Source organism: Papio anubis, chromosome 14 (assembly GCF_008728515.1).
Source record: "Papio anubis isolate 15944 chromosome 14, Panubis1.0, whole genome shotgun sequence".
Classification (NCBI taxonomy): Eukaryota; Metazoa; Chordata; class Mammalia; order Primates; family Cercopithecidae; genus Papio; species Papio anubis.
Window position 1 is genome coordinate 95,296,065 of NC_044989.1, and position 72,089 is coordinate 95,368,153.

General features: G+C 37.2%; 1 long non-coding RNA gene across 1 annotated transcript; it reads left to right on the top strand.

Annotated features, from left to right (window-relative positions):
- The first annotated feature begins 30,367 nt into the window (after window positions 1–30,367).
- Window positions 30,368–32,694, top strand: LOC103877208. The gene is made up of 3 exons (XR_004178348.1): window positions 30,368–30,957; window positions 31,330–31,476; window positions 32,458–32,694. It is a non-coding gene; the product is annotated as an uncharacterized LOC103877208 (long non-coding RNA).
- The last annotated feature ends 39,395 nt before the right edge of the window (window positions 32,695–72,089 follow it).

Here is a 72,089-nt window from a genome sequence, read left to right on the forward strand (position 1 = left end):
GCAAAGAAGGGATTTGAGAAAAATAAAAACAAAAGAATGGAAAGAATGGAAAAAAATCTCAGGAAATATAGCAAGAGAAAACCCAGGAACAAAAGGACTCTTGTAAGGACGGGAAGTGTCATTTTACAGTAGCAGAAGTTTTACCTTCTTTCTGCATTATCATAAAGTGAGAGCTCTTGGCTCCCTGGATGTGTGTCCACACGATACACACATGCACGCAACATACACACAACACGTACACTTACAAATTGAAATAAAAGTCAAATTAACCCAATTTGCTGTTCTGCAGCATCCCTAGATTTGAAATGAAGGCACTTGCATAATCTAGAAACTCAGTAATGTTAATTAGCATAATCAAGATGTCCCTATGCACACAGAGCCTAAAAACGATAATAAAATCAGCATCAATTTCTTAATTGGAGAATATAGTTCTTGGGGGTGCAAAAGTGACATCTTTTCTGTAGTGGGATGTGTGGGGCAGAAGAAAAGAAGTGTTAACTGTAATAGTTTCTCCAGATCTTGAATGTCATGAATGGGAAGTTCAATTCAAGTATGGGCTTCTTGCATATAAGAGCCACATATTTAGTTCTCTCTATTTTCACATGTGTTCCAAGACAGAGATTTGCACATTTTAGACCTTTGATTACTGTTTGTTGAAAAAAAATCCCCATCCCTTGTACAAGTGGAGCTGAACTTCTTCAAGGCAAGCCAGTGGCTGCTGTGGGCATTAAAGTCAAGGAACCCTCAGTTCCCGATCCTTGATTTCTTGGCAGGATTCCACAGGATAGGGTAACTGGATTGTTAAAAATATGAGCTCCAGAAAGAGAATGCCTGTTTAATACCCCAGGTTCTGCAAGCATAAACTCTATGAACTTGGGAAATGTGTATAATCAATTAAATATCCATTTACTTCATTTGGAAAATATAGATAATAGTATCAACCTCATGGAGAGAATTAGATGGTTTAATATATGTAAAGAGGACATTCCCCGAAACAAACTAAGAACTCAAAATGTCAGCTATATTATGATCATTGATCAATCTCAATTTTCTTCCCTCAATTTGTATGACACCTACCTCGTGTATGACTGGGATCTGTTGGAGGCTTTCTTGCCTTGTCCTTCCACATTCTCTTTGGACGAACTAAAAACTTTATGGCTTCAATTCCATCTATATGCTAAAAATGCCCAAATCAATAGCACAGAGGCTCTCTCTCCCTCAGTGGAGAGGTAGAGAACTTGAAAACTCCTGTTTCCTTTCCCATAGAACATTTAACTAGTTGCCTAAGTTTGTATGTATATATTAAATGGTAATGCATTTTTATTTTATATACATATAGCACATGTACATACTTCAAAAAGAAAAAAGGCATGTTTATATTATTATAAAAGAAAAATATTATATATATATAAAAAAGCAGAAATCCCTTTCTTTCCCCAGAAGTACTCTAACCCTTCTCCCAGAGACTGCCACTGTTACAATTTAGGCTTTTCCATTCATGAATTCCTCAAACTTAGGCATTGTACAGTGACTTCCTGTTCTGATAAATGAAGGCTTTACTATATAGGGCATTCACCTTCATCTCACCTGCTCCTAATAGAGTTATGCAACTGTCATTAATTAAGTGGGTTGACATTAGTTCAACTGTATAGATATCGTATACATCAAGGGGTATTATATAAGAGCATTCCTTCACAGTTCTGGTTTTGCTCTGATTATAGCAATTTTGGTTATTTCCTGGCATTTCTAATTGCATTATTGTCCGCCCTTGGAGCCTGTATGAGTTATTCAGATTTTCAGGGATAGTGCAAAATTTCATGTCACATTTTTCCTGGATATCACCCTCCTAGAACACTTATCCTGCAACATTATCCTGGACAGGCTGCTCCGTGAGTCCTGCTGCAGAGCTGTCATTCTGGCATTTATGTTTGTTTCTTCAAGGAAAGCCCACAACTTCTTTTCTCTCTCATCCTCCTGCCTTTCATTTATAGTGTGCCCCTTCATTTTGTTGGAACCAGGACATCTGGTAACCTCCTCAAGAAGACTAATGGAATGTGCATTTTCCACTTCTCCATATGTTTGAAAATGTTTCTATTCTAATCCAATAATTAATTGAAAGTTTCTTGGGGTATAGAATTCCAAAATGAAAAAGTATTTACACTCGGAGCTTTAAAAATGTTCCATATTTTTTTCTAACATCCAGTATTGAGTTTGAGACATCTAATGCCAATCTAATGCTATTTTTCATTGTTAAGGACCCAGTAATTTCCTCCTCTAAAAGCTTTTAGTATATTCTATTTATTCTTGGTGTTCTTAAATTTCATAATCATGTGTCTAGACATGGTCTTTTTCAACCATCAAAACCATCCAGATGTATAACTTTTGACTCTGAGAAGTTCTCTTGTATTATTTCTTTAATAGCTTCTCCTTCACCAGTCTGACTGTTCTTTTACTCTAGAACTCTTGGTTCAGCTCCTTTGATAGATGGCTGAGTGTTATCTTTTCTTATATATACTACAATCTTATGACTTTTGGTATCATTTTCTCCGAGTTTTGACTTTATTTTTCCGATGCTTCTATTGACTTTCAAAATAATTTTTTAATTGCATTTGTCATTTTTCTATTTTCCTTGAGTTGTTTCTTATGCAAATAATTTAACTTTTTTCCTAGCATGCTGTTCTTAAATTTTGGATACAATATCTTGTAACTGAGGATGCTGCATATTTTTCTTTGTATACCCTGAATTAGCACTACTTTCTTGGGCAAGGGTCCCCAGACCCTGGGTCACAGACCAGTATCCAACCATGGCCTATTATGAGCCAGGCCGCACAGCAGGCGGTGAGTGGCAGGTGAGTGAGTGAAACCTCATCTGTATTTACAGCTGTTCCCCATTGCTCGCATTACCACCTGAACTCCACCTCCTGTCAGATCAGTGGGCAGTAGATTCTCCTAGGAGATAGAACCCTACTGTGGCTGCACCTGTGAGGGATCCAAGTTGCAAGCTTTTTATGAGAATCTAATGCCTAATGATCTGTCACTGTCTCTCATCACCCCCAGATGGGACTGTCTGGCTGCAGGAAAACAAGCTCAGGGCTCCCACTGATGCCACATTATGGTGAATTGTATAATTATTTCATTACATATTACAATGTGATAATAATAATAGAAATAAAATGCTCAAGAAATGTAATGGGCTTGAATCATCCTGAAACCATCCCCCTACCCTGGTCTGTGAAAAATTGTCTTCCTGGTACCAAAAAGGTTGGGGACTGCTGTTCTTAGGATCATTTGCTGAGTATTTAATTTAATTTTCTCTTTCTTGTTCCAAGATTTATGTAGATGTCTGGTGATCCTCGGTCCCTATTTATTTGTTAAAGGAAGTAATAATGCCCAATGCCAAGATCTTCGTTTCTAATACCATTCTTCAATAAGAGGATCCAGGGTTCCTTACAAAAATAGTCTATCCTAGGGTTGGGTTGGAACAGGGAATATACAAAACAAGTAGCTTATAGTGCCAGAAAGTAAGAAAGCTAAAAAAAAAAAAAAAAATTACACCAATGGGGTATATCAAAGGAAAGTAAGAGACAGCTGGACAAGCTTCCAATGGCCAAAACTGAAACATTCTGAGCAACAAAATAACTAACTGGGTTGGATTATCAACCAAAGTGTCAAATAAATATCCACGAGTTCATACCAATATAAATATAAATAATTAAATAAATAACTGAGGAAAGAGACATCTCTTGCATGTAGGAGAATTTCCAATAATTTATGTAACTACTCTGACTTCAGCTTTCCACTCCTGAAGTGTTACCAGTGCACAGTAACTTTTTCCAATAAGTACAGCACAAAAAAGGCAAAAGAGGAGTAACTTTACAGCCAAGAAACCTAAAACACAGTATTTCAGCCAGGTGATCAAGGGTAACATGTTGACACCACGTATTCTTGATATGATATGTTAAAAATAGCACTTCATTTATGTGTTTTTCCTCCAAAAAGACCATCGTTTTAGTCTAATCGTAAAAATAGCATCTGACAAATCCCAGTTGAGGGATATTCTACAAAATGCCTGATGTTAGAGAATGTCAAGCTCATCAAAAATAAGGAAAATCTAAGAAACAGTCACAGGCAAGAGAAGCGTAGAGAAACATGGTGAATAAATGAAATGTGGTGGATCCCGCATAGGATCCTGAAACAGGAAAACTTTAGTTAATAACCGTGTGTCAAAATCAATTTATTAGTTATAACAAATGTACCATACCAATATAAGATGTTAATAATCAGGCAATCAGGACTTCCTTTGCAATTTTTTATTCTAACACCTTCACTCTGAAATAAGCCGCTTATCTTTTGTGTGAGAGATAGTAGAATGTAGCATAGGAGTTCTGTATATATGAAGAGAGTACATGGGGGAATCTTTACTTCAGGAAGGGTGAGCAAAGGGATCTTCAGGGAGAGTGAGCAGTACCACGCATTTAAAGTCTTTTGAATGCCTTGAGACTCCCACTTTTTGGCTAGAGAAAAGTATTCAGCTTCCTTGAGCTAAGGTAATGAGAAATGGTAGAGGGATAGGCTTTCAGATATTATCCTTGTTTTGAACATTTTACAACATGTCCTGCTTTCTTTGGCATTTCTAAATTTAGAGCATCTACGAGGTTCTGGAAGGAGGCCCAAGTCACATGTGTGCAGTTTTCCCAGTGATGTTTCCCTTTACCCAGGTAGCTTCTCTACCACCTCTCCATCAGTTCTTCATCTCCCAGAGTATTTCTTAAACATTTCTTATCTCTTAATGACCCTCCATCCTTTGTTCTCCCTCTCTCTGTGTGTGTGTGTGTGTGTATGTGTGTGTGTCATTTGTCACCATTTATTAGTGATTTAGGGGAAGAAGAGATACCATTAATGTTCAATATGGCACCTTAATTCTGCTTGACCTATAAATCTGGAATTATTTTTCTCAAATTGGTATTCTGTTTTTTCAATGGTTATTTTCTTATTGTTGGTGCAGTTGTAGAATTGCTTTAGAAAGTCATCACAGTAAAGAAAGGAGCATTACATCAGGAAAATACGGCTCTTTTCTCTGTTGTGAGTGAAGACCAGGTGGCTGTTAAACAGGTTGAGAGTTGTGGTACTTAACTCAATCTTACCCTACTCATCCTGCCTATAAAGATAGGACGTGGCCAGTTATGAGTTCTGGGTGCCACACAGGTGAGTATTTTTCAATCCATGGGCCTAGCCTCTTGCCACTTATATATCCCAAGTCTAACCTCTTCTTCAGGGAATAAATCCACCAAGCATTTGCTTATCAGGGCCATTTTATTATTTTTTTCTAAACTCAGGAAATGAGAAGACAGGTTGATGCATTTTCTGGTAAGATTGCTAGGCTTTTCTTCTACCAGCCTCACCATTTTGAAATGCACATTCTGAGCTACGTTTATTCTGCATTTCATCTTTGGATCGCTGGTGACACCATAGTCTCAGCACAAATGGTGATTCTCAGTGAGGAGACAAGGAAAAGTCTTCACCCCACATCCAGTGGGTTTCAAAGCCGTCTATCTGATGAATATTCACTGAAGCACATCTTCCTTTTACTGAAATGTTTATAATTTTCTTTGATGGTACACCTCAGCCTTCCTACTTCCAGAAAGAATCACTACCCTTTTGTGAGCCGTGGTTACTGGGGGTGGTACCCCTCAGGTGACATACCATGGTCAGTAAATACAAACAAGTGACTCTATAGTGAGAATCCCTGAAATCATATGCAAGGAATGCACTACTTTCATACACTACTCTAAGTGGTGTATGAAAACAATTGTTTTCTTCATTAGTAAAATGGGAAGAATAATGTGTAACAGACAGGTTGGCTATGTTAAGTGATACATTGCATATAGAGTGCCTACTATGTAAGCAATCAACACATATTAGCTATTATAATTTTGGTAGAAAAAAAATTACAATCCGCAAATATAAGCAGAGCATGGGAGTCTCTCAAGAGTGTTCAGTTCTACAAATATTTATCAAGTAACTGCTGTGTACTGGGAAAACAAGGTGAATTACATATCACTCACCTCAAAGTTTTGAAGTTCTTGGGGAAGATCTTTATATAAGAGGACAGTCATAATACACTGGTGCATGGTGCCTGGGTTGCTAGAGGTATGCATAGGTTGCTACAGTAGCAAGGAGAAGAGGCAAATAATTCAGCTAGAGTAGGAGTGTGAGCTTAGGAAAGATTTTCACGTGGAGATAGTGTCCACGCGTGGTGTCACGAACAGGTGAAGATGGGTGAATATTAAGGGGAGAGAGTATCCACATAGCAGTGAAATGAGACATAATAGGTACAATCCTCTCATTTTATTTTTTAAATTTAATTATTATCTTTCGTAATTCAGGATCCAGCGTTTGTGAAAATCACAGAAGATCATATGAGAAGGCACCATTTTAACGAGAGAACCAGAAACCTGAAATTCAATAACAAAGCCTGAAGGCTAGAAAAGGTTATGAAATAGCCCGTGATAAGCACAGGAAACATGTGGAAAATTGACACAAAGATTTTTCTGCTATGCCGAATGAATTTTGTTGTCTTTGTGTGTCTGTGTGTGCTGTGTATCTTAAAACCATAACATTTTCGCTGACATTGAATCATCCTCTTCAGTAACCGGGGGAAACTCCTTTGGGAACCTACCTTAAATTTTACCATCTTTAGGGGCTTTTGAAATGCCTCTGCCTTCAAATTCTTGAATTTCTGCATTATCTTCTCTGACTTTACCTTTCGTTATTTTACTGTCAGTAAATCTGCATCTCAATCTTCCTCTTCTCAGTTCTTATCCTAGTGTACCAGCCCATTAACCCCTGTTTGATTTTATTTGGCTCTCTTCCTCCATGGGGTTACATGTAAGCCTCATGCTCATTGTAGTCCCTGTTTCTCTTCAACACTGATGTCTTACCACCTCTCCATAACTTCCCACCATTTATTTCTTGCCAATCATCAACCCTATGTAATATCCACTGTCTACTGTCTTTGATGCTAGAAATCAAGGCCCTGGTGGTCAAAGGCATTAAACAATCTATTGGGTTTGCCACAAGTGTATTATGTGGTTTATTATTTTGCAGATATTTAATGTGGTACATGATAAAATGTTACTTTTTCTATTAATCTTATTTATGTAGCTGAAAATCTAGAAAAATGTTTTTCTTATTACTAGTTGAAAATACAGCAAAGTGTTTCTTAGTGCAACTTGACAAGATAATTTTGTAACTGCTTGCTCTCTTTAAGTCCATGTTAAATATTTGTTTCTAATTTGCAGAAAGCCTTCATCCATCCTATTGGATTCTTCCCTATTTATTAACAACGCTTGTCCTTTGCTATTTCCCACATTCATATGTAAGCATGTTCAAATTCTTCTACTTTAAAAGCACAAACACACTTTTCTATATTCCCTAATCATACTCAAGCCATACCAGGTTATTTGTAATTTTCAGTCCTTTGCTTATGGTTCTGTTTTCGCTTGGAATACAGTCCTCTTCCTCATCTCAATATTATTTCATCAGTCTGCAATATGTGACCTTGAAATGCGTCTCCTATGCGAACACTATTTTTCCCCTTCTCTCCAGTCTTATTTGTATTCTTCCACTGTGTTGTTCCCTAGCCTCTTGGAATTACCCCCATCATAGTGATTATCACTTCTTCTAAGTATTTACTTTTACATACCCTCCAGGGTCTCTGAGCTACTCCTTCACTGAAGACAGTCCTTGCCATCCACCATTATAGCCCCAGGAAACAGAATAGCCTGAGTCATATCACGGACCCAGCAGAGTGAAGAAGTGACTGAATGCATAAATTAATGAAACATAGCTCCATAAATGTGCCCCTTTTCCTTATGTAAAGATCTATGTTCTCTATTGATAAGCCATAGATGATAACACCAAAAGATGCAGTCCTTCAGTAAAGGCTCTGGAGTGAGCATTTCCTTAGAAGAGCCCTTGTTCATGGCTGATGTGGTCAATATCATATAGCTGTCTTTTTCTCATCCCTGGTCCTTTACACATCATCTATAGCTGATGTGGAAACTCAGAGCTGCTGGATGGAGAAAGATAATCATGATTCAGTGACCTAAGAAAAGGCCTCCTTCTTACTTATCAATTTATATTTTTAATAAGCACAAAAATACCTTTTATATATTGGAGGAGCACAAAGTCTATGGTTATTGTACAGCAAAGTATCTTTAGCTGTGCCTTTTAACCACATTTGGAGAATAAATAAAACGCCTTAATAATTAATTTTCAGATGATATCCAAGCTGGGAGGCATTAGCACTTTATTTGAGACTTCAATGGCAAAGTACAGTTTGGTGAGGTTATATTCTATTTTTTAATATATAAATAGATGTATTTTAAAAATGTATATTTTTCCTAGAATATATATATTCTAGGAAAAATGAAATGATGTTTAACTTAAAATATAAATATTAGAACATCTTAAGAATTGAAATATCAAACATAGACACTCACTGGAAGAAATAATCTTTTTTTTTTTTTTTTTGTTTGAGATGGAGTCTGGCTCTGTCTCCCAGGCTGGAGTGCAGTGGCCGGATCTCAGCTCACTGCAAGCTCCGCCTCCCGGGTCCACGCCATTCTCCTGCCTCAGCCTCCCGAGTAGCTGGGACTACAGGCGCCCGCCACCTCGCCCGGCTAGTTTTTTTTTTGTATTTTTTAGTAGAGACGGGGTTTCACCGTGTTAGCCAGGATGGTCTCGATCTCCTGACCTCATGATCCACCCGTCTCGGCCTCCCAAAGTGCTGGGATTACAGGCTTGAGCCACCGCGCCCGGCCTAGAAATAATCTTAAGAAGCAATTATACTGCTTTAAAAACAGAACACTTGACGTCTCCTACAAGTTGGAGAGTAAACTTATAACATTTCGGGTAATGAAAATCTCATGTAGTTTCAGTTTGCACAGGCCTAGGCTCTGTTTCGTGGATTAGTGAGTTTACAAAGCATTGGTAAGACCATGGTAAAAATTCTGAATGAGAAGACACAAGACGTCCAGGGATCCACAACAAAAGAGAGAGAATATGAAACATAAATGAAATTTTAAAACAACAGCAACAACGCAATTGTGTATTGACCAGTAAAAAACATATCCAAGGCATATGTATTACCTTTTTTTTTTTTTTTCCTTTTTTTGACAGAGTCTCACTCTGTGGCCCAGGCTGGAGTACAGTGGCACAATCTCGGCTCACTGCAAGCTCCGCCTCCCGGGTTCACGCCATTCTCCTGCCTCAGCCTCCCGAGTAGCTGTGACTACAGGCGCCCACGACCACGCCCAGCTAATTTTTTGTATCTTTTTGGTAGAGATGGTATTTCACCGTGTTAGCCAGGATGGTCTCGATCTCCTGACCTCGTGACTCACCCTCCTCGGCCTCCCAAAGTGCTGGGATTACAGGCGTGAGCCACCGCGCCCGGCCTGCATTACTTTTTAATATATTTAATGCCAGAGAAATGTTCCCAAAGGTGAATCAATAATTTTAGCCATGAAAAATTAATGATACATATTTCTGCTTGACATAAGCTGCTCAGGCTTTCTCAGCATTGAGGAATTAGTAATCTGTATGAAGAATGGTATCTTTCTAACCACCTTTTCTAATATTTAATATGAATATTCATATTATGAATGTTATTCACATTTGGTATTATATGATAGTATGCAGGTAGAAAAGCAAGTAATAAATAAAGAATTCATTTTGAGTCTGACGTAGAAGCAGCTTGGAAATCATCATTCCTGTCCTCACAACAGAAAAAGCTGAGCAAACTAAAAATTAACAACTTTTCTCAGGCCCATCATAGAATTGAGGTCACAAGAGAGACTACTGCCCCCAAAATTGGAACGACGGGTGATTACAGAGAACCTCAGCTCACTGGAGCAGAAGCCAGATTCTGGAGACAGTACCAAGGAAGGAAAATGTAACGTATAATTAATGAATTGCTGAAGGCAATTCAGGTGGACAAGCCTGAGGATGCAAACCTCCATGGGTGCCAGTCTTAAGCAGATTCCTTAAACTCACTTTCCTGAGTTGTATCTCCAAGAACCCTACCAGATTCTCACAGCGCACACTGGAGAAAAATACCTTTGTGCTTCCAGAGAGAGGTGGGATAGTGGGGATAGTGGGGATAGCCACTTTTAAATACGCCAAGAGCATTCAGTTCTTACCACGGCCTGCTATCAAAAGAAACTATTTCACCAAAGCCTAGTAGACTGGGGTTTTACCAGAGCCTAACTAACTTAGGAAAAAAGAAATACCCAACTCCAGCTCATTCTAGAGTTTGGTGTGGGAAAGAGAAATGTCTACCAGGTTCTCAGGATGAAGCTAAGAGAAAATGTCTTTATGTTTTTGGCAGGGGGAAGGAAAAACTAACCATTTAAAACTATGCCCCAAGTAGGCATATTTTTAATGCCTGTAAAATTAAATTTTTTTTTTTTTTTTTTTACACCTGTAATCCCAGCACTTTGGGAGGCAGAGGTGGGCAGATCATGAGGTCATGAGATCAAGATCATCCTGGTTAACATGGTGAAACCTCATCTCTACTAAAAATACAAAAAATTAGCTGGGCATGGTGGCAGATGCCTGTAGTCCCGGCTACTTGGGAGGTTGAGGCAGGAGAAAGGCATGAACCCAGGAGGCAGAGCTTGCAGTGAGACAAGATTGCACAACTGCACTCTAGCCTGGGTGATAGAGCAAGACTCCACCTCAAAAAAAAAAAAAAAAAAAAAAAAAAAAAAAGAATATAGATAGATAGATAGACAGACAGATAATGCCCCAAGTATTATGCTCTCCCTAGCAAAAGCATACTTTCAAGAAGAGTTCTTTATCTAAAGCTTAACTGACTTGGATTTTACCAGTGCCTAACCAACCTGGGAGAGGGGATTACCCAATTCCAGACCACTCTAGCCTTTCTTTCTATTTCATCCAGTATGGGGAACAGACTGAGAAGCAATTGGGAAGGTCACAGCCCAAGGACAAAGGCTCACTAAAATCCTGAGAACAAATTACAGGCCCACAGAATGCTTTACCTTCCTTTCACAGCTTATTACTACCTCAACAGGGCCTCTGTGACTGGGCATTCCATTGCACAAAACTGCACATCTCAGACCTTATTTAAGATGAAGTGATACAGGAGCTAAAAATAAATTATTTGTGCAGTTAGTGAGGGTAAGAGAGTCCTTTGTAAGGCTTCACTTTTAACAAAAAGTAGCCCCCAAAGAGCAGCATGTAAATTTGAGCTGCAGAAATAGATACGCAAGCTGGAAACTTGCATGGGTGAATGCTGCACCTGTGCCAACAGAAAAAGGTTACTTGGGGGCCAGGCTTGTTTAACATGGAGGCTCGATCTTCCCTTTTCTTTGTTGCCACATGTGCAGTAAAGAAGCAGGCAACATGGTGCTGGCCAGATAGGGACCCCATCTGCATAATAAAAGACTAGGGTGGGATGGCCAGGTTCTTTTTGTGCTATGTAAATGGCACACCTGGTTTAAGCAATTCTCTGTGCCCTGTGCAAATCAGACACCGCCTCCTCACACTCATCTCTAAAACCCCATGCATTTCACCATGGAAGCCGAAGACCCACTCAGGAGCCCCTCTCTCTCTGCAGGAGAGGGAGCTTTTGTCTTTCTTTCATCTATTAAATCTCCACTCTTAACCTCACTCCTTGTGTGTCCATGTCCTTGATTTCCTTGATGTGAGACAAGAACCCTGGGTACTACTCCAGAAGACGGATGTCACTTCGGAAATATCTAGGGAAACTCAAAGACAAGAGGGAAGCAAAAACAAGGGCACCAGAAGAATTTTAGCCTCTGATAGCTACAGCAAACAGTAAACACTGCCTAACTTCTGGCCCAAGAAACATAAAATCTCATGTTAAAGGCCTTTTAACCTGTTTCCATTGCACAGTACAACATGTCTGTCTTTCAACACAAAAATCACGAGGCATACAATAGAAAAACATAATCTGAAGAGACGCAGAAAGGTTAAGAACCAGGCTTAGATATGGCAGAGATACTACAATTATTAGACCAATAATTTAAAATAATTTCAATTTAAATATGACTAATATGCTAAGGGCCAGAATGGGAAAAGTGGATGACATGCAAAAGCATATCATTAATATAAACAGGGAGATGAAAACTCTAAGAAAGAATCAAAAGGAAATCCTACTAATAAAAAACACTGTATTATAGGCATGACGAATGCCTGTGATGGGCTCATTTGGAGACTGAAAATAGCAAAGGCAATAATCAGTGAGCTTTATGATACATCGATAAAAACTTTGTGAAATTAAATGCAAAGACAAAAAGAATGAAAAATAAAACCCAGAACAAAAAACCAGGACATTGAAGAATTATGGGATGATCTCAGAAGGTATAACATATGTATAATGGGAATGGTAGAAAAAGAAGGGAGAGAAAAAAACAAAAAAAAAATTGAAAGTATCACACTGAAATGTTTTCCAAAATTAATGACAGACACAAAATACAGGAATCTCAGAGAATATCAAACAGGATAACTATCTGAAATGACCCCAAATCAAAAAAGCAAAAAATAAAATTGCACCTAGTGTATTGTATTCAAATTGTAAAAAATCAAAGACAAAGAGAAAACCTTGAAATAAGCTGGCATGGGTGTGGAAGGAATACAGGAGAAATAAAAAGACTTCTCAAAAATGTAGAAAAATGAAACATTGGCCAGGTGTGGTGGCTCACACCTGTAATTCCAGCACTTTGGGAGGTCAAAGCAGGTGGATCAGATCACCCAAGGTCACGAGTTCAAGACCAGCCTGGCCAACATGGTGAAACACGGTCTCTACTAAAAATACAAAAATTAGCCGAGCATGGTGGTGGGCACCTGTAATGACAGCTACTTGTGGGGCTGAGGCAGGAGAATCACTTGGACCTAGGAGGTGGAGGCTGCAGTGAGCAGAGATCATGCCACTGCACTCCAGCCTGGGACAGAGCGAGACTCTGTCTCAAAATAAATAAATAAATAAATTAGAATACATAAAACATTAAGGGAATTTGACATCAATAGAGCTACCTTGCAAGAAATGTTAAAAGGATTTCTTCAAAGAGAAGAAAATATACATCGGTTAGAAACTCAGATGTACATAATGAAAGGAAGAGAAGAGTATTAGAAAAATAATTAATAAAAGTAAAATAAAATAGTTTATTCTTAATCTATCAGATAATAGTTTGTTCAGACTAATAGGAGTGATATATTCTGTGATATATTCTGTGATTTTAGCTTATTGATAAGTGAGATGAATAACAGCAACTTTATAAAGAACAGGAGAGGGAAATTGAGACTACTCTTTTAAGTACGTGCTCTCCTATGAAGAAGCATAGTGTTATTTGAATGCAGAATTAAATTCGTTGTAAATGTATACTGTGAACTCTAAGATAGCCACTAAAAAAAGTAAATGAGTATAATTGATATGCTAAGAGAGGAAAGAAAGTGGAATCACACAAAATTCTCAATTAAAGTCAGGTGCAGTGGCTCATGCCTGCAATGCCAGCACTTTAGGAGGCCAAGGTGGGCAGATCACGAGGTCAAAAGATGGAGACCATACTGGCCAACATGGTGAAACCCCATCTCTACTAAAAATACAAAAAAAAAAAAAAATAGCTGGGCATGGTGGCACGTGCCTGTAGTCCCAGCTACTCGGGAGACTGAGGCAGGAGAATTGCTTGAACCTGGGAGGCAGAGGTTGCAGTGAGCTGAGATCTCGCCACTGCACTCTAGCCTGTGTCAGAGTGAGACTCCGTCCCCCACCGACCCCCAGAAAAAAACAAACAAAAAAAAAGCAGATAAGGAAGAAAAATAATGGAATATAAAAACAAACAAATAAAAAGGACAGCAAATTCCTAAAAGCAGTAACAAATATATGGCAGACATTCATCCAACTATAGCAATTATCACATTAAACATGAATAGCCTAACTATGCCAATCATGACAGAGACTACCAGAATAGGAGAAAAACAAAGATGCAACTGTATGTTGTCTAACAAGAAATCCACTTCAAATGGAAAGATTTTGATAAGTTGTAAATAAAGTAATATGGGAAAATAACTGTGCTAACACTAATCATAAAAAAGACTAAAGTAACTATTAATTTTGGACTAAGCTGACTTAAGAAAAAAAACTCAGATTAAAGAGGAACATTACATAATAGTGAGGGGTCAGTTCTCTAAGCATGCATAACAACCCTTATATGTATATACTAAAGAACAATCTGTCAAAATATGTGAAGCAAAAACAGAACATCAAGGAGAAATAGACAAATAATTGAAGATTTCAACTCCCTCCATCAGTAACTGACAGATCCACTAAGGACATATGTGAAGTGAACAGCACCATGAGTCATCTTGAGTGAACTGAAATTTATAAAATATTTAATTCAATAACAGCATAATTCACATTCCCTTTTTTTTTTTTTCTGAGTCAGGGTCTTGCTCTGTCACCCAGGCTGTAGTGCACTGGCATGATCATAGCTCACTGCAGCCTCAAATTCCTGGGCTTCAGCAATCCTCCCACCTCAACCTCCTGAGTTGCTGGGACTACAGGTGTCAGCCACCACACCTGGTGAATTTTTTTTTTTACCTTTTGTAGAGAAGCGGTCTCACGAAGTTGTCCATGCTTAATTCACTTTCTTCTCTAGCTCACATGGGTCATCCACCAAGATAGATCTCATTCTGTGCCATAAGACATGCCTTAACAAATTAAAAATTTCTAAATCTTATTAAGTATGCTCTCAGATCATAATGGGATTAAACTAGAAATTAGTAACAGAAAGATAACAGGAAAATCCGAATATATGTTGAGATTAAACAAGACACTTCTAAATAACACGTGTTAAAAAGGAGTTTTCAATAAAAATTTTTAAAAATTTGAACTAAACAAAAATGAAAATACAACTTTTCAACATTTGTGGGAAGCAGCGTAAACAGTATTTAGAGGAAACTTTATAGTGTTAATGTGTGTATTAGAAAAAGAGAAAGTTCAAAAAGTAATAATCTGAGTTTCCACTTTAGGACCTAGGAAAAGGAGAGTACATTAAACACAAAGTAAGCAGAAGACAATAAATATAAACATTAGAGGAAAAATTAATTTAGTTGAAAACAAGAAATGAATAGAGCAAATGAGACAAAGTTGTTTCTTTGAAAAAAATCAGTAATTTTGACTCTTTAAATAACAGTATCAAACATATAATCTGAAGGACACCATATGTTATTGGATCTGGTAGTGTCTTTCCCTTAGAGAGTAGGACTGCCTTTTGGAGAATTCTGGTTTTCTTTCACAGTGTTTGCTCTTCCCCTACCCTGGGAGAGAGAGACAGGAAGGAATTTTTCTTAACTCTGTATTGTGAAATCCTGGTGGATTTGCTGGAGGTAAAATGCAAAAAAGCATGGAATGCTCCCTAAGACTGTAGCCCCACCAGTTTCTCACCGTCATGCCAGTCCACACACAGGCTCCAGTAGTTAGACAAAATTACCATTTTAGTATTCCTGGAAGTTTATAGCTCCATTTGTTTCTGCTCCAGGTAAGCAGATGTCAGCTATCACTCTCTAGATTCATCTGTTCCTGCTGATTTTGGGGGTGACAGTTTGCCTTGAAACCTCAGTTCTCTGATGGGCTCAAAAAAGTTGTCAATTTTCAGTTTGTCAGTTTTCATTCTTCTTTTAAGGGCAGGATTGACAACTTCCATGCTCTTTATATGTAGCAGATTAAACCAGAAGTCTAAGATGTATAATTTTTATATTATAATTCTTAAGGTTTTTACAATCTGTCATCAGAACAGCTTACATTTTCTTCAAATTATGTTGTGATATTTAGTAGTGATCAATTAATTTAAAGACAGCAAAATGCATTATTTAAATGTTAAATATCTTCACAGTTTCATGAGTTTATTTAATCTGTATCTTCCATTGTGGTGACTTAATTGCTTCAAGGCTAAAAATATACATTAATTTGCAAAAAGCATTTACTGAATTTTTACAAATTATAAGGCTCTATGCGTGGAGAGCTGCATGATACAAAGATAAATGAGAAGCAAATGTTTTCCTTAAAAAATTAGTGGAGTAATACATAAAGCAGAGAATGTATATCTCACTGCAATGCAATGCAATGCTATGCGATATACACTAGACCAGGGTTCTTCTTCCTGGGCACTGTCGATATGTGGGCCAGACAACCCTTTTATGTGAGGGACTGCTCCGTGCATTGTAGGATGCTTAGCCGCATTCCTAACCTCTACTTTGGATGTCAGTAGCACTTCACTCCCAGCTATGACACCATAATGTCACAAAATATCCACTGAGGGGCACTGACACAGTTGATCATTCCTGAACTAAACAAATTCCATAATCAAAATACACCAGGGGCCAGAAATGGATGGAACTAAATGTAAAACTCAAAACTATAAGACTTCTAGAAGATAATAGAGAAAAAAAATCTAATGACCATTGGTTTGGTGGTAACTTTTTAGATGTGACACCAAACACATAATCTATGAAAGAAAAAAATTAGTAAGTAGGATTTAATTAAAAGTAAAATATGGTTGGGAGGAGGGAGGAAAAAAAGTTAAAACTTCTGCTGTAAGCAAATGAAAACAGAAACCATGACTCAGGAGAAAATATTTATAAAACGGATGTCTGATAAAGAACCTGTATCCATAATACACAGAGAACTATTAAAACTTAACAGTAAGAAAATAAACAACCCATTTTAAAAAATCAACAAATATCTGAATAGACACACCATCAGAGAAGATATATAGATGGTAAATAAACATATAAAATATGTTCAATATTATATATTATTAGATAATTGCAAATTAAAATAATTACTACCCATTTTTTACTTTTTTTCTTCAAATTTTAAGTTTCAGGGTACATGTGCAGTATGTGCAGGTTTGTTACAGAGGTAAACGTGTGCCATGATGCACAGAAGCCATGATGCACAGATCAACCCATCACCGAGGTATTCAGCCCAGCATTCATTAGCTATTCTTCCTGATGCTCTCCCTACCCTCACCCTCTCCCATGACAGGCCACAGTGTGCTGTTCCCACCCATGTGTACATGTGTTCTCATCATTCAACTGCCACTTATAAATGAGAACATTCGGTGTTTGGTTTTCTGTTCCTGCATTAGTTTGCGGAGGATGATGGCATCCAGCTCCATCCATGTCCCTGAAAAGGACATGATCTCATTCCTTTTTAAGGCTGCATAGTATTCCATGGTTTATGTGTACCATATTTTCTTTTTTTTTTTTTGAGACTGAGTCTGGCTCTGTCGCCCAGGCTGGAGTGCGGTGGCCGGATCTCAGCTCACTGCAAGCTCCGCCTCCCGGGTTCACGCCATTCTCCTGCCTCAGCCTCCCGAGTAGCTGGGACCACAGGCGCCCGCCACTTCGCCCGGCTAGTTTTTTGTATTTTTTAGTAGAGACGGAGTTTCACCGTGTTAGCCAGGATGGTCTCGATCTCCTGACCTCGTGATCCGCCCGTCTCGGCCTCCCAAAGTGCTGGGATTACAGGCTTGAGCCACCGCGCCCGGCCGTGTACCATATTTTCTTTATCCAGTCTATCATTGAATGGTATTTGGGTTGATTCCATGTCTTTGCTATTGTGAATAGTGCTGCAGTGAACATGCACATGCATGTTTCTTTATAATAGAACAACATATATTCCTTTGTGTATATACCCAGTAATGAGATTACTGGGTTAAATGGTATTTCTGATTTTAGATCTTTGAGGAATCCCCACACTATCTTCTGCAATGGTTGAACAAATTTACACTCCCACCAACAGTGTATAAGCATTCCTTTTTCTCCACAACCTTGCTGGCACCTGTTGTTTCTTGACTTCAGAAGTGTCTGTTCGTGTCCTTTGCTCACTTTTTAACGGAGCTATTTGTTTTTTCTTGTAAATTTGTTTAAGTTCCTTGTAGAGTCTGGATATTAGACCTTTGCCAGATGAATAGATTGCAAAAATTTTCTCCCATTCTGTAGGTTGTCTGTTCACTTTGATGATAGTTTCTTTTGCTGTGCAGAAGCGCTTTTGTTTAATTAGATCCCATTTGTTAATTTTTGCTTTTGTTACAATTGCTTTTGGCATTTTCATCATGAGGTCTTTGCTTGTGCCTATGTTCTGAATGGTATTGCTTGGAATTTCTTCTAGGGGTTTTATGGTTTGGGGTTTTACATTTAAGTCTTTAAATCCATCCTGAGTTAATTTTTGTATAAGGTGTGAAGAAGGGGTCCAATTTCATTTTTCTGCATATTGCAAGCCAGTTCTCTCAGCACCATTTATTAAATAGGGAATCCTTTCTCCATGGCTTGTTTGGTCGAGTTTTTGAAGGTCAGATGGTTGTAGGTGTGCGGTCTTATTTTTGAGTCCTCTAATCTGTGCCATTGGTTTATGTGTCTGCTTTTTTACCAGTGCTGTACTGTTTTGGTAACTGTAGCCTCAATTACTACCATTTTTTACAATAGCTAAAATCCAAGAAAACGGACAATATCAAATTCTGGTGAAGATGTGGAGCGTCAGGACTTCTCATTCATTGCTAGTGGGAATGCAAAATGGTACAGTCACTATTGAAAGCAATCAGCTCCTAGGTATTAACTCAAATGAGTTAAAAATGTATGTCCACACAAAAACTTGCACATGGATATTTATTGTAGCTTTATTCATAATTGTCAAAAATGGAAACTTACCAAATATACCTCAGTAGGGAGATGAACAAACTGCTACCTCCATTCTATGGAATATAAATCACCAACAACAAAACAATAAACTATCAAACTGTGGAAAGACATGGAAGATATGTAAATACATATTTTATAGTAAAAGCAGCCAGTCTAAAAAGGATATATACTGTATTATTCCAACTATAGGACATACTGAAAAAGGGAAAACTATGGAGACAGTAAAAGGATTAGTGGTTGCCAGGAATTGGGGGAAAGGGAGGGATGAATAAGCAGAGCACAGAGGGTTTTTAAGGCAGTGAAATTACTCTGTATGCTACTTTAAGAGTGGATACATGACATTGCCCACTTGTCAAAACTCATAGTGCTGTACAATATAAAGAGTAAATGCCAAGGTAAGCTATGGAATTTAGTTAATAATAATGTATCAATATTGGTTCATCGGCTGTAACAAAGGTACCACATTCATGGGTGATACTAACAATAGGTGAACTGAGTGGAGGTGAGAAGACGTATAAATGCAAAAATTGTTTAACTTTCATAAGTAAAAGAAAGGCTATTGTTTGCTTGTCTTAATTTGAATGATTAGGAAAGCATCACATAACCCATAGATATTTTGTTTATTTATTAAGAACAGTACATATATGTGGAAATTTTAAAATCGTGGTTATTGAGTTTTGTTTTCCAAAGATGTTGAACAGTTGTAACCTTTTCAATTAAAATGAAGTTCTTTACAAAATCTCATAACTCTTGAAAAACATAAACTAGGACAACTTTCTACTTAGGGCATCAAGGAATAGTCACTCTGGGATGGGAATAGTAAGAAATCTGGAGACTTTCCTAGATGTTCTTCCTGCTAGCTATCTGCAGAGGATGAGTGGTGTAGCCATTGGATGAGAGTGGCCTGAATGCCTGGAGGAGAATCAATGGCCCACTAGGCTCACCAGCCTTTGAGTGTTAGAGAAGTGATACATAAATCCCTGTTGTAATTGAGCCATTTGCATTTTGGGTCTATTTGTTAGGACAACCTAGCTTACACTAACTAATCCAAGTGACATGCGGCATCCAAATTCCATCTCAGGAGGTGGAGCAGAAGAGGAAGAGTGAGTTTGTCAGGGAGACAAATATCACTTTTTAACTGGTGAATTGGGAACAAATGTTAAACACTTAATATTCTTTCAGAAAATTCTGAAAGATATTTAAAATATTCAGAATATTCTGACTCTGTCACATTTAAGAAAATTTCTGTGCCACAAGAGTTTGTGTTCAGGCTTTAAAATAGTTACTAACCAGTCCACTGCAATGGATTCTGTTCTGAGAGGTAATTGTTCCGAAACACTGATTTAGTGTTCTTCAATTATCTCCTTGACACAGGAGCTTACTTTCTCTCCCTCTGCTCAAACTTCCCATCAAAGAACACTTGCCTTAGCTCAACACTTCTAATTATTGTTTTCTCAGAGTTTCCCTGAGTGGCTTATTCTATTGCTCAAATATTCTTTTTACCAAAATACCGTTACCCTACAGAAATTAAAAGCCAATTCCTGTGATCACATAGCCATGTGATTGAGCAGCTGTTGCTTGGCCTGAGAAGTTAATATAAGATTGAACTGGAGTGAAACTTGGATGAAAGACCACTTGTCCGGTCATTTCTGTAAACAGTTTGCTTCCATAGACACATTGTCTGACATATTCTTACATTCTCCTTTGCCTGACACTAGAATTTAATGCCTGTTCTGATAAAGGTGTGTTTGCCACCTGTCATCGATGTAACTATTTATTGACAAGTAAAAATTTTATAGATGACATTGATTTTTTCAAAATCTAATAAAATAAATAATATTTTATTTGAATTATTAAAATGTTCCAAATAAATATGCAGCAGAAAATGTGGGGCTTTAACTTTTCATAGAAATGAGCTCATGCAGAACTACTGAGATATGTTTGCAAAAGAAGCAATGTGCCACCATGACTCCATGAATACATATGTCCGAATGATCTCCTGCATAGTAAGGCTATTATTCTTCTACTGCCATGTGTTTTATTTAGGCGATGAGAGTAATTATTCTGGCTATCATTAAACATGATTGTCACATTTATTATGGTACTTTTGTAGTTACTTTTTGGAATATTTAAAATGTCTCAAGGCATGGTTCAGAGAAGAGTAATGACATTTTTTTATACACATGTATCCATTCAGTCAACAAATATATATTGGGAGCCCATTATGAGTCAAATGCTCTGGGTAATGTGGGAGGGACATAATGGGAATGTTTGATGACCTCTGGATAAACAATATATACCACTTAGCTATTTATGGAGAAATAAATTTAATACATGAATTAACTAGTAATATATGTTTAAGATTTCTCCGTATCTTTTTATGGCTTAATAGCTCATTTCTTTTTATCAATGAATAATATTACATTTTCTGGATATTATTTACTCATTCACCTATTTAAGGACATCTTGATTATTTATGAGTTTTGACAATTATGAATAGAGCTGCTATAAACATCCATGGGCAGGATTTTGTGTAGATACACTTTTTAACACATTTGAGCAAATATCATGGAGTAGGATTGTTGGATTGCATGTTAACAGTAATGTTTAGTTTTGTAAGAAACTGCCAGTGAGGTACAGAGGCTTCACACTTGTAATCCCAATGTTACCAATGATGAATCCATACCAATCTGCAGCAAATTTGATCCTTGCCGCCTCTGAGGAAAGAATTTGGCCTAGGGTAGAAGTAGGTTTAAGGCAGAGGGAAAGACCAAGGCAAATTTTTTTTGTTTTTAATACTTTAAGCTCTAGGGTACATGTACACAACATGCAGGCTTGTTACATATGTATACACGTGCCATGTTGGTGTGCTGCGCCCATTAACTTGTCATTTACATTAGGTATATCTCCTAATGCTATCCCTCCCCCTTCCCTCCACCCCATAATAGGCCCCAGTGTATGATGTTCCCCTTTCTGTGTCCAAGTGATCTCACTGTTCAATTCCCACCTATGAGTGAGAACATGTGGTGTTTGGTTTTTTGTCCTTGCAATAGTTGGCTTCATCCATGTCCCTACAGAGGACATGAACTCATTGTGTTTTTTATGGCTGCATAGTATTCCATGGTGTATATGTGCCACATTTTCTTAATCCAGTCTATCATTGTTGGACATTTGGGTTGGTTCCAAGTCTTTGCTATTGTGAATAGTGCCGCAATAAACATACGTGTGCATGTGTCTTTACAGCAGCATGATTTATAATCCTTTGGGTATATACCCAGTAATGGGATGGCTGGGTCAAATGGTATTTTGTTGAGAGATTTTGTCACCACCAGGCCTGCCCTACAAGAGCTCCTGAAGGAAGCACTAAACATGGAAAGGAACAATCACTACCAGCCACTGCAAAAACATGCCAAATTGTAAAGATCATCGATGCTAGGAAGAAACTGCATCAACCAACGAGCAAAATAACCAGCTAACATAATGTCAGGAACAAATTCATACATAACAATATTAACGTTAAATGTAAACGGGCTAAATACTCCAATTAAAAGACACAGACTGGTAAATTGGATAGGGTCAAGACCCATCCATGTGCTGTATTCAGGAGACCCATCTCACGTGTAGAGACACACATAGGACCAAAGCAAGTTTTAGATCAGGAGTAAGAGTTTCTGTAAAAGTTTTAGAGCTGGAGCAAAAGCAAGCAAAGTACGTTTGGAAGAGGCCCAAGAGGGTGACTTGAGAGGTCCAAGAACCCCATTCAGCCCCTGACTTGGGGTTTTATATATTGGCTTAGTTTCAGGGTTTGTGTTTCTCTTCCCTCAATTTTTCTATGGGGAGAGCTGTTGCTCAACTGCTGAATGCATAGTGTGTGGGTCTGCACTTAGGAGAGTGACCGAATGCATAGTGCATTTACTGAGGCTGTGCTCATGCTTTCTAGGGGTGATTTTCCTTTACCAGTTGAACGCCCCCAGAGCAAGGTCATAATCCACTATTATTGCCTCTTAGTTTGCATACTTGAGCCCACTTACCCAACTCCTGAGATCTTATCAGGAAACTGCTGATCACCGGCTCCAGGTGTTTTCTATCTATTGGGAGCCTGGCTTTGCCCTGACACCAGCTGCAACCAATCATCATTTCAGAGAGACAGTTTAACAACTGCCTCACCATCACCTGATGGTTTCCTGACATTCCTGGCAGGAGCCCTCTCCTGCCCTGCTCATATCTGTGTAAGTACCTACTCTAACATCACTTTGGGAAGCTGAGATCACTTGAATTCAGGAGTTCAAGATCAGCCTGGGCAACAAAGTAAGACCCCATGTCTACTAAAATAAAATAAAATAGAAAATAAAATAAAATTAGCTGGATGTGCTGGCATGCGCCTGTAGTCCCAGCAACTTGGGAGGCTGAGGCTGGAGGGTGGTTTGAGCCTGGGAGGTTGAGGTCTAGCCTGGGTTACAAAGTGAGACCCTGTCTCAAAAAAATAATTAATTATTTGAAAAAGAAAGAAAGAAACTGCCAAGCTTTATTCCAAAGTAGCTATATCATTTTGCATTACCATAATCAATGAATAAGGGTTCTTTTTGCTCCACATCCTTTGCAAGCATGTGGTGTTGTCAGTACTTTGGATTTTGGCCATTCAAATAAGTATGTAATAGTAGTTCACTGTTGTTTTTATCTGCAATTTCCTAATGACCTATGATGTTAAGTATCTTTTCATATGCTTATTTGCCATGTGTAGATCTTTGGTGAGGTGTCTGTTAAGGTCCTTTGTCAATGTTTAAGTTAGATTGTTCTCTTTCTTATCATTGAGTTAAAAAGGTCTTTGTATATTTTGGAAAACAGTCCTTTATCAGATATGTGTTTTGCAATTTTTTCTTTCAGTAGACTGTCTTGTTTTCTCGTTTTCTTGGCAGTATCTTATCAAGAGCAGAAATTTGTAATGTTAATGAAGTTTAGCTTATCAGTTAATTCTTCCAAATGAGGACTAAGCTCTGATTGTTTTAATTTTCCCCAAATTCCTATCTAAAGGATCTGGGGAGTCATATCCTACAAACCATAAATTATCATCAGATGGGTTTTATTTAACCCAATATATCATGACTTACTTTCCAATCTGACGCTGGCATAATGTCACGTGACAAAGAAGAAAGTCATGTTTCTTTGCCATATTTTGAAATGGCCCTCAAAAGCTGTCCTTTGTAGGGGATAATTTGCATCTGTACAGAATCTCTGTTAACATAGCTAGATATTTTTCTTCCAGGCCCTCCCGATCCTGAAGTGATTAAGACTCTAGCACTTTTTTTTTTTCTTTTTTGAGACAGAGTCTTGCTGTGTGACCAGGCTGGAGTGCAGTGGTGCAATCTCAGCTCACTGCAACCTCCACCTCCTGGGTTCAAGCGATTCTCCTGCCTCAGCCTCCCAAGTAGCTGGGAATACAGGTGCACACCACCACTCCCAGCTAATTTTTTGTATTTTTTTAGTAGAGACGGGGCTTCACCATGTTAGCCAGCATGGTCTCAACTTCCTGACCTCATGATCTGCCTGCCTTGGCCTGCCAAAGTGCTAGGATTACAGGCATGGGCCACCATGCCTGGCCGTGTCTAGCACCTTTTAAAGGTCTGAGTAGGAAACATTTGTCATCTATTCTCTCTAAGGGCAGCCACTATAAGACTTCAAAAGAACCTTGGTCTCCACAATCTTTTATCTTAACCTGAACATTTCCTTTCTGTCAATCCCAGGTCTTTACAGAAACTCAACCAATTATCAACCAAAAATATTTAAATTTACCTATAGCCTAGCCTAGAATTGCCACCCTCCCACCCCGCTTTGAGTTGTCCCACCTTTCTGGACGAAACTAATGTATTTCTTAAATGTATCTGATTAATGTCTCATGTCTCCCTAAAAGTATAAAACCAAGCTGTGCCCCGACCACCATGGGCACATGTTCTCAGGACCTATTGAGGGCTATGTCATGGGCCATAGTCACGCATATTTGGCTCAGAATAAATCTCTTCAAATATTTTAGAGTCTGACTCTTTTCATTGATACATGGATCCTTTGGTGATGTATATAGAAGACATCACCATACCCAAGATTATCCAGATTTTCTCCTATGTTATCTTCTAAGAGTTTTATAGATTTGCAGTTTACATTTGAGTCAATAATCTAATTCAAACTAATTTTTGTAAAAGATGTGAAGTCTGTGTCTAGAAAAATTTATTTGCATGTGAAACACTTCAGTTGTTCCAACACCATTTATTGAAGAGACTATATTTACTCCATTGTATTGCTTATGATCTTTTGTCAAAGATCAATTGATACTATTTATGTGTGTCTATGTCTAGACTTTCTATTCCCTTCCATTGAACTATTTGTTTATTCCTTCTGTAATACTGCACTGCCTGAATTACTATAGCTTTACAGTAAGTCTTGAAATTGGGTAGTGTCAGACTTTTGACTTTGTTCTTCTCCTTTAATTTTGTGTTGGCTATTCTGAGTCTTTTGCCTCAGCATAGAAAATTTAGCATCAGTTTGTCAATATGTGGAAAACAACTTGCTGAAATTTTGATTGAAATTTAAGAGAATATCTACTTTTTTGTCAGCTTCAACATGTAAAGTGGTTAGAAGTTGTTACTTTCAGCCTTACAACAAGAAAAAACTGAACAAACTTTAAAACAATGACTGTTCTTGGATGCAGGGATAATTTAGATTGCAGGGCAGACCACTACAACAACATCTGGGGAGGTGAGTGAATACACAGTCATAGCAGACATCTTACCTGGAGCAGAAACTGCTGAAGCCATACACTAGTAAGAACAGTTCAGTGATAATTTTGAAAAATTCTGGAGGCTTAATGTGGAGTACTTTGAGAGTGAGAAACTTATAGGGACCACAGTCTTAGGGGAGTTCCCACAGTAATGTGAATTTTAACTTCAGGAAACTTACCAGATTTTCATGTGGAAAAGTCAAGGAATATCTCATCCTGTCTCTGGCAGGAAATGGGAAGAGTAACCACCGTGAAATGTTCCCATGATCTTCTCCATAACAAACGCCTACCCCAGGAAAAATGACCTTGCCATAGCAGAATCCCACTAGGAAGGACAGTTCTCAGACTCTCTCTCTTGCCTTCCTACCTCCCCTAAGGGAGAAAACTCAAAACAAAACAAAACAGATTTGTGAAGGTCAAAGGCCCACCAAAAACTGAAAGATAATTACAATATTACTGAATTCTTACCTTTCCCCATTTGTTGCCATCACCTAACAGGTCTCCAGTGTAACAGATGAAGGAGCTGCAGGATGCAAACTCTAGCTAAGAAGGAGTTCTGAGGGAATCCCAAAACAACATGGGAGATGAAAACAAAGACACTAAAGTAGTATGAAGCCTCTGGCTCCTGCAGCTACAAGAAACATTAAACGTAATCAAATTTCTAGTCAAATTAACACAAATCCTTACAGTAAAGGCCCGTTTATCTCAATTCTAATACATGATGTTCAATAGAAAATTAGATGGCATATTAAAAGGCAAGAAAATCACAGTCTGATGAGACAAAGCACGCATGAGAACAAGACTCAAATATGAAAAAATTGTGAAATTGCCATGCAGGGTATTTAGAATAACTATGAATAATATATTATGGGCTCTAACAGAAAATGTAGACTACATCAAGAGCAGATGGATATTGAAAGCAGACAGGTGGAAACTCTGAGAAATAATTTAAAGAAAATGCTAGAATTAAGAACTTCGGTGGCATAAATGAAGATTGCCTTTAATAATCTAATTGGTAAACTAGACACAGCTAAGGAAATAATCAGGGAGCTTAAAGATAGGTCAGTAGGACTATCCCATGCAAAGATTAAAAGGGAAGACAGAATGAATAAAAATGGCACAAAGCATTCAAGAACTGTGAGACATTTTCCAAAGATGTAACAAATATATAGTTGGGTATCAGAAAAATACAAAAAAGAAAGTATAGAAAAGAATATTTAAAGAGTAATGGCCAAGAGTTTTTCAAAATCAATGGCAGAATGAAAAGCAAAATCCAGGAATTATAGCTAATACCAAGCAAGACAAATACCAAGGAGAGGGGATGGAGAGTAGACAGAATGAGATGTTTAAATGTGGCAGTGAGTTATGATTCAGATTACAGGAGAATTTCTAGATTTGGACATAAGGGTTAGTTCCTATTTTACTGGGATTGAGAGGACAGTTATAAATGTAGGGGGCTTGCTTGGTGTTAGAAATATTAGGTAATATCAACCTGTTAAGTAGTTTATTCTCCCTCTCCTCTTCTTCCTCCTCCTTTTTCCCTTTCTTCTTCCCCTAGTCTTCCTCCTTCTCCTCCTCTATCTCTTCTTACTTCTTCTTCTGTAATGCAGAAATAATTCTTCACCATGTGCTCAGGTTTAGGAGAGACAGCACTTTCAAATTTAAAGATTTTGGTGAAGTTTTATTGAGTATTGAAGCCCAAGAGGAGGGGAGCAACTATATATTCAAGATTCTATGATTCTTATCACTGGTGCTCAGGAGTCTCAATGTAGTTGGTATGGAGAGTCTGGACTTTGGGATTTATGAAGGGAGTTCTTGCCAGTTTAATCACTCATGTAGTGGAGGAACTACATGGAAACTTCTCCTCCTGTACCACCTCCCCTAACCCCAGCCTTGCCTTCCCTCATCTTAGCATGAATTCTCCCCCTTCTTATCTTCTCACAGTTCTTATTCATGCTTCTCATGCAACACATTTACACTGTCTAATTACTTCTTACATTCTTTCTTGAAACAAAATATGGTATATAAAATAAACATATGTAATCAATAATATGCATAATTTACAATGATTTATATGCCTTATTTTTTGTTGCTCCTTCCATATTGTAAATGTGATAGATAGTAAGTATAAAGTAGTAATACATGGTAAGATAATACACAAAAATATTATTTCATCTACTGTAAACCCTCTTGTGTAGCCAACTATCTCAGATTTGACAAGTGGATGAGAAGGCAATAGCAGAGTAAAGATCCAAGAAAAAGTACCCACATTTATACTTAGTGTCTAAGTTCAAATTAGGGCCTAGTATAGATCAAAACAGACTTGAAAGACAACACAAACAGGTAGAACAGGTACCTCCTAGACTCTCCCCCAAAAGAACACTATGACCACCAAACTGGGTAGGAAAAGAACACATTTTGAGGAGAAAAACAGAGTTGGAGCTGTCTTAGTCTATTAGTGTATTTATAGCAAAGTATCTGAGACTGGGCAATTTATAAATAATGGACGTTTATTATCTGTCTATTCTGGAGGCTGAGTTCAAGATCAAGATGCCAGCAGGTTTGATGATCTGATAAAGGCTGTTCTCTGTTTCCAAAATGGCACCTTGTGGCTGAATCCTCCAGAGGGGTGGAATGCTGTGTCCTCATATAGTGGAAGGGACAGAGCAGGAGAAAAGTGGCAAATTCCCTTCATTTAGTCCTTTTATAGGAACAACTGATCCCATTCATGCGGGATTATCCCCTCATTGCTAACTCATCTCCCAAAGACAACACTTCCCAATACTGTTGCATTGAAGATTCAGTTTTAACATGAATTTTGGCAGGTATGAAAACATTCAAACTATAAAAGAAGCCCTGTGTGGACCATGTATCTTCCCCAATGCCATCATCTTGAGATGAGAGAGATGAGCAGCAAAGGAGAACCCTCCTTGGTGTTTTGGAAAACGTAGAAGTGCACAGGACTTATAATCTACTTTGAAGTCAGCAGGCTCACAAATGCAACACCCCATGCCACTAAGGTACAGAATAAGTAACCACCAGAGCTCCAGAACTTCACCCGGCAATTTGTTAGAATAAAAGAGGATCTATAAATTACCATGGGGCCTCAGCAGGGCCCTGAAGTCAGCTGAGAGGGGGCACATACCTTCTCAGGAGGTCACCAGGAAGGAACAAGAGAAAATGCACCAAAAAGATGTTCTATGAACTGCCTGTCAGGGGGACAAGAGAAAAATCCATTGCAACTTGATATATAAGTGACACCAGGAAAACAAAGTGGGGTTGGTGGGGATTCAGGAGCCTGTCAAACTGTGCTAGAAAGAGAAGGTCTGTTGTCTGAGCTTACTACCAAGACAGGAGCAGGGCTTAGGCAAGGAGACCTGCAGAGAACCCAAATGAAAAGGCAGACTCTATCCATAACTTTCATGAGACAGGGGCCACATCAATTACCAGAAGTCTAGGAACCACCCCAGGGAGGACAGAATGAATGGGATATTTCTTTTCTTTTCTTTTCTTTTCTTTTCTTTTCTTTTCTCTTTTCTTTTCTCTTCTCTTTTTTTTTCTTTCTTTTCTTTCCTTTTTCCTTCTCCTTTCCTCTTTCCCTTCCTTCCTTTCTTCAGTCATATGTCTAAATTGTAGGTTTGAATTGATTGAGGAATCACTGGATTGGATTGAAGACAAATATAGAGTTGACTTGATTAAGTTGTCTGCCTAGGCTGGGGCCTACAGCCAAAAACCTAAATTGAGTTAAAGACGTACAGTTATAACTTCACCCACCTAGGGTTTTGGGGCCTGTTGTGATTATGCAATTCATACTCACTAAATAGACTTCCTGGCAATAAGCACCATGTAGAATGGTATTTGTTCCTAACATTTTATTATGCAATTGTTCAGGCACCCACACTAAAAATGGAAAGAACTTCACAGTGAAAATAAATATGATGACCACCTAGGATCTACTAACATTTTAGTGTAATTGCATTATCACGTTTCCATACATTCATTCATTCCTTGATCAATCTATAAATATATCTTATTTTTTTAAGCACTTTGGAATAACTTGCAGATATCCATGTAATTCCACCAAGTATTTATTTCAGCAACCTTATTATTATTAACTGAAGTTCTATTTTTGAGTTTTTTTATTTGATGTAAAATATGCACAAAATGAAATGCCAAACTATTAAGTGTATATTTTCTGAGTTTTGAAAATGTTTCCACCTGTGTAACCAAAAATCTATATTATGACATAGAATAGGAGTCAGCACCTGTTTCTTGTAAAAATCCAGAGAGTATGTATTAAAAGTTTTATGAGTCATGTATGACTCTGTTATATATTCTTCTTATGTATTTGTTTATAATATTTTTAAAGTGTAAAAACCATTCATAGCTTGCAGGCCACACAATATAGGTTATTTGGGAACTTGGGTTCCTCATCTGGTACTATATCATCTTATCTTTAATGGGTTTTCCAACTTTAGGCACACCATGATGCTATGAGAGAAGTATCTACAATTTTTTTCAGTGAGGCAGCCTATCATATTTGGTTCCTTTATAAAGAAAAATATGCTATTCAAACCTTTATTCTTTCTTTCTGGATAGTGTCACACAGGCCAGTTCAAATTTGAAAAATACACAAGCAAACCAGCCCTTTGAGGTCCCCAAGGAGAAGTAATTAACGTGGAGTAAACTATTCTGATTCAAATATAATGTAAGATTACTTACCAGGGAATGTTAATACTGTAGGTTTTGGATTTTTGTATAAATATATTGATTTCCCTAATATGCATTGTAGTAAAAGTAAATAGAAGTAAATAATTTTGCTTTAAAAAAAAACTGGTTTCCATTCTTGGCATTTGTATTAGCCATCTATTGTTATTGCTATGTAATACATGATCAGCAACTTAATGGATTCAAAACAACACACCCCAACTATCTCACTGTTTCTGTGATCAGGAACCTTGGGAGAGTTTAGCTGGATTCTCTGCTCTGGGATCTCTCACAGGACTGCAATCAAGGTGATTGCTGGGCTAGAGTCTCATCTGAAAATTCAACTGGGCAAGTCTCCACTTCCAAACTCACTTTTGTGATTGCTGGCAAGATGTGGTTGTTTTTAAGGTATTGACCAGAGGGTCTCAGTTCCTAGTTGGGTGTTGGTCAGAAGCCACTCTCCGTATCTTTCCACTTGAGCCTCTTACAAGTGTCAACTTGCTTCATCAAAACCAACAAGGGAGAGAGTCTACTAGTGAGATGGAAGTCAGAATCTTTTGTAATTTAATAATGGAAGATATGTCTCCTCAATGATATAGGATTTTATTATTTAGAAGCAAGGATCACAAGAGGAAAAATTATACAAGACTTGGAATGTCAGGAGGTGGAAATTTGGGACCATCTTAGAAGCTCTGGACTGTACCATTTTATTCTGCACTTCAAATGGATCAAGGGTAAAATCTGATTATTTAATTAATTGTGTTTATAATCTGGTCATTGCATAAACATATGCTGTAAAAAGACTTTCTTTTCTGTGAAAGCAGGTAAATGTTGTTCTCAGGAATTATAAGCCGATATTAAGGGTGCCCTTCTTTTATATTTCCCTGCCAACTTAACACAGGTTTTAAAGCAGCTTGGGGCCTGTATCACTTGCGTCAGGGCACTTCAAGAAAATAGCTAGAGAACACAGAAAAAAAACCTAATTTTCTTTTTATTTGACAGGGAACTCTTTCTCAGGAAGGTGTTTCACAGTGCCATTACTCTCAAGCTTCCCCTGAAAGTCTTTATTCAACTGAATGAATTTCTTCTCTTTTGCCTCTATGCAGCCAGTTTCCAAATCAGTCTTCTGTGTGATAATTAATGCCTGATGGCTACATGAAAGCATAACTTGAATGAGGATTTTTCTGAAAATACTGTTTTTGAAGTGGCTGAAAGGAAAATCATAATTAGCCTTCAAAACTATTAGAAGACAGGTAAGAAGAGCAAGAATGGATTAGGCTTCATCAATATTATCCTTGCCTAGTTGGGGAAAAAAATCACAACACTTTATTTCAGAAAACTGGAATGTCATTAATTCTCTAGTTCTGGATGAGCTACTCCTCATTCTATTTCTTTTGCTCACCTTACAACTTTCGCTCTAGTAAGAACACACTTATATTCTTTTACTTACATCTTTCAATCCTAGGTATACAGAAGATATATTCACATTTTTATATGAACAAAATAATACATTTATCCTTTCTTGATGATAAAACCAACTTCTATTTTATGTGTAGTAAAATACAACTTTCCTCCTGTAATTTCAGCACTTTGGGAGGCCAAGGTGAGTGGATCACCTGAGGTCAGGAGTTCATGACCAGCCTGATCAACATGGCAAAACCCTGTCTCTACTAAAAGTACACACACACACACACACACACACAATAGCTGGGCATGGTGGCCGGTGCCTGTAATCCCAGCTACTTGGGAGGCTGAGGCAGGAGAATTGCTTGAACCTGGGAGGCAGAGGTTGCAGTGAGCCGAGATCTCGCCATTGCACTCCAGCCTGGGCAATAAGAGCAAAACTCTGTCTCAAAAAAACAAACAAACAAAGAAAACTTACCACCTTCCTTAAGCTTATCATGTTTCCTGACTAGTTTTGTGTCTGCAATGCCTTTATTTATAAAATCAAAATAGCACTAATCATGTGTCATTAGCTGACCACACGTAGGTTGCATTGTCATTTCGTCAAATCTGTTTGACTTACTATTTTAAAAACTAACCTAACATAGTTTATGTGGATTAACTTGGTATCATATAATTCATTCATCTGTTGAAGGTACATGATTTTTTAATATCTTTCCTGAATTTCTTGGCTACTTTCTACAAATATGGGGTACAAACTGTTATTAATTTCAAGTCACAGATCTTATATATATTTATAAATGTTACTTTATTTTTCTATTCTATATTAGTCCATTCTCACGCTGCCATAAAGAACTTCCCAAGACTGGAAAATTTATAAAGGAAAGAGGTTTAATTGACTCACAGTTTCTTATGGCTGGGGAGACAACAGGTAACTTACAATTATGGCAGAAGGCAAAGGAAAGGCAGGCGTCTTCTTCACAAAGCGGCAGGAGAGAGAATGAATGAATGAGGAACTTGGCCAAGCACATATAAAACCATCAGATCTCGTGAGAACTCACTCACTTCATGAGAACAGCAAGGGAAAAACTACCCCCATGATCCAGTTACCTCCACCTGGTCTCTCCCTTGACATGTAAGGATTGTAGTGATTATAATTCAATTTGAAATTTGGGTGGGGATACAAATTTGGGGATATAATGCCTAACCGTATCAATTCCAAAAATTAAGTGCTATCTTTTACCCCTACACTGCAAAATGGCCCACAAATTCATGGAGTCCTCCACAGATAAACTAATCACTTCATGATTTGAACTCAAGAAATTCAAGGGTTGCCACCACATTGTTGGTGAAGGGCCTTTCAGGACCTCAGTGATCCCCAGGTCCTGGCTGGAACACACTGAGGTCTGCTTCTCTCATTTCTTCTTTGAGGTAAGGGCCTCTATCCTCAATCTCACACATGGTTAGTGTCCACAGTCCCACTGTGGCCTCAACTGCCAGCTTTGCTCAGCATCTCTCTTGTCCTCTCCTTCAGCCCATTTGTGTCCGTGTGTGAGGGGCTCATTAACTGCAAGCTGCTTTTCTAACAGTGCTGGGGTACAAAGACTCTGTAAGCTCTTCTCAGTCCCATCTAGTCATTGTCAGAATGTGTACAGGTACCTTAGTGTAGATTTCAGTTACATTTCCTTCATGAGTAAAATATGTTGAATATCTTTTAATGTGGTTATTGGACATCCATATATACATTTAAAAATGCCTGTTAAAGCTTTGCCTTTCAAAAAATGTTATCTTCTAAATATTTTTGCAATCTGGTGTCATTTCTCTTTAGCCTGAAAAACTTTTATATAGAATGATTTGTAATACAGATATTCTGACAATATTTCATCTTAGTTTTTTGTTTATATAAAATGTATTTATGTTGCCCTCATTTCTGAATAACAATTTACTAAATATAGATTTAAAAAATTTAGTTTTAAGGTTTTCTTTTTATTTTTTTCCAGCACCTTCGATATATCATTTGTATGTCTCTGGGCCTCAACTTTTTCCCAATGAAAATTCAGCCACTCAGATTGAATAAAGAAAATGTGGTACAGATACACCATGGAATACTACGCAGCTATAAAAAAAGAATAAGATCCTGTTCTTTGCAGGAACATGGATGAAGCTGGAGGCCATTATCCTTAGCAAACTAATGCAGGAACAGAAAACCAAATACCTCATTTTCTCACTTTTGAGTGTGAACTGAATTATGAGAACACATGGACACAAAAAGGGGAACAACAGACACTGGGGCCTACCTGAAGTGGATGCCGGGAGGAAGGAAAGGATCAGGAAAAATAACTATTGGGTACTAGGCTTAGTACCTGGGCAAAATAATTTGTACAACTACCCCCCATGACATGGGTTTACCTATATATCGAGCCTACACGTGTACCCTGAACCTAAAATGCAAGTTAAATACATAAAATAAAATAAAAATAGACAATCAGCCACTAATTACATAATTGTTCCCAAATATGTCATTGTAATTTTTTTTAGTTAGTTCTTTTAACGTTGTTTATTTTTGGATGTTAGCAGTTTGACATGGCCTAGAAGTAAATTTCTTCGTGTTGTGTGTTAATCTTACATGGTGTCTGTTAAGCTATTGAACTGTTAAGTCATTTTTTAACCAAATTAGGGGATTTGGGGCCATCACTTCTTCAAAATATTTTTATGTATCCCCTCTCACCTTCAATGTTCTAGGAATCCAGGTGTACTTAGATTGGACCACTTGATATTTTTCCATGTGTTCCTGAGTCGTCTTCTTGTTGGTGGTGGTTTTGTTGTTGTTGTTGTTGGCAGTCTTTTTTCTTTTTTGCTATTTTTTAGGGAAGGTTATTTCTATCGATTTATCTCCAAGTTTCCTGGTTTTTTATTCTGCCTTATCCAGTCTGTTAGCATTTCTAGTTAATTTTACATAGTTTTCCTTTTTGCATTTAGAATTTCCATTTATTTTCTGTTGAGATTCCTTATATATAAACTCATTAAAATCACTTTTCTTCTAATTATTTGGACATACTTATAACGGGTGATTTGAAAACTTTGAGTAATACATTCTTATTAAATTTGTTTTTATTCAGCATCAGTGTCTATTGACTGCCATTTATTTTCCCATGTATAAGTTACATTTTCGTGTTAGTATACATGTCTAGTAATATTTAGTTGAAAACTGGACATTGTAGATAGTACATTTTAGTGACACTGGATTCTTTTGTACTGAGATTATCTAAGGATTGTTGCTTCATTGTTCTGGTAACCAACTAACTTGCCTATACTCAAATTTCAAGGTCTATTTTCCCTGCAAAATACAGCACTATTTTCTACACTTAATTCTTACAGTTTCTAGCTGGTGCCTATTTTATCCTAGTAAACACAGTCTCCTTCACACTTATTGTGCATGGATTTGTGAAGTTACTCAGTTAAGAAACAAGTAAAATTAAAAAAATCTGTATTTTATTTATTTACGTATGTATTTATGTATTTATTTATTATTTTTTATTTATTTTTTTAGATGGAGCCTCGCTCTGTCACCCAGGCTGGAGTGCAGTGGCACTATCTCTGCTCACTGCAAGGTCTGCCTCCTAGATTCACTCCATTCTCATTCCTCAGCCTCCCAAATAGCTGGGACTACAGGCACCCACCACCATGCCCAGCTAATTTTTTTTGTATTTGTAGTAGAGGCGGTGTTTCACCGTGTTAGCCAGTATGGTCTCCATCTCCTGACTTTGTGATCTGCCCGCCTCGGCCTCCCAAAGTGCTGGGATTACAGGTGTGAGCCATTGCGCCCAGCCAAAAATCTGTATTTTAAATATAGATATCTCTGTTGTCTCTTCCTGCTTTTCCATTTGGTCTCCTGGGGTTTTTCTATGCTTGCATATTTTTGCAGCCAGATGGGGATTTGAGTAGAGCTTATACCCACATTTTGGACTTCACAACTTCTGTGATCATGTTATTTCTAAGACTTTCTATTAACTTTATAATTTTTTTCCCAGGCTTGAACCTATCCTCCGCCATGCCAAGCTCATCATGGTGTGGTTTCTCACAATCATAGTCACAGGGATTGTGGAATACCCTGAAGCGAGAATTATACAACTTTATTATTCTTATTCATTACAGTGGCAGTTTTTCAAGTGACCGTGCCTCCACATTTTTTTCTTACTTTTAACATTTTTAGTTAATTGCTCATATTTCAGCAATGTTTTCTCATTGTTGTCTGCAGGAGATTTTACATGTCTACTCTGGTGCCATTACTGGAAGATCCTTCCATTTTCTACAAGGGATTTTTACCTATCTTGTTGAGATATGTGTATATATATATGTGTGTGTGTGTGTGTGTGTGTGTGTGTGTGTGCTGAGGGTAGTATTTGAGAAGATTGAGTTAAAGTATGTGAACTGGGAATTATCTTCAAAAAATCTTTATAAATAAGTTTATATGAAAAATCTTTGGGATTTGGGGTCTTGATAGTTACAGACAAGTTTTGAAACTCAAAATCCCTATTCTTTCTCAAATAATAGGTTTTCAATATTTTGATTCTGGTCAAATTTTTTAAAGGTTTTTGAAACTTGGTTGATGTAATTACTTTCTATAGTTTCTACTGTATTCATCTTTTTGCAAATGAATGTCCTCTGAGGCAATAAAGGTTGACTCCAAAACAAAAGGAAGATCACTATTGCAAAACAAAACAAAGCAAAAAAGCGAGGAGATAGTTAATATTACCAAATTATGTTCTGCCACAGGTAGCATTCATATTATAATTCTTACATAATTTAGGCAACTAACAACATTCTGCCATATTCATGGGCATTAAACTATATTTTTGGAGACACTTACATAATTATTTCTCTTTTATGCTGTCTCAGATGGTGTTTCCACAAGTGGAATCCCCTTTGGTGGCTCTGTACCTTCAGCTTGTCCCTCTGTGGTATCCATTCCCTGCCACAATTATAGAATCTGCAATCTCGTAAGCCACCACTTTTCTTTGTCTCTTCAGTCAGAGGTAGATAGGAGCTTCTTGCTGCTAATACTTTATAATATTCCTTGCAGTCTGTTCTTTAGTTTCTCAGCTATCCCATCACCATTTTAAACAGTTTTGTTGTTGTTGTTGTTGTTAAATTTTATTTTATTCAGGAGTACATGTGCAGGTTTGTTACCTAGGCAAACTTGTGTCATGGGAGTTTGTTGTACAGACTATTTCATCACCCAGGTATTAAGCCTAGTACTCATTAGTTGTTTTTGCTAATTCTCTCCCTCCTCCCAGCTTCCATCCTCCAATAGGCCCCCGTGTGTGTTGTTCCCCTGTATGTGTCCATGTGTTCTCATCATTCAGCTCCCACTTACAAGTGAGAACATATGGTGTTTGGTTTTCTGTTTCTGCATTAGTTTGCTAAAGATAATGACCTCCAGCTCCATCCATGTTCCTTCAAAAGATTTGCTCTTATTCTTTTTAATGGCTGCTTTGTGGGTTTATCTAACTTTAATCTTTGAGGTTGCTGACCTTTGGATTTTTTTTTTCTTTTATCCTCTTTTATGACCTTGAGGGTTTGATTGTGGTATATGGTGGATTCAGCCAACGTGCTTCCTTTCTGGGAGATTTTAGGGGGCCAATGCTCAGTTTCCAATTCCTGGACTGTGTGCTCTAAGCTCTGGGGTACCTGTATTGGGTTCTGACTTTGTTCTCTGACTCCTTGAAATTTAGAGTCCACAATGCTGGGGTTTGGCGGGGAATGGGGGGTGCAAAGTGTGGCAGCTGCCCTAGAGTGATAGCAGATGCAGGGGTGCCTGCCTCCCTGTGGGTATTCACCGCGGTGGTGGAGGCAAGGCAGCTTTGGAGGAAGTCGGGTACCTCTGCTGGAGACTGTGTGCACTGTTGCACTGGAGGTAATGTTGGCTTGGGGTGGGGTGCTGGCTGGGGCTGGTCTACGTGCCTTCTTTATGCTCCACAAACAGGAGTGATGGTTCGTAGTGTGGAAGGATCCCCTGTGCTCTGCTTAACATTAGTGCAAGGGCAGGGCACGGGTTGAGGCAGGGCTGGCTGGCTGTGTGCCCCCCAGGGATCCGTCTGCAATGGTGGGGATGTGGGTGATATTGCACTCCTGCATGCTAGCTGGGCAAGTAACTCAAAACCCACCCATGCAGACATGAGCCAGCCAAGTGATGTGGGGGCCTTCTGTGGGCTCAAGGGGAGGATGTGTGTGGGCTGATGTGTGGCCACAGGGACTGCTTTGCAAGAGCTCTCCACCAGACCAGTGCAGAAGCTATGGTGTGGGTCCCCAGGGCACCCGAGACTGCTCTGTCAGCAGGCCTGGCCAGGCTGGGACCCAGGAGAGGACAGCAGACTAAGGAGGGCTCGGGAGGGATCCAGCCTGCCTGATGTACAAGATCACCTTGCAGGGATCAGGTCAAACAGTTCCCTTAGAACTAAAGTCTCTTATGGTAGCAAGAGGAACCTAGAGGGATGCCCATCCCTGACCCTGCTCCACTACAGACGCTCCTGCACCAAATCTTCTGGGCTCCACATCAGCTGGCTTGCTGTCCCACCACTTTTCTAAGCAGCTATCCCTGCCAACTCAAGTGTCCCTGGTGGTTGAGGGGTCTCCTCCTTCCAGGATTCCAGAGGCCCAAGGCAAGTGCGGGTTGCTTCTTGTCAGTTCAACTCACCCATTGCCCTAAAACTCTTGTGGTTCAGAAATGAGTCTTCGTGCCCTGGTAGCCTGTGCTGGATTCCCAGACTTTTCCCACTTCAGCCCGGCTTCTGTGTCTTCTCTCCATCCACTCTTGGCACCTTCCCTCTGAAGGTCTTTTCAAAGCACACCACGCTGGGCACGGTGGCTCATGCCTGTAATCCCAACACTGGGAGGCTGAGACAGGTGGATCACCTGAGGTCAGGAGTTCAAGGCCAGCCTGGCCAACATGGTGAAACCCCGTCTTTACTAAAAATACAAAAATCAGCTGGGTGTGGTGGCGGGCACCTGTAATCCCAGTTACTGGGGAGACTGAGGCAGGAGAATCACTGGAACCCGGGAGGTGGAGGTTGCAGTGAACCGAGTTCGTGCCATTGTACTCTGGCCTGGGCGACAAAAGTGAAACTCCATCTCAAAATAAATAAATAAATAAAGGCACACCAGTCATCTCAGTCCCTCAGTGGGAACTGTTCCACTTGTCTGCCTCCAGTCGGCCATCTTACCCTTGATTCCTAACCAATTTCTTATTTAAATGTTCTCTAAACACAGTGGTTTATGTTTTCCTGAAAGAACACTGAAAGGCATTGCCCATAAACAGTTGAACTGCTCCATTGCAATTAGCAGAAAGGTGTAGAAATATAAGTAAACAAACTAATTAGCATGGGAGTAATTTAACATACAACTGATCATTTAGTAAGAAATAAAATAATTTGGTAACAGATAAATTGAACAAAAGAATTGCTATGGGAGAATATAACACATAACTGATTCCAAGAGGTGATAGTCTCTCAATGAAATGCAGAAAGCAGCACAAGGAGGAGCAAGCAAGCCAACCAAGTTTTCTATTCTATCTGGCTTGTCTACATTTTTATAGACAAGAGTTCACAGTCTTCCCCCTTTTGACTCTCCTCAACTATGATAGGTTTATGGTATTTTTTCAAAATAAATGTGACTAAACTTTGTTAATTGAAAAGTACACTATTTTAATTTGCAATTGGTTTCTGTTATTGTGGTCTTCCTATGTTCTGAATGTGGAATTGTATAGATGGGTTTACCTACTGCTTAATCCATAATCTAGCAGTCCTGTTGACAAATTGTCATCTTTCACTCTTTGGTAGTGCTTCCATGGGCTTTCTGCAACCTGCTAATGCTTTGTTGTTCGAATTAATATTGAGCACTGTTGGTGACCATCCCCAATAGTTAGGGATGGGTAGAGTGGTTCCACTGTGGGAATTGCATCCCTAACTATTGTGTTGGATAACAAAGACAAAGAGTTACACTCTTCTTCAAGTAACTGCCTTAACTTATGAATTTCCCTGCCCCAAGATATCTGAGAGTGACCAAAAGAAGAGAATAAATGTCTAGCCTCGTTGCCACAAGGCAGGACAACACTATGTTGTTCCTTAGGCTCCAGAGCGCCCATGAATCTTGCTGAGGGTAAGCACAACCTAATCCCACATCCACACTTAGTTTCTCCTTTGTTTTATCCTGCTTTCTTCACTTGTTTTATAGGTTATTCCTAAAAAGCATTCTTTTGGTAAATCATTGTGTAACAACCCCAATTTCAAGCTCTGATTCTAGGGAAGTCTCTCTAAGTCAGGGTGAAATGCTGTCATGTGTATAGCCAGGCATTACTGCTTATATCACACATGACAGAAACCGATTTTTATTCATAAGATGTTGAGACACTTGCCCTGATTATAACACTTTATAAAACATGTCCTTATCTATTTAAAAAGCTAAAAATGTATACATAGGATATCAAATCTGTGTATCTGTCTTCAGGAAACTTCAATTTCCAGATTGGGATAACAGTACTCCCATTGCAAATTTTTACGACAATGGAATGGGATACTACTAGCGATGTTAAGTAGGAAACTGCTCAGTACACAGTGGGTTTTAAGTGAGTGTTTAAGAAGATATATTATAACATTAGAGACAGTTTTCTAGTATATCATACTACTTTTCAATTTGAAAGAAAGCAGTGTACATATTGTATAGTCTATAAAAAATCCTTTTTTATACACTAAGAATGATTAGGGGGAAAAGAGTCATTGTTTTGAAGGTAAAAGAATATCTCCAAATCATTTTGAGCATGATTAAAACTCTATAGAAAACTAAAATTAGAATAAACAATCTCAGAGCCATATTAGCCATATGGTATAATGAAATGTCCCAGCAATCTTTACCCCACAAAAAGACAGATTTAGCTACAATATTAGCAACAAAATATTTATGAGATGTGCAGACTCCAGTTAAAAAGTTATAACACCCCAGATGACTATAACATTTTGATAAACTGCACTGATAAAGGCAAGAAGAGAAGTTTCACTTTGCTTGCATCAATTCTTTCCCCAAGTTTTGACAGCCCATCCCCAAGAGAAGTTGCAGCTTCTCTAGGGTACGGGGGAAGAGGAAGTAGGACAAATGTCCAATGTCCATGGTCTTTCACTGTACTCCATGAGAGGCTGGCTTCTGCCCTGACTCATACAGAGAACTGAAGAAACCAGCAGAGTCTGGATGCCTGGATAGCTGCAGCCAGTATGGCTCTGTAAGATAGGACAAAGGTGCATAACGGAGGCTTCTTTCCCAGCAGGGAGGGGATGGGTGGAGTATGCTCCCAGTATCCCAGGAGTTTCAGTGCATTGCCAAAGGGCTGGTTTTTATCTCACCTGACATGGAGTGCTGATGGAACAAACATAGCCAGACCCTAAAGAAAGCATAACATTACGGACTCTTGTGCCGATGAGGAACAGGGGACTGAATGCCTGGGGCAGCTAGGAATAAAGGCCCAGCATGTGCAACCATGTTGACAAATGAAGGTCTTTCCCAGTCAAAATTAGCTCTTAAAGACTAGAAAGGAGGCTATTTCTGCAAAGGCTCAGTTACCAAAACAAGGCTATAAGGAACAAGAAAAATGAGAAAATCAAAATACAATCAAAAGAAAAACATGTATTTTCATTAAATGACCCAAAAGAAATGAAGAACATGAGTCATCTGACAAATAATTTTTTAAAATAGTCTTAAAGAAACTCAGTGTATTATGAGAGAACACAGAAAGACAAGTAAATAAAATCAAGACAATAATACATGAACCAAAAAAAAAAAAAAAAAAAAAAAAAAGAATACTAACAAAGAAATAGAAACAATAAAGAAGAACCAAACAGGAATTTTGGAGTTGAAGAATATAACTAAACTAAAACATTGCTGGAGGAATTTAACAGCAAACTTGATTAAGCAGAAAAAAGAATCAGTGAACTTGAAGACAGACTGAAAATATCATCAGAGGAGGAAAACGAAAAGGAAAGACAGACTGAAGAAAGTTTAAGAGAATTGTGAGACACCATCAATTATACAAATTAGAGATGCCTTAGAGGGAAAAAGGAAAAGTGGAAGAAAGCTTATATGAAGAAATAATGGTTAAAAACTTCCCAAATCTGGAAAAAAAATAGACATTCATTTCCATAAAGCTTAAAAGACCTCAAAAAGAAAGAAATCTAGGAAGTTTACACCATAACACATTAAAATCAAATTGTCAAAAACCAAAGAGAGTTTTAAAAGCAAGACAAAAGTGACTTAATATGTACAAAGAAGTCTCCATAAGACTATGAGTGGGTTTCTCAGCACTCAACCATATATATAGTTACAAAAGAAGGAAGCAAAATGATACATTCAAAGTGCTAAAAGAAAAAAATAACAACCATAAATACTATACCTGAAAATGTGGTCCTTCATAAATAAAAGAGAGAGAAAGCCTTACACAGGCAAACAAAAGCTGAGGGAGTTCACCACCACTAGACCTGCTACTATGGTCTAAATGTTTGTGCCCACTCCCTAATTCATTCATATGTCTGAATCTTATCACCTATGTGAAGGTATTAGGCGGTGGGAACTTTGGGAATTGTGTAGGTAATGAAGACAGAGCCCTCATGATGAGATTTGCGCTCACAAATCTTGTGCCTTGTCCCTTCTGTCATGTGAGGACACAGCAAGAGAGTGTCATGTATGAACCAGAAAAAAGACACTCACCAGAAACTGAATCTGCCAGCAACTTAATCTTGAATCTTCCAGCCTCCAGAACTATGAGAAAAAAATTCCTCTTTATTAGCCACCCAACTTATGGTATTTTGTTATATCAGCCTGAACAAACTAAAAACCTGACAACAAGAAATGCTAAAGGGAGATCTTTAAGTTGAAATGGAAGGATACTAAACAACACAAAAGCATATGAAAACATAAAACTCACTAGTAAAGGTAAATATATAGATAAATATAGAGCACTATAATAATGTAATAGCAGTGTGTAAATCATCTTTATCGCTAGCATAAAAATTAAAAGAAAAAAGTATTATAATAATTAGAAATACAAAAACTTGATAAGGAATACACAATATAAAAGATATAAGCCTCTTGGTAACCACAAGGAAAACACCTATAGTAAGTACACAATAGAAAAGAGAAAAGAATTAAGAAGTATCACTACAAAAATTCAACAAATCACAAAGGAAGAGAGAAGGGGAGAAAAATCAGGGACAAAAGAACTACAAAACTGAAAACATTTAACAAAATGGAAATAGTAAGTCATTACCTATCAATAATTACTTTAAATGTACATGGAGTAGATTTCCCAAACAAAAACACATAGACTAGCAGAATGAATTTAAAAACCAAGATCTATTTACTATCTTCAAAAAATTCACTTTAGAATAAAAGATCCACATAGGTTAAAATTGAAGGGATGGAAAGAAAATCCATGCAAATGATAACAAAAAGAGATTAGGAGTCACTATATTTATATTAGAAAGAGTGGACTTTAAGTAAAAAACTTTCACAAGAGAGAAAGAAAGTCATTATGTAATGAAGAAGATACAATTCATCAGGAAAATATGAAAATTATAAATATGTGTGTTCCCAACATTAGAACACCTACATGTGTAAAGCAAACATTGGCAGGTCTGAAGGGAGAAATAGCTACCAATATGATAGTAGTAATAGATTTCAACAAAGGACAGAAAATTCTGACAAAAAATTAATAAGGAAACAACAGACTTGAACAACACTATAGACCAAAGGGAACCAACAGAGATATAGAGAACATCCCACCCAACAGCACTAGAATAAAAATTCTTCACAAGTGTACATGAAACATTCTTCAGGATAGATCACAGGTTAGGTCACAAAACAAGTTTCAACAATTCAAAAAAGATTGAAATTATATCAAATATCTTTTATTGCCAAAATGAATGAAACTAGAAATTAAGAACAGAAGGAAAACAGGAAAATTTACAACATACGCAAATTTAAAAACACTATTAAATACCCAGTGAGTCAAATAAAAAAATAAACATGGAAATTAGGAAATTATTCAAGACAAACAAAAACAAAAACACGGCATACCAAAACTTATGTCATGCAACAAAAACAGTAGGCACTTTGGGAGGCCGAGACGGGTGGATCACGAGGTCAGGAGATCGAGACCATCCTGGCTAACACGGTGAAATCCCGTCTCTACTAAAAATACAAAAAACTAGCCGGGCGAGGTGGCGGGCGCCTGTAGTCCCAGCTACTCCGGAGGCTGAGGCAGGAGAATGGCGGGAACCCGGGAGGCGGAGCTTGCATTGAGCTGAGATCTGGCCACTGCACTCCAGCCCGGGCTACAGAGCAAAACTCCGTCTCAAAAAAAAAAAAAAAGAAAGTTTATAGCAATAAACACCTCTATTATAAAAAGGAAGATTTTAAATGAGCAACCTGATTTTATACTTCAAGTAACTAGAAAAAGAAGAATAAACTAAGGCCAAAGCAGAAAGAAGAAAATAATAGTAATTGGAGCAAAAATAAACAAAATACAATATAGAAAACAGACGAAATAAATCAACAAAATTAAGAGTTGGTTTTCTGAAACAGTCAACAGAATTGATACACTCTTAACTAGATTAAAAATAAGAGAGTAGACTGGCTATTATATAAATGTGTCTCTGAGGGTGCATGTGTTGGAAACTTAATCACCAATGCAACAGTATTGACAGGTGTATTAGTCCATTTTCACACTTCTAATAAAGACATACTCAAGAATGGACGATTTACAAAAGAAAGAAAGGTTTAATGGATTTGCAGTTCCATGTGGCTGCAGGGCCTCACAATTATGGCAGAAGGCAAGGAGGAGCAAGTCACTTATTACATGGATGGCAGCAGGCAAAGTGAGAGAGCTTGTGCAGGGAAATGCCTCTTTATAAAACCATCAGATCTTGTGAGACTTATTCACTATCACGATGAAAGCACCAGAAACACCCACCCCCTACAATTCAATTAGCTCCCACTTGGTCCTTCCTGTGACATGTCAGACTTGTGAGAGTTACAATTCAAGATGAGAGTTGGGTGGGGACACAACTAAACCATGTCAAGAGGTAAGATCTTGAAGAGGTGATTAGGCCATGAGGGCCTTACTCTCATGAATGGATTAGTGCTGTTATGATTGGAGTGGGTTAGTTATTGCAGGAGTGGTACCCTTACACAGAATGAATTTGACTCCATCCCTCTTGCTCTCTTGTATGCTCTCTTATCTTTCTGTTTTCCACCACAGCACAATGCAGCAAGAAGGCCCTCACCAGGTTCAAGCCCTTCAACCTTGGATTTTTCAGCTACAGAACTGTATGAAATAAATTCATTTTCTTTTTAAATTATCCAGTCTCTGGTAGGCTATTATAGCAACACAAGACAAACTAAGATAAAACTCAAATAAAATCATAAATGACAAAGACGTTACAACTGGTGCCATGAAATAAAAGGGATTACCAGAGACTGTTATGAATTATCATATACCAACAAATTGGATAACCTAGAAGCAATTTTAAAATTCATAAAAATATACAACCTGTCAAAACTGAATCATGAAGAAATAGAAACCTAAATCAACCAATAAGAAATAAGTAGTTTGAAACAGTAATTAAAAAAACCTCCCAATGAAGAAAAGCCCTGGCCAAAATGGCTTCACTGATGAATTCTAACAAACATTTAAAGAAAACTTAGGACCAATTCTTTCTAAATGCTTCAAAAATCGAGAAGAGGAAATACTTCTGAGTTCATTTTATGAGGCCCGAATTACCCTAAAACCAAGCCAGACAAAGACACTACAAGAAAAGAATACTACAGGGAAATAAACTTGATAAACATAGATGCAAAAATCTTCAACAAAATACTAGCAAACTGAATCTAACAGCATATTAAAAAGATCATACACCATGGGCAAGTGGGATTTATTTTTAGGATGCAAGTTTCAACATGCAAAAATCAATTAATGTGGTACACCACACAAATAAACTGAAGGATAAATATTACATTGTTATCTCAATAGATGCAGAAAAAGCATTTGATATAATTCAACACTCTTTTATAATTTAATATAGAAGAAAAAAAAACACAACAAAACAAAAAAACCTTTCAGCAAACTAGATATATAAAGAATATACCTCAACATCATAATGGCCATCTATGAAAAGCCATAGCTAATATCATGCTGTATAGTTTAAAAAAGAGAGAGAGAGAGCTTTTGCTCTAAGAATTACAACAAAGAAAGAAGCCCATTCTTGCCACTTTTATTTAATATAGTATTGAAGTCCTAGCCAGGGGAATTAGTCATTTAAAAAAGGCATGCAAATTAGGATGGAAGAAGTAAAATTATCTTTGTTTACAGATGATACAATCTTATATGTAGAAAATCCCAAAGACTATGTATAAAATAGATCTAAAAATGAATACAGTAAAATTACATGATAAAATGTTAACCATAAAAAGGAATTGTATTTCTATACTCTAAAAAGAAACTATCCAAAAAGTAATTTTAAAAATAAAACCATCTGTAATAGCATCAAAAATAATAAAATACTTGGGAATAAACTCAACAAAGGAAGTAAAAGACTCATTTATTAAAAACTACAAATTGTCAAATAAAGAAATTAAGACACAAATTAGTGAAAATATTTTATGCTCATAGATTGGAATACATACTGATGTTAAAATGTCCATCCTACTTAAAGATATCTACAAACTATAGGTAAGGCCTATCAACAACTCAATAGTAGTTTCTTTTTTTTAAGAAATAGAAAAAAATGTTAAAATGTATATGGAACCACAAAAGGCTCTAAATAGCCAATGAAATTTTGAAAAAGAACAAAACTGGAGACATAATAGTTATTGTTTTCAAAGATATTACAAAGCTATAGTAATCAAAACAGTATGACTGAGTGCAGTGGCTCATGCCTGTAATCCTAGCACTTTGGGAGGCTGCGGTGGGAGGATCATCTTAGATTGGGAGTTCAAGACCAGTCTGACCAACATGGAGAAATCCTGTCTCTACCAAAAATACAAAACCCAGGCATGGTGGTGCCTGCCTGTACTCCCAGCTACTCAAGAGGCTGAGGCAGGAGAGTCGCTTGAACCCAGGAGGTGGAGGTTGTGGTGAGCCAAGATCACGCCATTGCACCCTGGCCTGGGTTACAAGAGCTAAACTCCATCTCAAAAAACAAACACAAACAATAACAAACAAACAAAAACAGTATGGGACTAACATTAAAACAGACATACAGACCATGAAACAGAATAGGGATCCCCAAAATAAACTCAAACATAGATGGTTAAGGTATTTGACAAGGGTGCCGAGAATACACAATAAGAAAATGACGCTCTCTTCAACAAGTATGGTTGAGAAAATTAGATTTCCACATGCAAGAGAATGAAATTGCAACTTTATCTTACACCACAGAGAAAAGTCAATTTAAAATGGGTTGAAGATTTTAACAGAAGACCTGAAACTGTAAAACTCCTAGAAGAAACAGGGGAAAAGTCTTTAGGGCATTGGGCTTGTTAATAATTTATTAAATATGACACCAAAAGCACAATGAACAAAAGCAATATTACATAAATGGGACTATAGCAAACTAAAATCCTTCTGCACAGCAAAGAAAACAATCAATACAGTGAAGAGACAATGAACAGAACAGGAGAAAATACTGGCAAACCAGATATCTGATAAAAGGTTAATATTCAAAATATGTAAGGAACTCATACTACTCAAAGACAGACAAAACTAAATAATCCAACTAAAAATGGGCAAAGAATCTAATTAGACATTTTTTTCTTCCAAAGAAGACATACAAATGCCCAACAACTATACGAAAAAAATGCTCAATATTGCTAATTATCATGGAAATACAAATCAAAATCACAGTGAAATATCATCTCCACCTCTTGGAATGACTATTTTTAAGGAGAGAGAGAGAGAGAGAGAGACAGAGAGTTGAGAGAGGAAATAACACAAGTGTTAAAGTGAGAAAAAAAAAAGAGAACATTTGTATATTGTTGATGGAAATGTAAATTGGTGCAGCTATTCTGGAAAATGGTATGAACCTTCCTCAAAAAATTTAAAAATGGAACTACCTTATGACTCAACAAGCCCACGTCTGTGTATATACCCAAAATAATTGAAATCAGGATCTTGAAGAGTTATCTGCACTCCTATGCTCATTGCAGGATTATTCATAGTAGCCAAGATTTGGAAACAACCTAATTGTCCATTAATAAATGAATGCATAAAGAAAATGTGGTGTGTACATATAATGAAATATTATTCAGCCTTAAAAAAGGAGGAAATCCTGACATTTGCAACAACATGAGTGAACCTGGAAGATATTATGCTAAGTGAAATGAACACAAGAGCAAATACTACATAATTCCACTTATATGAGGTATCTAAAATAGACTCAGAAACAGGGAGTAGATTGGTGGTTTTCAGAAGCTGAAGGAAAAGGTAATGGAGAATGACTGGCCAACAGGTATAACATTTCAACTATGCAAGATAATTTCTAGAAATATGCTGTACAACATTGTTCCTATAGTTAACCTTGGAAAAAATTAAGACTGTTTTTTTTCATACATGAATAAATGACATAGCCACTAAAAGGTAAGTAAAGTTATTTTAGCAAGCAATATTTTATCTATCAAGAAACTTGAAGCTTATTCTAAAGACAAACAACTAGCTAATAAAGATAATATTCTGCCAACACATATTATTAAGCTAAAAACAAGCTTAGGATAACGTCCGTGGTGATTTGCACTATTGTAATTAGAATACATTTTGTCGCTTCTCTTTTGGTAGCTGCTTGAATTTCTATGTTGAATAGTTGTAATCCTGTTAAATTACATTGTTGCATATAGCTCATTAAATAGGTTTTACTTAGTTTTCTTTTGGAAAAAGAATATTATGGTGCTTAATGATAGAAACTGTCAAAATAATATTAATGAAGCATATACTTCATTTGTACTCCTATGGGATATTAAAATTATCTGTTAATTTGTAGATAGTTGTTTTTCCCCAATTTTACTTTTTCCTTATTTTGTACAAAGTTGTACCTGCATTGGTAGTAATTATGACAGACCAATTGCAAATTTATTTTGCATATTTATTACATTTTTTACAATGGATGTTTCTTTCAATTGTATTAATTTTTCAAAGTAACAAAAACATGTCAGCAAATCTACCATATTCTACAAATTTTCTATTAGCTGGGAAATGGTTATATCATTTACATTATAAAAAATATTAACCTAATAATCTTTTTAACTTAAGAATTACTGCTAAAGATCAGGACGAGACTTTGACCAGTGGAAGTCAAGAACAGCAAATAAACATTTTCCTCATCTCTTCCCACCGTACTGACTGTCCTGAGATGCAAAAGTCCATAAGGTCTCTTCTAAGACTATCCCACAAAATTTAGCAATTATTTATTCTTGCTGTCAAGTAGTGCTCAGCTCAATATCATACGTTATATTTTCTCTTTGTCATTCTCTGTCTCACTCATCTTTTCTGTCATTTCTACTTCCCTATATTTCATTCCACAATATATTAGTAGCATATAAAATTTTGTGCTTTCTGAGAAAACAGGCTAATTGAGTTGGTACTAGAATTTGATTTAGAAAGCAGAATCTCAAGATGGGATTGGGGGATTTGGTTTTTTATCGTTCTGTTGCAAGTAGAAGCCCATTGCTAAAGATAAGTGGCTTAGTGATAATACCTGGCATCACAGTCATAGAAATTTATACCTGCAAGAAAGTATAAACTAGGAGACATACGAGGAAAATTAAGTGTTGGGATATAAAGTAGCTGGAATATAAAGTGTTGGGGTATATTGGATTGGTGATGCTCAGAAGGTATGGTGACAGTGGTAATATTAATAACCACAGAATAGGCTGGCTTTCATTGACAACTTTGAAGTTTTGGGGAAAAAAATATGGATTCAAGACAGCTGACTGCCAAACTAGGTCATGCTGTGAAAGCCAGTGATTCTATATGGCAGGGTTTAAGAAAGGATTAATCTCCCAAGATAAGGGGCTAACCAGACTGAAAATCAGACCCAGATTCTCATTATGAGATAGTTTCAACTCCTTATTACCTTATTTTGTTGCACCAATTCCTTTCTCTTAAATCAGACCTTAACATTGAGAGGAGTTCCCTCAGACTCACTGATGTATCGCAAAGTTTTCAGCCCTAATTCACAGATGATGGCTTCATCTGTGTTATTGCTACCCTAATATAGACTGCTGTTAAATCGCAGTTCTACTAAGTGGTAGTTATAAAGTGGAATGGTGAACCAAAAACTTCTAAGTGTGTATTACCTTTGTGTGAAAAGAGAAATGCTCTAAAGCACAGATATCCATTATCTGCTTACAGTGGCAAATGGTTTGGCTAGCGGATAAGAAGCCTAGAGGAAAGAAGACTGAAAGGTCAGGAGGAAGCAAGTCTGGAGAAGAGACACATGGGTGAGCCTATTAAAAGGACACAAAGGGCCGGGCACAGTGGCTCACACCTGTAATCCCAGCACTTTGGGAGGCCAAGGCAGACGGATCACAAGGTCAGGAATTTGAGACCAGCCTAATCAACATGGTGAAACCCTGTCTCTACTAAAAATACAAAAATTAGCAAGTCATGGTGGCACATGCCTGTATTCCCAGCTACTCAGGAGGCTGAGGCAGGAGAATCGCTTGAACCCAGGAGGCGGAGGTTGCAGTGAGCCGAGATCACGACATTGCACTCCAGCCTGGGTGAGTGAGACTCCGTCTCAAAAAACAAAACAAAACAAACAAACAAACAAAAAGAAAGGACACAAAACCTGAAGCTTTTTATGTCTCCATGCTCACAAGATGGGCAATCGCCACAGGAGATGGTATCAATAACAGGGGTCTATACAGTGTCCACTGAGTGTGTTTATAAATTTAGTTGTCATAGTACGAGGGATAGAGACTATTTATGGGCCCCAAATCTCCTTTCAATGTTATTCTAGCTTTTGCCCCTGATAAATATCTACTCTGCCAGATTGTCTCTACTGTCTTAGCCCTGCATATGAAGCTACCCCATGAGAAGACAAATCAGTCCTTTTGATGGCAGATTGTGACATCACATATCTATCCTCACCACGTTGGACAGGATAGAGGTTTGTGCTCCCTGGAGTTAACACACATTATAGATATGGGTTTACCTACCCTACCTGCAGTTCTTCAACCACCATGACACTCTGAGGTATTAAAAAATACCTAATATATTGACTTCATCTGCTGCACATTACCTGAGAAGATTTATTAAAGAGCATGAGAAAAAATGATTGCATAACTAAATAATCCATTAAACTCAGCATATATCCAGAAGCAACTGACCTTATAGCATGATAATAAGTCAACTAAATCTTCAATGTATGAATAACATGCTGGGGGAGAAGGCATTGTGCTCCAGGCTGAGGTCCGTGTAATGAACCAAAGGCCAGTATGTGATACAAATTTAGAATACATATGTTGAGGGTGAAGGGGTAGAAGCGGGAATGGCCTATCTCACAGTCACTGTCAGTGAACCTTTTACAGAATATATGTTTTCTGTATGCTAAAACTTTAGGTATAGGTGACTTCTGACACCTATACAGAACTTGTGTCTTACTGAGGGTTCTCTGGAGAAGCAATAGCATATGTGTGTGTACGTGTGTGTGTGTGTGTGTGTGTGTATGATTTATCCTAAAAAGTTTGCTTATGTGATTATAGAGGCTAAGAAGTTCCATGATCTGCTCTCTGCAAGCTGAATACCTGCCTGGACTGGAAAGCCATAAAGCCAATGATATAAATTCCAGTTCAAGTCTGAAAGCATGACAACAAGGAGCACTGAAGGCACAAGGAGGTTGATGTGCTGACTCAAACAGCCAGGCAGAACATGAATTCAACCTTCCTCTGCCTTTGGTTCCAGTCCAGCTCTCAATGGTTTGAGTAATGCCCACCCGGATTAGGGAGGGCCATCTGTTTTACTAGGTCGACCAATTCAAATTTTAATCTCATCCAGAAACACCCTCACAGGCACACCCAGAAATAACGTTTATCCAGCACTTTGTGTATCCAGTGGCCCAGTCAAGTTGACATATAAAAGTAACCATCACAGACTGGAAGTTGCCACATCACCATCTTTACCAAAAGAAAAAAAAAAGCCCCCAACATCTAACATTTCCTGAACACTTTAGTGTACTCCAAAATTAGACAGATGAGTAGATCAAAAGCATTCAGATCCTCCTACCTGTAATGAAGCCACTAAAGCCATAAACTAGCAGAAACTTTTAAATGGTAATTTTGTTGAACTGCTGGAGGCTGCGTGTGGACCAGTTTGAGAATAAAAACTCCTATGCACAACAGTCTGAGGAGTTGCCCAGGGACCTTGTGGATTTTATTTCCAGGAGCCTCATCAGATTCTTATGGTGAGGAGCTAAGAACTTTCTCCGTCCCTCTGTGACTCTGGCAGAGGGACAGGAATAGTAACACTTGTAAAATATACTGAGAAAATTTTTCATAACAAAAGACTACTTTATAAGGGAAAAGAATTTACTAGAGCCTTACCTCACATGGGGAACGACATTATTCCCAATTTAGTACCATCTAGGCTTTAGTCTCCTTGTCTTATTCAGTGGGAGAAAGAAAAAGGAGAGATGCCATCTCAGTAGAGAAATAATTGTGAAGATCATGGCCTAGGGAAACAGACCCAGTAAAAGACGGAGATTTAATTGTAACTGTAAAGAAGACCTCCCTTCCCTTACACCTGTCACAACACCAACGAGGCTCCAGCATAAAAATGATGGACTATAGGTAAAAGAGCAGCAAGAGACAGAATTTTTCTGAGGAGCAGAACTTAAAGTAGCCCAGAGTCTAGGAGACAGAGACAAACAAAGACACTAAAGGAATTTGAAGCCTCTTGCGCCTAAGCTACTTCAAACAATAATTGTACTCTAAGTCCTAGCGAGAATAACATGAAAATCTCTCATTGATGTAGGGAGACCCCCTGAAACTATTGATATGGAATAAAAGATGAAATGCTCCTGATTATTGTAAATACAAAATTGCATGCAGGATTGTGTAAAGACAATGCCAGGTTGGACTGCCAGAATGAGCCAACAGCACATGATGTGCTTCCTCCTGCAGGGAGCCTATGAACGGACGTGCAGTCGGGGAGGTTTCACATCACCAAGATTCCTATCCCAGAAAAGCAGATGTTCATAGCTCTGGGAATGAAATGGACCCTTGTGGAGAGCCTATAAACGGATGCATGAGGGGCACCTGTTCATATGGATAAGATAGGGCTATAAACGCCCTCATCTTGCCACAGCTCTTCTAGGCCTCTTTAGGGTTAAGGCATACTCCCTTCTGAGAATTTCTGGTCTGACCAGTTGTCTAGCTTCACTTCCTGTTTCTATGGATTGTTTGTAACCAGCTTTTGCTGCAACTGTTACTGCTGATTAATAGCTTGCTAATCATAGGCTATGGAAAGACTGTGTTTCTGTTTTAAGGCTCTGTTAGAAATTACTGATGTACACACTATATTGTAAATTCTTATCTCTGTATACTGTACTTCAGCATATAGATGTAATGTTAAAGAATTACTTCATCCCTATTTGACCATCTCACCTCATAATCAAACGACCATAAAACTCTCACTAACCTACCCCCACCCTCACTAAACTTAATAATAAATGCTGGTATATCCAGTGCATTGGTGGCATCACAGGACCAGAAGGTGGTGACCCCTGGACCCAGCTTTCACTATCTTGTATGTGTCTATTTTTTCTCGACCTGCCAATTCACCTGGGAACAAAGAGAGAGCCCCGTTGCATTGCAGGCTGCTGGCCAGATCCCACAATACACTGAAGTCTTCTTAGATTTAAAAAAAAAAAAAAAAAAAATCAACAACAACAACAAAAATGACTGACTGACCTGGTTTGACTCTGTGTCCCCACCCCAATCTCATCTTGAGTTTTAATCCCCATGTGTCGAGGGAGGAACTTGGTGGGAGGTGATTGGATCATGGGGGCAGTTTCCTCCATGCTAGTCTCATAATGGTGAGGAAGTTCTCACCAGATCTGCTGCTTTAAAAGTAGTTTAAAAAGAAAGTGGGTGCTCTCTCTCTCTCTCTCCCGCTGCCTTGTAAGATATCCCTTGCTTCCCCTTCACCTTCTGCCGTGATTGTAAGTTTCCTGAGACCTCCTCAACCATGCAGAACTGTGAGTCAATTAAACCTCCATCCTTTATGAATTACCCAGTCAGGTAGTATCTTTATAGCAGCATGAAAATGGATTAATATACTGGCTTTCAACAAAAAATTAGAAGGCATGCTAAAAGGCAAGAAATACATAGCCCGAAGAGACAAACAAAGCATCAGAACCAGACAGAGATGTAATATCAATGTTGAAATTATCAGATGAAAAATTTAAAATAATTGAAATTGCCTTTGCCAAAAATCTAACAGTGAGAAATTTACCATAACTGGCTCCATCTTGCTTCTAACCTCACAAGCTAACTGCCTTTGCTCATTCCTGAACATAGGCCAAGTGAACTATTAGAGTAATATAGTTAATAATTTGCTTTGAAGCAAAGATAATTATAGTCCCTTCCCAAAACTGACTCCCTCCAGAGGTGAAACTGCTTTTGTAGACTAATAAAAGATCATCAAGGTAAGATTATGGGAGAGACATGAATTCTACTAAAATATAGGCATAATTAAGTGATAACCTGCCATTGTTATCTTGCTTTTCTATAAACTCCTCAGGAGTCAGGTAGCTGGAGTACACAAGATTTGTAACTCCCCAAATTGCTACCATAAATAACATCAATATCGTAAAACCTAAGATTAATCTTTGGGATATTTTTCAGAGTTTTGCATTCTGATGACTGACTGACTCCAAACTTATGACTCATACCAAGGAACTTACTCAGCTGGCCCTGTGACTCCCATCCAGAAAATGACTCAGCAGAACATTTTCAACACTTCTATTATTTCACACCCCAGTGAAACAGCAGCACTCATTCCCTAGCTTCCTTCCAGACAAATTATCCTTAAAAACCCCAACCTCTGAGTTCCTGGTGAGGTGAATTTGAGAAATATCTCCCATCATTCTGCTTGACTCCCTTGCAATAAACTCTTTCTTTACTGCAACACTACTGTCTCAGTGTATTGACTTTATCTGTGCAGCAGGCATGAAGAACTTGTTGGGCTGTAACACAACTATGAGAAATATATAAAAGGCTCTAATGGAAAAAGCAGACAACATGCAAGAACAGAAGAGTAATTTAAGCAAATCAATGGAAATCCAAAGTAAGAATCAAAAAGAAATGCTGAAAAAAAATACTGTCATGAAAATGAAAAATGTTTTTGATGTATTTATTAGTAAACTAGATATAGCCAAGGAAAAAAATTACAAAAATCAAAGACAGGTGAATAGAAAGTTTCCAAACTGAAATTCAATAATAATAATAACAATAATTTAAAGAATAAACCATACAGAGCATCCAAGAATTCTGAGACAAATTGCAAATTGTAACATGCATAATTGCAATGCTAGAAGGAATGGAGTAGAAAAAATATTTGAAATAATGGTTTCTAAAAACTTTTCAAAATGGATAACAGACATCAAGTCACAGATCCAGGAAGCTAAGAAAAATACCAAGAAGGATAAATATTTCCTCCCCTCAAAAACCCAAAAACCAAAATTAAAAACTGAACCTACACATATACTAAATTTCAGGAAACCAAAGGTATAAGGAAATACTGAAAACAACCAGGGGGGACAGAGAGAGATATGCATCACCTTTACAGGGAAAAAATAAAAATTACATCAGACTTCTCATCATAAATTATGCAAGCAGAAAGAAGATAAAATATTAACAAAATATTTAAATTATTATAAGAGAAAACAAAAACATCAAACTAGAGTTTCATATTCAGCCAAATTATTCCAGAAGGAAAAATGAAGATGTTCTCAGAGAAAAAGTGCTTTGGCTAAAAACTCAGATCTACATAAATAAAGGAAGAAATTCAGAGAAGAAATAAGTGAAGTAAAATAAAATATTTTGTTTTATACTTAACTGATCTAAAAATAACTCTTAAAATGCAATAACAATAACAATATATTGGATAATTCTAGAATATGAATAAGTAAGATGAATAATTAGAATGTCATAAAAAAGAGAGGGAAGAATTGAAAATATTCTGTTGGTAGCAACGTAACAGGTAAAATAATGTTGTTATTTGAAGGTGGTCATAGATTACTTTAAAACAGGGGTGTCCAACTTTTTGATTTCCCTGGCCCACATTGGAAGAAGAATAATTGTCTTGACTACACAAAAAATACACTAGCACCAATGATAGCCGAAGAGCTAAAAACAATTATGAAAATATCTCATGACGTTTTAAGAAAGTTTGCACATTTGGGTTGGTCCTCATTCAAAACTATCCTGGGTTGTATGCAGCCAGCAGGCCATGGCTTGGGCAAGCTTGGTTTATAATGTATACTGGAAACTCTCAAGATACTAGAAAAAATTTTAAAAGTATAATATGTTAAAAGCAGACATAAATGAAATAACAAAACACGCCAAATTAAAACCAGAGAAGACATAAAAACAGGGGAAACAGAAAAACAAAGAATAAGTGCAATAAATAGAAAAACATTACACATGTGGTAGATTAAGTATTAATATATCAGTAATCAATTTAAATGGTTCATATCTCAGTGCACCAAGAGAAAGAGACTGACAAAATAGATTTAACAAAAGAAAACAAGCTATATGATGTCTACAAGAAACAAACTTTAAATATAAAGATTGAGATAAACTAAATGTACATAAATGGAAAGAGCTATATCAGGCTAGCAGTAATCAAAAGAAAGCTGAAATGGCTAAATCAATTTCAGACAAAGCAGGAACCAGAACAATTTACTGGAATAACCAAGGTACTACATAATGATAAAAGGATCACTTCTCAAAGAAGACATAGCAATCATAAATGTGTATGTACCTAACAACATGGCATCAAAATGTGTGAGGGGAAATCTGGTCAACTGAAGGAAGAAATAAACTCATTATTAGAATTGGAGACTTCGATGCCCTACATGCTGTATTTGATAGATCAAGTAGGCAGAAAATTAGTAAGAATATGATTGACTTGAAAAGCTCTACTAATCTATTTGAGATTTATAGAATAATTCATCTAGCAACAGGAGAATGCACATTCTTCTCAAGCTGTTGTGAAGGATTCCCCAAGATAGACCACGTTGTAAACCACAAAACACATGTCAACAAATTTATAAAAGAGAAATTTTTAAAACTTTGTTCTCAGGCCATAATTAATGTAAACTAGAAATCAAATAACAGAAAGATAACTGGAAATTCCTCAAAATATTTGGAGATTGTTCATCAAACTTCTAAATAACACACGAGTTAAATAAGATGTCTCCAGAGAAACCTAAAAATATTTTGAACTAAAGAAAAATGAAAATACAGCTTATCTAGTTTTAGGATGCAATGAAAGCAGTTCTTAAAGAAAAATGTATAGCATATATTAGAAAAGAAGATCTATAATGTGTGTGTGTGTGTGTGTATATACATATATATATATAACCATTAGGTTGTGCACTTTTTTTTTTTTTTTTTTTGAGGCAGACTCTCACTCTATGACCCATGCTGGAGTGCAGTGGCACAATCTCAGCTCAATGCAACCTTCGCCAGTCAGGCTGAAGCAATCCTCTCACCTTGGCCTCCCAAGTAGCTGAGACTAGAGGCATGTGCCACCATTCCCGGCTGTTTTGTCCTTTTTGTAGGATGGGATTTCACCATGTTGCCCAGGCTAGTCTCAAACTCCTGAGCTCAGGTAATCCACCCACTTTGGCCTCCCAAAGTGCTGGGATTACAGGTATAAGCCACCATGCCTGGCCCACTATTTCAAAATATATAATATATAATCCTTATTTGTCAATTAAATTATTTAAAATATAAAAATAGAGAAAAACAGAAATATCTAAAATTAATCATTTAAGCTTCTACCTTAGGAAATTAGAGAAAGAATAGCAACTTAAACCTAAAGCAAGCAGAAGAAAGAAAATAATAAAATTTAGAAATAAAACCACTGAAATCAAAAACAGGAAAGTAATAGAGATAATCAACACAACTAAAAGATGGCACCTTGATCAAAATTAATAAACTTCTTGTTAGGCTAACCAAGAAAAGATCCTCAATTATGATTATCAGAAATGAATGAGGTTTCATTACTGCTGATGCTACAGATGTTCAATGAAAAAGAAAAGAATACTAAGATCATCTCCATGCCCGAAATTTTATAACTCAGATGAAGTAAATCAATTCTTTAAGAGACAGAAAATACTAAAATTCACATAAGGAAAAATAGATAATTGATACAGTTCTTGCCATGGGTTGAACTGTGCCCCTCAAAGACATGTTAAAGCCCTAGACCCTGCTACCTGTGAATGTGACCTTATTTAAAAACAGAGGTGTTGCAAATCTAATGAAGTTAAGATGAAGTCATTAGTGTAGTCCTTAAGGCAATATAGCAGGTATTTTTATAAGAGGAGGGAAAACTGTCTACAACACACACACAGAGGAGAAAGTTGTGTAAAAAAAGACATGAGATGACAGCAACATAAAAATTGTGTAGGGATTGGAGGTATGCTGCCACAAGTCATGGAAAACTCAGGGATGCCAAAAACTGAAAGGCATAGTGAAACATTCTCCTCTAGAAGCTTCAGAAAGACCACCACCTAGTCCACACCTTGATTTTAGAATCCTAGTCTCTAGAATTGTGAGAGAATAAATGTATGTTTCTTTAAACCCATGTAACTTTGTTATGTCACTCCTAGGAAACTAATACGGGTATGTGTCTATTTTAAAATTTAAGCATTAACTAACAACTTTCCCCAAAGTGCAAGCATCAGACCCAGAGGATTTTATTGCTGAATTCTATCAAAATAATAAGAAAGAAATGATACCAAATTTCTGCAACCTCTTCAAAAAACTAGATGCAAAGGGAACATTTTAAAATACCTTCTATGTGTCTATCATTACCCTAATATTGAAAACATATAATTACATTATAAGAAAGGAAAACTACAGATTAATAGTTTTCATGACATAGAAGCAAAATTCCTCAGCAAATTGTTAGCAAATACAATCTAAAAACATGTAAAAAGAATTATACACCACAAACCAAATGGGATTTATTTGAAGTATGCAGGGCTGATTCAACATTTGAAAATCAATCTACGTAATCAAACACATTAATATGCTAAAGAAGAAAATTCATGCAATTATATCAATTGGTGAAGTATACGTTTTTGACAAAATCCAATACTCACTAATGATTTAAAAAACACCTTTCTACCAACTAGGAATAGAGAAGAAATGTCTTAAAGTTCACATAGAACAGCTACAAAAAAATTTATAACTAACATTATTCTTTATGGCAAGAAGCTGGACACTTTGTCCCTAAGATCAGGAAGAAAGCAAGGGTATCCTTTTGTAGCACTCATAGTCAAGGTATTATTGGAAGTCCCAGCTAGTACAATAAGACAAGAAAAGGAAATAAAATATCATTCTAAAGGTTATACAGAAAGGCAAAGACTTAGAATAACCAACAAACTTAAAAAGAACAAATTTGATAAACTTACAATCCCCAGTTTTCTAGATGACTACAAAGCTTTTGGAATTATGCCAACATGGTGTGGCTACAATAATAGATACAAAGATCAATGGAAAAGAATAAGCAGTGCAAAATAAATCCACAGAAATATAATCAACTTCTCTTTGACAGAGAAGCAAAGGCAATTCAATGGCTAAAAGATAGCCTTTGAACAAATGGTTCTGAAACAATTGGACATCCATATTTAAAAAAAAAAACAAAATATATAAACAGACACAGACCTTACACATTTAACAAATACCAATTCAAAATGAGTCATAGGTGTAAATGTGAAATGCAGAACTGTAAAACTTTTAAAAGAGAACACAGAAAAATATCTCAATTGCTTGGGGTTTGTTTGCCAGTTAGGGTTTTTTTTGTTTTTTTTGTTTTTTTAACAAATCCAAAATCCACAATCCACTTAAAAAATGGTATTTCGGGCTGGGCGCGACGGCTCACCTCTGTAATCCCAGCACTTTGGGAGGCCAAGGCAGGCGGATCACGAGGTCAGGAGATCGAGACCATCCTGGCTAACATGATGAAACCCCGTCTCTGCTAAAAATACAAAAAATTAGCTGGGTGTGGTGGTGGCTGCCTGTAGTCCCAGCTACTCGGGAGGCTGAGGCAGTAGAATTGCATGAACTTGGGAGGTGGAGCTTGCAGTGAGCAGAGATCCGCCATGGCACTCCAGCCTGGGTGACAGAGCGAGACTCAGTCTCAAAACAAAAAAAAAACAAAAAACAGAAAACAAAAAACAACAACCGTTAGGTTAAACTTTATTAAAATTAAAAACTGTACTGTGAAAGATGCTATAAAGAAAATTAAAAGGTAAAGTATAGACTGGGATATAAATTTGCAAAACGCATATATGACGAAAGATTGGCATCTACCATATACAAGGAAATTTCAAAACTCGATAATAAGAAATAAACAGTACAATTGAAAAATGGGTAAAAATTGGAATAGATACCTCTTTAAAGAAGATATACAGGGAATACATAGATATATGAAAGATTGTCGAACATCATTTGTCATTAGGCAATTGGAAATTAGGACAAAAATATGATACCACCACATACCTATTAGAATTGATAGAACCTTAAAAAAAAAAGTCAATTACAGTTGACAGGGAAAATGCAGAAGAACATGAACTATTATGTTTTGCTGATGGGAATGCAAAACATTATAGTCACTTTGAAAGGCAATTAGGCAGTTTCTTATAAAGCTAAACACAATCTTACCATATAAACCTGCAAGTGTGCTTCTAGGTATTTAATGCAAGTTATTTAAAAGAGTATGCCAACACAAAAACCTAAACATGAATATTTATAGCAGGTATATTTATAATCCCCTAAAATGTGAAACAACCAAAATGTTCCTCAATAGGCTATGGATAAAGAAATTGTGATTCATCCATCCAATGTAATACTATTCAGTGATTAAAAGAAATTTGATGCATCAAGCTACACACAAAAAAATGGATGGATGAATCTTAAATGCATATTGTTATATGAAATAAATAAGTCAGAAGAGATTACACACTGTATGATTCCAATTATATAACATTCTGGAAAAGGTAACAGTATAGAAATGATAAAAAGATCAGTGATTGCCATGGGTTTAGGGGGACGTGGGAAAGAGTTAAAAGGTGAAGCAGGAGACATTTTATTTGGCATTTCAACTATGGCATTATGTATGATACTGTATTGTTGGATACATGACACTATGCATTTTCTAAAACCCATAGTAATTTACAGTACAAAGAGTGAAACCTCATGTATGCAAATTTGAAATATTCAAGAGGTGAGGGAATCCCAGGATTTAATGCAGAGTGTGACAAAACAGTCTAGCTGTATTATAAATATATGAAATAGCCTTAGTGAAGGGGCAAAAAGCTTCTAACCTAAGAAACTTCAGAAATAAAGCAACTCTGTAAAAGTAAGATAAACTGTGCATAAGCACTGTATCCTAACAGATAAAGTTGTTTCCCATAGTATGGGTTAACAGTTCTGATACCACTATACATATGTATTGGAATTGAACAGTAAGAAAATAAATGTCAGATGCTTAAAATTAGTTTTCACGTTCTTGGTATTGGTAGGTTACAGACAAATAAGAGAAGAGTCTAGAATGATCCATGTGGTAATAGATTAGAGTTGGAGATATCAACATAAACTCATGCTTAACATAGTATAGGTACAGATGGTTACATGAAGAAATAATTGTTGAATGCCAGGGTTCTTTGATCTATCAGCTCAGAGGATCTAGAAAGAGCAAATCCCAATAATAATAAGCACATCTGGCACCATATCTTGGTTTCTAATACCATTCTGTAATAGTAATAATAATAATAATAGTCAGGGCTCCTTAAAATAATGGTTGATTCTAGGACAGGGACAGAAAATATACAAAATGAGCATAGAGCAGCTTATAGTCTCAGAGTGAGGAAGTCCTAAGAAAAATTAAAATAAAAACCCACAATGATGGAGGTAGGTCAAAGAGATAGAATTCAACTAAAAGAGCCACAGCTGGAACAATTTTTGCACAAAACATACAAATTTGTACTTGCAACTAAAATTATAAAATCAAAATTCTTATTTTGTAAGGATACTGAAATAATGATGAAAGAGAAAGAAAGAAAGAAAGAAAGAAAGAAAGAAAGAAAGAAAGAAAGAGACAAACCTCCCATGCAGAAGAATATCAAATAATTCAGGTATATACTCTGCCCTCAAGTAGGTGAAGCATTATCTCTGTAGCTCTTAAATGTAGATTGTATACAGTGTTTGTCTTCCAAAAAGTAAAGTATGAGAAAGAGAGTAAAGAGTAACACCAGAGTGGTGAAACCTGACAAACACTACCTTAGCCAGTGATCAAGGTCAACATTCACAGGAATAAATCATGCTGAAAGCATATATCCTTGATGTGATGGATTAAGAATGGTACTTTACATCTTAGTCCTCCTATCCTAAATATCTAGCTCTAGTGTAATCATTATAAAAACCCCCAACCAACAGCCATTGTAGGACATTTTATAAAATCCAGTCAACACTCCTCAAAGTTGTCAAGGTTATCAATAATAAAACATATCTGAAAAACTGCCACAGCCAAGAAGAGCCTAAGGAGCTAAGAAGAGCTAAGAACCTACATTTAGTTGGCCTAAGAGCCAACTAAATGTAATGTGGTATCCTGGATGGGCTCCTAGAACAACAAGAAGAAATAGACATTTAAATAAAGTATGGGCTTTAATGATAGTCAATTCAATCAATATTAGCCCATTGATGGTGACAAATACATTAATGTAAGATGAACGAGAACTTGAGTGTGGAGTATATGGGGACTTTCAGTACTATTTTCGCAATTTTCTGTAATTCCATAAAAACACTTCTAAAGTAGAAAGTTTATTTTAAAACAATAACAATTTTAGTCTTGTTTAGAAGTCCCATTTCCTGCACCAGGTGTGGAAGGTGCACCTCTCTATAAGAGAACAGAGTAAGGTTCCACCACTCTGAAGTAGCAAGCATACCCTGGACATTTTAGATTTGTCATTCATAGACCGATAGGCTGTAAAACAGCAACTATGTACTGGCTGGAGCTAGAGCAATTGCTACATGCTGTGGAATGAAGGAGTAGGCTTGTAATAGGGAGTTCAATGAGCCAAATTTAGGTTTACATATTACAATTTGTTTCTGAGGTGGCCCAAATCTTGTATTTGTCTTTTCCTCAATTCTTGACCCCTTTTTAAAGGATTAATCACATGTATTTGCTGCCATTTTATTTTCTTCTACGAACTTGTTGGAAGCACATTATTTTACTATTCTCTTACTGGTCACCTTACATGTTGCCATATTCACCTATGATTTGTTATAATATAGTATAAATATTTACTTTAACCTCTATTTCTATATTGCTAGGACCTTAGAACCTCTACTGAATTTATAGCCCTCTCTGGTTGTCACATAATTGTCGCACATATTTTCATGTATATTTTTAAGATGTTACTTATATTATTTTGCAAATGCAATATTGCTTTTGTTAATTCACATATTTATCCATTTTATACTCTTTATTCTTTTTTACAGTCTGTACTTTCATCTGGGATCATTTTCATTCAGTCTAAATAATTTCTTTAAATATTCTTACAATGCAGGTTTCCTGGTTTCTATTTCTCTCAGTTCTTGTTTATCGGACACGATTTTATTTCATCTATATTATGAAGATTATATTTTGCCGAGTATCAAATTCTAGGTTAGTAGTCCCGCATCCCCCAGTAAAAAAAAAAAAGATAAATTATTTCAGACTTTAATAATTTTTTTGAAAAGCCAGTTACCTAACTAATTATTTCTTCATGAAGATAACATAGCCTTTTAATCAGTCTACTTTTAATCTATTCAACATTTTGAATTGGATGTGCTAAATGTATGTGTTTTGTTATGTTAGTTTATCTCTTACTTGGTGTTTCTAGATGTAATGAATCTGTAGGCTAATACCTTTCATAATTTTTGTGAAATTCCCAGTTATTATCTTTTGAATAACGATTTTGCCCCCTTTTCTTTCTTCTCTCATTCTAAGAGTTCCACATATTTACTTGCTAGAAATTTGGAGTTTATTTCACATGGATTTAGGCTATATTATCTTTATTCTTCTGGTGTTATCTCTCTATTGTCCTCAATTTAGGTATTATTTGTAGTCCTATCATTTGATTCACTAATCCTACAGTTGATTATATCTAATGTGCTGTCAAATCTATGAATTTAATGTTTAATATTTGTTACTGCATCTTCAATTCTGGAATGTCCATTTGATTCTTCATGTATTCCAATATTTTGTAAAAATTCCTTCTCTTGTCATCCACTTTGCCCATATTTTCCTCCAATTTCTCTATCATAGCAATCATTGCAAGTCCATGCCTGTTACTTCAACATCTGGATTAACTATGGATTTGCCTTTATTGCCTTGTTTCTCTTTTTATTATTAGATATATTTTTGTACCTAAGGATGCAAAACTGTGGAAGATTTTATTCTGTTTTTTTAGAAGTGTATTAGTTTTCTAATGCTGCTGAACAAATTACTCAAAATTTAGCAGCTTAACACCACACAAACTTGCTATCATACAATTCTATAGGTCTAAAATCTGGCAGTGTGGCCTGTTTCTCTCCTCAAGACTTTATCATAACCAAGTCAAGATGTTGCCTGGCCTGAGGGTAATTCACTTTCAAGCTCATAGAAGTTATGAGCAGCCCTATGTGTTTGTGGACAAAGGTCTCCGTGCTCGCTGTTGACTGGGGTTGCTCTGAGCTCCCAGGCGACACCCATGTTCCCTGGCTGATGGTCCCCTTTCTCCATTCTCAAAGCCAGGAGCAATGGAATGAGTCCTTCTCACAACTCAAATCTCCAACTGACACTTCTGCCTCGTGGTCCTAATGCTTTTTCCACAGCATCCCTCTGAGCTTTTGATCTTTCTGTGCTTTCAAGAAAGGGTTATACAGTCACACCCCCAGCCTTTATTTTTTAAAGCACCCTTTCTAGGCTGAGTGTGGTGGCTCTCACACCCATAATTCCTGTCTCAGGAGGCCGAGACAGGAGGATCACTTGGGCCCAGGAATTTGAGACCAGCCTGGGCAACATAGCAAGTCCTCATCACTACAAAAACTTTTTAAAACTACTGAACCAGGCATGGCAGTGCATGCCTGTAACCCAAGATTCTTGGAAGGCTAAGGTGGGAGTAGGATCACTTCAGCCTGGAAGGTCGAGGCTGCAGTGAGCTGTGAAGGGGAGCCTCACTGGGAAGGTAGTGAGGGCCTGGGTAAACGAGCAAGGCACACAAAAGAGGACCCTATTTAGACAACAAATTTCTTAATTTTAGCATCTTTCGCTGTCCAGATAGGCTGATTTCTCAAGTTAAAAAGTACTAGCTCCACTTTCTTTAACAGTTCCCTTGGTTTCTCTCCCTTCTCTGGCATCTTGCCATAAGCAGCAAGAAGGCAACAGGCTGTCTCTACAGCACTATACTGGAAATCTCCTCAGCTGAAAATCCAAGTTCTGCTTCTTACACACCTATAAGACACTCCTCCTCTGAATTTCTACAGGTACATAACAAGGATCCCCCTTTCTCCTGCTTCTAATAACATATATTTCCTTTCCTTTTCAGCTCTCACCACAGCATTTTTGACATCTGTATTTTTTACTAATAGTCTATTCAAGGTGTTATAGGTCTTTTCTACAATGTTCCTGAAAATTCTTCCTCAATGTCTAATTCCAAAGCCACCTCCATATTTTTAGGTGTTTGTTACAGTGACATCCCACTCTTGGCATTAAAATATATATTAGTTTCTGATTGCTGTTAAACAAATGAGCATAATGTTAGTGGTTTAAAATGATATCCATTTATCATCTCAGAGTTGCCTCCGTCATACATCCAGGCTTACGGTGACTCAGCTGGTTCCCTCCTTTGGGTTTCACAAAGCCAAGATCAAGGTGTTTGTAGGACCTTGTTCCTTTCTGGAGCCTGAGAAAGTCTACTCCCAAACTCATCCAAGTTGGTGGCAGAGTTCAGCTTCTGGTTGTTGGAGGTCTGTGGTCCCCATTTTCTTTTCTTCTTTTTTTATTTGAGGTGGAGTCTCACTCTATCACCCAGGCAGTGTCTGGGTCTCGGCTCACCGCAATCTCTGCCTTCCAGGTTCAAGAGATTCTCCTGCCTCAGCTTCCCGAGTGGCCAGGATTACAGGCGTGCACCACCATGCGCAGTTAATTTTTATGTTTTTAGTAGAGATGGGTTTTCACCATGTGTCCCAGGTTAGTCTTACACTCTGACCTCAGGTGATCTGCCACCTTGGCCTTCCAAAGTGCTGGGATTACAGGTGTGAGCCACTGCACCCGACCCGTCCGCATTTTCTCACTGGCTGTCAGCTGGGGTTTGTTTTCAGCTTTGAGAGGCCACCTGCATTCCTTGATGTGTGTCCCTCTTCCTTTATCTTCAAAACCAACAGTAGGGGGTAGAGTGCTTCCATGTTTAGATCGAGTGATTTCATGTTTAGAAAATGACCTCTCCTTCTGCTTCATCTCCCCCTGCCTCATCTCCCCCTGCCTCATCTCATCTCCCCCTGCCTCATCTCATCTCCCCCTGCCTCATCTCCCCCTGCTTTCTTCTTCCACCACATTTCTCCCAAGTCTCCTCTGCCTTTTTCTTCTAGTTTCACAGAGTCATCTGGATAATCCAGGATAGTATGCTTAATTCCACTCATCCATCCCCTTCACTGCAGCAGCTAAATTAGTGTTTGATTGAATAACCAGGGGATGAGAATTCATGCCGAGGGGATCTTTGGAATCTCCCTGCTGTGAGAAGTCCTTACCTTATCTCTCTAGCTTCCATGGCAGCCACAGAATTCACCAAATGCCTTGTGAATAAAACAGAACAAATATTTGAGGTTGATCACATTCCCTCCCCCACTTTTTTCAGTCCATTTGACTGTTAATTTTTTGTGTGTTTTTCTTTCCCCCACCCTGGCGTTTTTCAGGGTCATGCCCAATTTACAGCTTATGCATATGATTGGCGAATGTCCCTGGATAGGCAAACAGCTAGCAACAGTTCACTCGCAGCTCACCTAGGAAGCGTTCTCTTCTCTCTGAACTGTAGTTTTGGCAGGCTTATTGATTTCATTTATTCTGTAACTATCTGATGCTTTTAAAATTATATTAGTTCTGTAAGTTATCTGGCTTTTTCCTAAAGTTCGCAAGAAAGCAGTGTTGTCCTACACAGAAATGCAATCCCTTTACTTCTATTTAAGCTAACTAGAGCAGGTCTCTGAGCATTGACTAGTAAAATAAATTTAGGGGCACTATTAACCTAGTTCCAAAAGTTTTCCTTGCTATATAACTTTTTCTTAGGTATTAAGGACACCTATTAATAATCTTGTTTTATTAATACAACTATAATTAGTTTTAGTCTCATAGATTCTTCTTTTTTATCTCTTACTTTTTACTGTTTCTATGCTAGCTTAGGCTTTTCATTATTGAAAAGAATTATGAAATCACCTTCTAACAATTTCCCCTGGCAGTTAATTTATGTCCTTCATTCTTTCACATTTTCAAATGCAACTGTATTTTTTAGTTCAACTAGAGAAACAAAGGTTTATTAGGAAATGTCAATGGAAAGAAGGGTTTTGGATGAAAGAAAAGATGTTTCAATGTTATATATTTTCCAACACTTCAAGAAGAGTTGGTAGAAGCTGCTGTACTTCTGAGTGGGAAATTTAGGGGTGAATTTCAGCTAATGGTGAAAACTAAAATTTCTGATAAATAATAAAAATAACAAAAAGAAACTTCCCGATGAAGTTTTGTAGTCTCTGCTACTGGAATTGTTCACTGAATGTCAAACTGCCCATACCACATGTTTGGCACTGACTAGAGAGCCACACTAATTAATCTCTAGAAATCTTTCCATCTAATATTTTATGACTTAATTAGTCAAAAAGTTGTATAGACAAAACACAGAGAGTTGGATCAATTGTGATAGGGGAAAGAAGGAAGCAAGGAGAAATCAAAGGCTCTTCAAAATGTAGAGATTTATTAATATATACATATATTTATATTTATAATAGATATTGAACAGATGCATATGTATATGAATATATATGTGTGCATATATGCACACATATATACACATGTACATATATATCTTTGATTTTAAATTTACATGTAAAAATCAAATTTTCATATTATTATGTAACCTTTTACCACTCAACACTTAGTGTTCCCACATCATTACATACTTTTTCCCAGCCTGATTCTAATGGCTATGAAATACTCTTTAAATTGAATTTGCCATAATTTATTAAATGAACTTACTGTTATTGGACATTTAGTATATGTGTAATTTTTACTTTTATAAGGAAATGTAAAAATTGAGTATATAGTTATTCATCTACTCAGCAAGTTTGATATTAGTTTATAGAATTATTTTCATACTGCATTGCCCAAGTGTATCATAATGGGGTATTTTTCACATCTCATTAGTGATTCTTTTAAACAGATTGTTTGAAAAATGAATAATGTTTTTGAATAATGTGTAAATGGCAGGCCTTGTGAGATCTGGTTCCCTGAGACACAACAGATTGGACACACAGTTGACAGATGAAGGCACAACAGCAGAGCACACTACATACAAGGCAAGAGCCTTTGTGTTCCCTTGGGAGTGACAGATAGCCACAAATGAAAATGAAAAGTTAATTGCAGGTATTTTAGCATCTTATTGACTTAACACTTACAAAAACATTTGCCCTAAAAAAGAATTTTTTTTTTAATAAAGTGAAAGCAAGTTTATTAGGAAAGTAAAGGAATAAAAGAATGGCTATTCTGTAGGCAGAGCAGCTTTGAGGGCTGCTGGTTGCCAATTTATGCGATTATTTCTTGATTTTATGCTAAACAAGGGGTGGATTATTCATGAGTTTTTCAGGAAAGGGGTGGCAGTTCCCAGAACTGAGAGTTTCTCCCCATTATAGACCATATGGAGTAACTTCCTGGCATTGCCGTGGCATTTGTAAACTGTAATGACACTGGTGGGAGTGTCTTTTAGCATGCTAATACATTATAACTAGCTTGTAAGGAGCAGTGAGGGTGAACAGAGGTAACTTTTGTGGCCATCTTGGTTTTGGCTGGTTTCTTTACCTCATGCTGTTTTATCAGCAAGGTTTTCTCCTCTTGAGGTCCCACGATAACCTGGGGCTCCTGGGCCTATCAGAAACTGACATTCTTTACTCACCACAGGTCAGGAATCTTGTACAGGGACTGTGTAGACAAGTTACGAGGTCAATTTTCCCAAGGGACTTTTATTGGCTCTATAAGCCAAGTTTGATTCCTTAAAGGAAAGCACACCATTCCAGTCAAAGCCATGGTAAAATGACCAGTTGCTCCAATTGTGTCCTGTTAATATAAAAACAGATTCTTATTACACTCAAGCAAATAACTATATTGCCATAAGTTAAAAATACTCACAACTAGTTTCCAAATTCTGGAAAAATCAGGTAGTAAGAGACAAGTATGCTCCAAATTTTATTCACAGGATTATAGTTTACTCAATTGCTACAAGTTGTAAATAGCTTAAAATAAACGTTTTCTTGGCTCTGAAAAACATAACAAGGGATCAGCAACGTTTTAAGCAAAAAGTTAAAAAAAATTACTTCAGTCTTCCACCAGTTCAGTCCATGAGGTTAACTCCTGTTCTGCTTAATATTCATGAACATTCCAGATCTCCATGAGAGTTCCAGAAGTTTTTTCCTCTGTTTTAAAGTTTTGATCTCCAAAATTGTCAGAAACCTGTATTCAAGAGTACCTGTTAGTCCTATCGCTAATTATAAACTACCTTTTGAAGAGGATCAAAATGAGACAACAATTGTCTGTAGATGACAAAAGGCCACTATTAGAGACACAACTGACAAGGAATTTTGGTTACTTCTGTGGCATACAAAAATTTTACATAACAACTATAATTATTACTGATAATGCACACTAAATCATATCAGAATTATAGCAGTTTCCCATAATTTTGGAACATATACAAATAACACACTTACACAAATACAGCCCAAAGAAAGTCTAACACCATTTCAAATGTGATGATGTTTCCTGTATGATTTTTATACCAAATAAGTCAAATTTTATCTTTACATTAGTGTACTATTAATGTTAAAGCCGGTTCTCTAAAACCTTATAGACAAATCTATCCAATTTTAATCAACTTGACCATAAGTTAAGATTTTGATAAACTTTCTATAACCCTTTACAATTTTGGTTAAAGAATAGGTCAGTGCTCCAAGAAAATCCTGTTGTGCTTTTATTCAAATGTTCAATTGATGGAAAAACTTGAAATTTAGCCAATGTTTACACAAAAAAATTTTTTTACAAAGTCGATTTTTTACAAAGCTTGCACAACTTGTTCAAACCTTCAGCTTTATCTTATCTAACTTAAAACAGTTCTCTAAGTGTTTAAACCAGGCAAAAACAAACAAACAAAAAAAACAAATCCACCTCCCATGACTTATAATCTTTTTCCCAAAACACACCTGACTTTCCTAAAATACCTTGCATGTAAAACTGTTTTTATTTCCCAAAGATTACTTAAGTCAGGTGAACTGAAAGGCATTGCATTTTTTACTTTTCTGATAAAATATTTGATTTAAGCACTTATTATTTTTAAGGCAATTAATCAAAGCTGTTTTATATCACCCACACAACACATATAAACACACAGATAGATGAAGATCCAATAGTTGTATGATTTTTTTATTTGCCAGTTTCTTATTTGGATTACTGGCTTCAGGGTGGAGCCCTTAGAGGAACAGGGCTAGATAAGCATGCAGTTTCTATGGCCTAATAAGCAGGCACAGCTGGAAGGCAAAACAGATCCCTACAATTAAGGATTCCACTTTTATATCAGATCCTGGATCTGAAAAAGAGAGAATCAGCCCATCACCCAAAGAACTCTTCTCTCTCAGTTTTGTGGGGGGAAGGGGATGGGGACATTTCCATACTTTCTAGGTGGCCAAGAGCATGCTTTTTTATCCAAATGTGCAAATAGCCAAGTATCCCTTGATAAATGCCATTAGCCTTCGCTAAAAGTGTATTTCCTACTTTCCTACTTAGTTTACACACCAAAGCTCTCTCATTAATGCAAAGTATTTTCTGATTACTCTCAAAAGCAAAAAAATGTCAGATAATGCAATGCAAAAAAGAACAAAGCCATAGATTCTTAGAGGGATCAATCCATTTCCAATTCCTGGGGAATGAGGAAAATAGTTTTTTTTTCCCAATACAAGGTCTGTGGCACCTCCTCTGTTTTCCCTAAGGAGTCCAGGCTGTTAGAGCTTGAATATCCACTTTCAATTAAGCTGACTTTTAACCATACCACTCTTTAAAAAAATACTTTTAAATTTCTTATTTACCTGACTTTAGCCACACCAAACCTCCAATATTTGTGGCTTTACTTTTACCAAAAGGGACCTCACAGGTGAAACCAATGAGCCTTAGCTACTAAGCTACAGTTTCCATTGCTCTTCCTAGAAGGAGCCTAGAGCAGACAATTTTGAACTTGCAAAGACTTTTAACTGCTCAAGATAATTGTTAGGGCTACCTATGACATGAACCCCCTAATTCCTGTTCCCTGGAAGGTGGTACCAAGAGAAAGTACCAACATGTGGTTATAAGGTCAAGCTCCCAAAGACATTTTTCAACATGTGGTCTCTGGGCAAGATGAAAGAGGAGACAGTTGCACTGAGTAACAAAAAGACAGAAAAGAGAAAGGAAGAAAAGCATTGCCTGTAGCAGGGTGGGAAATGTGAGGAGCTCAGGAAGGCCAGAGAAAGACCCACCCATTTCATGACACTGAAAAGTTCAAGTGGCCTCTTATCAGTTATGAAATTATATTTTCCAGCAGTTCCAACAGCTCTTAAGTTTCCGCTTTTGGGGAGGAAAAAGCTCCCCATGTCCCATGGTCCTGTATGTGCCTAATTCCATAGCCCTCAGCAAAGAGTGCAAGGCAGATTAATCCAAAGAGAGTAGCAGTTAACATTCCATAGTGCCAAACCTGTTCTTAGATGAAAGAGACTTCACTGAGTGGAGCTTCTAACTCCCTAAATCTTAGGAAGAAATCTAATCTTCCTAAGTTGGACCTTGAACCCAAGCTGGGTCAACTGTCTTTGACTTTTTTAAAGAGGAACC